The sequence below is a fragment of the Oncorhynchus mykiss genome, chromosome 24 (genome assembly GCF_013265735.2).
Source record: "Oncorhynchus mykiss isolate Arlee chromosome 24, USDA_OmykA_1.1, whole genome shotgun sequence".
In the NCBI taxonomy this organism is placed as follows: Eukaryota; Metazoa; Chordata; class Actinopteri; order Salmoniformes; family Salmonidae; genus Oncorhynchus; species Oncorhynchus mykiss.
Window position 1 is genome coordinate 4,653,719 of NC_048588.1, and position 65,929 is coordinate 4,719,647.

At 43.4% G+C, this 65,929-nt stretch overlaps 2 protein-coding genes across 5 annotated transcripts; both read right to left on the minus strand.

Annotated features, from left to right (window-relative positions):
* Positions 1-25,057: 25,057 nt before the first annotated feature.
* Positions 25,058-37,491, minus strand: LOC110503567 (FXYD domain-containing ion transport regulator 6). Of its 4 annotated transcripts, none has more exons than XM_036961833.1 (8): positions 36,987-37,491; positions 28,206-28,259; positions 26,450-26,473; positions 26,258-26,314; positions 26,065-26,139; positions 25,920-25,962; positions 25,766-25,815; positions 25,058-25,547 (listed from the first exon to the last, which is right to left on the minus strand). In XM_036961833.1, the coding sequence occupies exons 2-8, from the start codon at positions 28,252-28,254 to the stop codon at positions 25,498-25,500; spliced, it is 348 nt and encodes a 115-aa protein (XP_036817728.1). In that variant the 5' UTR covers positions 28,255-28,259; positions 36,987-37,491; the 3' UTR covers positions 25,058-25,497. The 4 variants fall into 4 exon arrangements, with proteins under 4 accessions (XP_036817728.1, XP_036817727.1, XP_021437637.1 ...); XM_036961832.1 differs by having other exon boundaries at positions 26,047-26,139; XM_021581962.2 differs by lacking the exon at positions 26,450-26,473.
* A 6,223-nt stretch (positions 37,492-43,714) lies between these two features.
* LOC110503569 (transmembrane protease serine 13) lies at positions 43,715-60,343 on the minus strand (the record flags this gene model as incomplete). The annotated part of the gene is made up of 14 exons (XM_036961065.1): positions 43,715-44,076; positions 44,204-44,359; positions 45,950-46,092; positions 46,567-46,665; positions 47,512-47,690; positions 48,413-48,575; positions 48,705-48,748; positions 49,020-49,115; positions 49,486-49,612; positions 49,788-49,964; positions 50,309-50,422; positions 52,390-52,564; positions 59,751-59,836; positions 60,247-60,343. Coding segments are annotated over 14 exons (1,671 nt in total), but the record flags the coding sequence as incomplete, so codon positions are not given.
* Positions 60,344-65,929: the final 5,586 nt, after the last annotated feature.

The following is a 65,929-nucleotide window of genomic DNA, read 5'->3' on the forward strand; positions in this document are numbered from 1 at the left end:
TACTCTCTGTTTATTATCTATTCATAGACACTTTACCTCTACCTACATGTACATATTACCTCAATTACCTCGACTGACCAGTGCCCCTGCGCATTGAATCTGTATACAGCCTTGCTACTGTTATTTTGTGGTTACTCCTTAATTATTTTTTATTTGATTTTTTAATATATTTTTTTGCTTCATTTTATTTTAGATACTTTCTTAACACTTTTTTCGTTCTTAAAACTGCATTGTTGGCTAAGGGCTTGTAACTAAGCATTTCAATGTAAGGTCTACACCTGTTCTATTCTCGGCGCATGTGACAAATACAGTTTGATTTGATTTTGATTCCATATTTTGCAGGTTTAGATGGTATGTACTGCCTGAAGGGGCAGCATAAATGGCACAAGCTGCTCATCAACAGTAACATTGGGCCCAGGGTTGTAAAACAGGGGAAGGCGGGTCACCCACTTGTCCTACACTGACCTGATTGCAGCTAGCTTGTCTCTCTGACGCCGAGCTGGTCTGGTGTCTCGGTTATCGAAGCGGATAATCCTGGAAATAATGTGATCATTGTCCAACGACATTGTTGCACGGAAAAGTTTCCTGACAGTTTTTCCTGCATCCCAGAGGGATTCTGTGAATTCCCCATTGGCTCTAAAAACATCAGCAAGAATAAGAACCCCAAAATATGCATGTAAATGATTTGGTCCATCTCCTTCCATCTCTCTCCAAAAACACACCTTCCCTCCAAATTACTGCAGTCCAGAATGATTTTCTGGATGGTGTCTGGGAAGAACAGTTCAAAAGACGACTTTATGTCCTGCACATGAGTCACCGCCATCCACGTCGGCCCTGGTTGCATCCTTATCACATTGGCAGCCATGAGGCGTGGCTCATTCCTTGGGCAAGAAGACCATTGACGGAGATCTTTGTGGGCTATACTCGGCCTTGTCTCAAGATGGTAAGTTGGTGGTTGAAGATATCCCTCTAGTGGTGTGAGGGCTGTGCTTTGGCAAAGTGGGTGGGGTTATATCCTTCCTGCTTGGCCCTGTCCGGGGGTATCATCGGATGGGGCCACAGTATCATCGGATGGGGCCACACCCCTCCTGTATCAGCCTCCAGTATTTATGCTGCAGTAGTTTATGTCGGGGGACTAGGGTCAGTTTGTTATATCTGGAGTACTTCTCCTGTCCTATCCGGTGTCCTGTGTGAATTTAAGTATGCTCTCTCTAATTCTCTCTTTCTTTCTCTCTCTCAGAGGACCTGAGCCCTAGGACCATGCCTCAGGACTACCTGGCATGATGACTCCTTGCTGTCCCCAGTCCACCTGGCTGTGCTGCTGCTCCAGTTTCAACTATTCTGCCTGTGATTATTATTATTTGACCATGCTGGTCATTTATGAACATTTGAACATCTGGGCCATGTTCTGTTATAATCTCCACCCGGCACAGCCAGAAGAGGACTGGCCACCCCACATAGCCTGGTTCCTCTCTAGGTTTCTTCCTAGGTTTTGGCCTTTCTAGGGAGTTTTTCCTAGGCATCGTGCTTCTACACCTGCATTGCTTGCTGTTTGGAGTTTTAGACTGGGTTTCTGTACAGCACTTTGAGATATCAGCTGATATATGTAGGGCTATATAAATAAATTTGATTTGATTCAATTTCACAATTTTTTGAAACCCTATTTCTCCTCCTTCAAGCTGCTAGCTGGTTGGTGACGGGCTGGTCCTGGGATTGGCTGCTGATGGGCTGGTCCTGGGGCTGGCTGAGGTTTATCTCATACTCTATTTCCAAGTCACTGTCAGACTACGAATTGACAGAGACATGATCCTCAAATTCGGAAAATTCTGTATCTTCCAAAGTCGAAGACACTTCTTCCATACTAGCTTCTCTCTCTGCAAAAAAATATTTCTAAGGCCCTCTGAGCAGAGATTATTTTTGCCATACTGATTGTCTGTGGTAAGGAGCCACACATGCCAAGCTATTTGTTTGTTGTGTCCCTCTCCCAATTTGCACCTGGCTGGGGTAGATTTATCAAAATAATGTATCGAAATAATGTATTGTAATAACATTGTGCAGGTTCCCACATTGTGCAGGTTTCACACACTACAAATGAAGTGAGATAAAGCAGATGCTAAACTACAGGACTGTTTTGGTATCACAGACTGGAACATGTTTCGAGATTCTTCCTATGGCATTGAGGAGTATTCCACATCAGTCACTGGCTTTATCATTACGTGCATCGAGGACATCGCCCTCACAGTGACTGTACTTAAATACCCCCAACCAGAAGCCATGGATTACAGGCAACATTCGCACTGAGCTAAAGGATAGAGCTGCCACTTTCAAGGTGCGGGACTCTAAACCGGAAGCTTACAAGAAATCCTCCTATGCCCTGCGACGAACCATCAAACAAGCAAAGCATCAATACAGGGCTAAGATTTAATCATACTACACCGGCTCCGACGCTCGTCTTATGTGGCAGGGCTTGCAAACTATTACAGACTACAAAGGGAAGCACAGCCGTGAGCTGCCCAGTGACACGAGCTTACCAGACGAGCTAAATCACTTCTATGCTCGCATCGAGGCAAGCAACACTGAGGCATGCATGAGAGCATCAGCTGTTCCGGACGACTGTGTGATCACGCTCTCCGTAGCCGATGTGAGTAAGACCTTTAAACAGGTCAACATACACAAGGCTGCGGGACCAGACGGATTACCAGGACGTGTGCATCTGCTGACCAACTGGCAGGTGTCTTCACTGACATTTTCAACATGTCCCTGATTGAGTCTGTAATACCAACATGTTTCAAGCAGACCACCATAGTCCCTGTATCCAAGAACACAAAGGCAACCTTCCTAAATGACTACAGACCCGTAGCACTCACGTATGTAGCCATGAAGTGCTTTGAAAGGTTGGTAATGGCTCACATCAACACCATTATCTCAGAAACCCTAGACCCACTCCAATTTGCATACATCCCAAACAGATCCACAGATGATACAATCTCTATTGCACTCCACACTGCCATTTCCCACCTGAACAAAAGGAACACTTACGTGAGAATGCTATTCATTGACTACAGCTCAGCGTTCAACACTATAGTACCCTCAAAGCTCATCACTAAGCTAAGGATCCTGGGACTAAACACCTCCCTCTGCAACTGGATCCTGGACTTCCTAACGGGCCGCCCCAGGTGGTGAGGGTAGGTAGCAACACATCTGTCACGCTGATCCTCAACACTGGAACTCCCCAGGGATGCGTGCTCAGTCCCCTCCTGTACTCCCTGTTCATGGCCAGGCACGACTCCAACACCTTCATTAAGTTTGCAGACGACACAACAGTGGTAGGCCTGATCACCGACAACGACGAGACAGCCTATAGGGAGGAAATCAGAGGCCTGGCCGAGTGGTGCTAGAAAAACAACCTATCCCTCAACGTAACCAAGACTAAGGAGATTATTGTGGACTACAGGAAAAGGAGGACTGAGCAGGCCCCCATTCTCATCGACGGGGCTGTAGTGGAGCAGGTTGAGAGCTTCAAATTCCTTGGTGTCCACATCAACAACAAACTAGAATTTAAAAATAGACAGTCATGAAGAGGGCACGACAAAGCCTATTCCCCTCAGGAAACTTAAAAGATTTGGCATGGGTCCTGAGATCCTCAAAAGATTCTACAGCTGCAACATCGAGAGCTGATTGCATCACTGCCTGGTACGCCAACTGTTCGGCCTCTGACAGCAAGGCACTACAGAGGGTAGTGCGTACGGCCCAGTACATCACTGGGGCTAAGCTGCCTGCCATCCAGGACTTCTACACCAGGTGGTGTCAGAGGAAGGCCCTAAAAACTGTCAAAGACCCCAGCCACCTCAGTCATAGACAGTTCTCTCTACTACCGCATGGCAAGCGGTACCGGAGTGCCAAGTCTAGGTCAAAAAGACTTCACAACAGTTTTTACCCCCAAGCCATAAAACTCCTAAATCTCCTAAAACCCCCCAACCGCTCTTTTTACGCTGCTGCTACTCTCTGTTTATCATATATGCATAGTCACTTTAAATATATATTCATGTACATACTACCTCAATTGGGTTGACCAACCAGTGCTCCCGCACAGTGGCTAACTGGGCTATCTGCATTGTGTCCCACCCACCACACGCCAACCCCTCTTTTACGCTTCTGCTACTCTCTGTTCATCATATATGCATAGTCACTTTAACCATATCTACATGTACATACTACCTCAATCAGCCTGACTAACTGGGGTCTGTATGTCGCCTCGCTACTGTATATAGCCTGTATTTTTACAGTTTTTTTTTCTTTACCTAACAATTGTTCAGTTAATACCTTTTTTGCACTATTGGTTAGAGCCTGTAAGTAAGCATTTCACTGTAAGGTCTACTACACCTGTTGTATTCAGCGCACAAATACACTTTGATTTGTTCAAGATTGATATATAGGTCCACATATAGACATCATAGCAGTATTAGCCTTATATTTAGCTAATTAATGGTGGGTTATGCATAATAAGAGAGAGAGATAGATGCATGTGCATTTTTCAACATGTTTTTTTAAACAAAATTATAGATATGGAGTTAGATAAACTTCAATTTTTCGGCAGGGACATATACAGGATTCTACCCTCCACAGCATAACTTTTACTCCAGATCAAAAATCCAAACCTACAACCTAACTTTGGACAAAATTACCTGGATGGATTGCGACTACCAAGGATTACTTTTCCAAGCTATACAGAGGGTGCTCTGTCAAACAAACAGCAGAGACCCGAGGACACCATTCAAACTGGATCTGAGACAGACCAGATACAACTACAACTAGCACTGAGGTGTGAACTGAGAGGTGTCAAAGCCTTTGAGCCCAACAAATGGCAGGAGTCTCTCACAGCCAACCCCACCAATATCCAGAGGCCTTTGAAGCCCCCTCCCCACTGTTCAGAGACCATTCACTGGCATTTTCTACAAGAAATCTGCCTCCAGAAATAATAGCTTCTCCCAAGTGGGTGTGACACCTACTCCCGTTGCCTGCTGCGCTGCTGCTTGGATTCCACCTGGCGTTCTGTTCACCGTCTGCCATGGCCTGTCTCCTCCTGCGCCACCCCCCCCCCCCCCCCTCCCGAGCTCTTGCTCGTCTGTAGCACACACTCACTGTTGGGGTGAGTGATTTTCAATGGCATTTCAGCTGTTTTGCTATTTGCCTCATGACTCCTGCATGCTTTGTTGACTATGAACTTTCTTGTTTACCCAACAGTGGGACAGACTATGTTTGTTCCCACACTCAACTCTGACTCTCTATTGGCTATATAGTCTTTTGGCCTCCCATCCTACTCTAACCACCTCTCGCCGGCTTTGTATTCATGTTACCTGATGAAATTGCTGTACAACATGATCTTGTTGCCATCTAATGCACATTCAAATGTCATAAATCAGCACTGCAGAGCTCTCGCTGTCATCTGCCGTGCCTTGATTGTATTACTGTTGATGATATCTGGAAATGTGCATGTACACCCTGCTCTCGTAAAAGCCTGGGTTTTCTGCACGTTAACACTAGACGCTTATTACCTAAATGGATAAATTGAAAGTGTGGGTTCACAGCTCCAATCCAGATGTGTTGGTCATTACTGAGACGTGGTTAAGGAAGAGTGTTTTTAATACTGATGTTAACCTTTCTGGTTATATTCTTTTTCGGCAAGACAGATCTTCCAAAGGTAGGGGAGTGGCAATCTTTACCAAGGATCACCTTCAGTGCTCGGTTGTCTCCATCAAGTCTGTGCCCAAACAATTTGAATGGCTGGTTCTAAGCATTAAACTTTCAAAAAGCTCTTAATTGACTGTTGCTGGGTGCTATCGTCCTCCATCAGCACCGGCCTGTACCCTACCTGCCCTAAGCTCTCTCCTGGCCCCTTACACTAAGTCTGAGTTTGTCCTGCTCGGTGACCTAAACTAGGACATGCAGAAACCACCTGACCAAGTCCTAAAGCAATGGGACTCCCTAAATCTTTATCAGATTATTACTAATCCCATAAAGTATGACTCCAAACACCCAGAAAAGGCTACTCTCCTTGATGTTATCCTCACAAATTAATCCTGATATAGGTATCAGTCTGGTGTTCTCTGTAATGTCCTTAGTGATCACAGTTATACAGCCTGTGTTCGTAATGGCTGCTCAGTGAAACGACCTGTCCTGATTTGTCATAGATGCTTGCTAAAAAACTTTACTGAGCAAGCCTTCCCTCATGAACTGGCCTCTGTGAAATGGTATAGAATCAGCTTGATCCCCTCTGTTGAAGACGCTTGGACCTTCTTTTTTAATATTTTCATTGGTATTGTTAACAAACACACCCCCATAAAGAAAATGAGAAATAAAAACAGGTTCAGCCCCTGGTTCGACCGTGATCTTACAGAGTTACTCCACCTCAAGAATTGCATATGGCGAAAGGCTCGGCACACGCATACTCAGGCTGGCTGGCTATCGTTCAGGCAAATGAGAAATAAGTGCACTCAGGCTATCCGGAAGGCCAAAGTTAGATACTTTAAGGAGCAGTTCTCTCTCTGTGGGTCTAACCCCAAGAAGTTCTGGAAAACGTTTAAAGATCTGGAGAATAAACCCTCCTCACAGCTGCCCATGTCCCTTAATGTTGATGATGTGGTTGTTACTGACAAGAAGCACATGGCTGAGCTCTTTAATCACCACTTCATTAAGTCAGGATTCCTATTTGACTCAGCCATGACTCCATGCACGTCCAACATTTTCCTCATCTCCCATCCCTTCTAATGTGACAATCCCGATGCTCCTCCCTCTTTTTCCCCTGCCCTGCTAAATCAAATCGTCAAATCAAATCAAATTTTATTTCTCACATACACATGGTTAGCAGATGTTAATGCGAGTGTAGCGAAATGCTTGTGCTTCTAGTTCCGACAATGCAGTAATAACCAACAAGTAATCTAGCTAACAATTCCAAAACTACTACCTTATAGACACAAGTGTAAGGGGATAAAGAATATGTACATAAAGATATATGAATGAGTGATGGTACAGAGCGGCATAGGCAAGATACAGTAGATGGTATTGAGTGCAGTATATACATATGAGATGAGTATGTAAACAAAGTGGCATAGTTAAAGTGGCTAGTGATACATGTATTACATAAAGATGCAGTAGATGATATAGAGTACAGTATATACATATACATATGAGATGAATAATGTAGGGTAAGTAACATTATATTAGGTAGCATTGTTTAAAGTGGCTAGTGATATATTTTACATCATTTCCCATCAATTCCCATTATTAAAGTGGCTGGAGTTGAGTCAGTGTGTTGGCAGCAGCCACTCAATGTTAGTGGTGGCTGTTTAACAGTCTGATGGCCTTGAGATAGAAGCTGTTTTTCAGTCTCTCGGTCCCAGCTTTGATGCACCTGTACTGACCTCGCCTTCTGGATGATAGCGGGGTGAACAGGCAGTGGCTCGGGTGGTTGTTGTCCTTGATGATCTTTATGGCCTTCCTGTGACATCGGGTGGTGTAGGTGTCCTGGAGGGCAGGTAGTTTGCCCCCGGTGATGTGTTGTCCAGACCTCACTATCATCTGGAGAGCCTTACGGTTGTGGGCGGAGCAGTTTCCCTTCCAGGCGGTGATACAGCCCGACAGGATGCTCTCGATTGTGCATCTGTAGAAATTTGTGAGTGCTTTTGGTGACAAGCCAAATTTCTTCAGCCTCCTGAGGTTGAAGAGGCGCTGCTGCACCTTCTTCATGATGCTGTCTGTGTGGGTGGACCAATTCAGTTTGTCTGTGATGTGTACGCCGAGGAACTTAAAACGTACTACCCTCTCCACTACTGTTCCATCGATGTGGATAGGGGGGTGTTCCCTCTGCTGTTTAATGAAGTCCACAATCATCTCCTTAGTTTTGTTGACGTTGAGTGTGAGGTTATTTTCCTGACACCACACTCCAAGGGCCCTCACCTCCTCCCTGTAGGCCGTCTCGTCGTTGTTGGTAATCAAGCCTACCACTGTTGTGTCGTCCGTAAACTTGATGATTAAGTTGGAGGCGTGCGTGGCCACGCAGTCGTGGGTGAACAGGGAGTACAGGAGAGGGCTCAGAACGCACCCTTGTGGGCCCCAGTGTTGAGGATCAGCGGGGTGGAGATGTTGTTGCCTACCCTCACCACCTGGGGCCGGCCCGTCATGAAGTCCAGTACCCAGTTGCACAGGGCGGGGTCGAGACCCAGGGTCTCGAGCTTGATGACGAGCTTGGAGGGCACTATGGTGTTAAATGCCGAGCTGTAGTCGATGAACAGCATTCTCACATAGGTATTCCTCTTGTCCAGATGGGTTAGGGCAGTGTGCAATGTGGTTGAGATTGCATCGTCTGTGGACCTATTTGGGCGGTAAGCAAATTGGAGTGGGTCTAGGGTGTCAGGTAGGGTGGAGGTGATATGGTCCTTGACTAGTCTCTCAAAGCACTTCATGATGACGGAAGTGAGTGCTACGGGGCGGTAGTCGTTTAGCTCAGTTACCTTAGCTTTCTTGGGAACAGGAACAATGGTGGCCCTCTTGAAGCATGTGGGAACAACAGACTGGGATAGGGATTGATTGAATTTGTCCGTAAACACACCAGCCAGCTGGTCTGCGCATGCTCTGAGGGCGCGGCTGGGGATGCCGTCTGGGCCTGCAGCCTTGCGAGGGTTGACACGTTTAAATGTTTTCCTCACGTCGGCTGCAGTGAAGGAGATTCCGCATGTTTTAGTTGCGGGCCGTGTCAGTGGCACTGTATTGTCCTCAAAGCGGGCAAAAAAAGTTATTTAGTCTGCCTGGGAGCAAGACATCCTGGTCCGTGACGGGGCTGGTTTCCTTTTTGTAATCCGTGATTGACTGTAGACCCTGCCACATACCTCTTGTGTCTGAGCCGTTGAATTGAGATTCTACTTTGTCTCTATACTGACGCTTAGCTTGTTTGATTGATTGCCTTGCGGAGGGAATAGTTACACTGTTTGTATTCGGTCATGTTTCCGGTCACCTTGCCCTGATTAAAAGCAGTGGTTCGCGCTTTCAGTTTCACGCGAATGCTGCCATCAATCCAAGGTTTCTGGTTTGGGAATGTTTTAATCGTTGCTATGGGAACGACATCTTCAACGCACGTTCTAATGAACTCGCTCACCGAATCAGCGTATTCGTCAATGTTGTTGTCTGACGCAATACAAAACATATCCCAGTCCACGTGATGGAAGCAGTCTTGGAGTGTGGAATCAGATTGGTCGGACCAGCGTTGAACAGACCTCAGCGCGGGAGCTTCTTGTTTTAGTTTCTGTCTGTAGGCAGGGATCAGCAAAATTGAGTCGTGGTCAGCTTTTCCGAAAGGAGAGCGGGGCCTTATATGCGTCGCGGAAGTTAGAATAGCAATGATCCAAGGTTCTTCCAGGCCTGGTTGCGCAATCGATATGCTGATACAATTTAGGGAGTCTTGTTTTCAGATTAGCCTTGTTAAAATCCCCAGCTACAATGAATGCAGCCTCTGGATATATGGATTCCAGTTTGCAAAGAGTCAAATAAAGTTCGTTCATCGATGTGTCTGCTTGGGCGGGAATATATACGGCTGTGATTATAATCGAAGAGAATTCCCTTGGTAGATAATGCGGTCGACATTTGATTGTGAGGAATTCTAAATCAGGTGAACAGAAGGATTTGAGTTCCTGTATGTTGTTGTGGCCACACCACGTCACGTTAACCATGAAGCATACGCCTCCGCCCCTCTTCTTACCAGAAAGATGTTTGTTTCTGTCGGCGCGATGCGTGGAGAAACCAGCTGGCTGCATAGAGTACAAAGTTGAGTCGAGGTGCTAAAGGAGCTCCTTAAACTTGACCCCTTAAAACCATCTGGTTCAGATGGTTTAAGCCCTTTCTTCTTTAAAGTGCTGCCCCTATCATCGCCAAGCCTATCTCTGACCTCTTTAACCTGTCTCTTCTCTCTGGGGAGGTTCCCATTGCTTGGAATGGAGCCACGGTTCATCCTTTATTTAATGAGGGAGATCAAGCTGATCCTAACTGTTTTAGACCTATTTCTATTTTGCCATGTTTATTAAAAGTGTTGGAAAACTTGTCAATAATCAACTGACTGGCTATCTTGATGTCTATATCATGCAATCTGATTTCCGCTCAGGTTATGGATATGTCACTGCAACCTCAAAGGTCCTCAATGATGTCAGCATTGTCCTTGATTCTAAGAAATTATGTGCTGCTATTTTGTTTTTGACTTGGCCAAAGCTTTTAATACAGTAGACCATTCCATTCTTGTGGGCTGGCTAAGGAGTATTGGTGTCTCTGAGTGGTCTTTGGCCTGGTTTGCTAACTGCCTCTCTCAAAGAGTGCAGTGTATAAAGTCAATACATCTGCTGTCTCAGTCACTGCCTGCCACTAAGGATGTACCCGAAGGCTTGATCCCAGGCCCCACGCTCTTCTCAATTTACATCAACAACATAGCTTAGGCAGTAGGAAGCTCTCTTATCCATTTATTTGCGGATGATACAGTCTTATACTCAGCTGCCCCCTCTGATTTTGTGTTAAATGCTCTACAACAAAGCTTTCTTAGTGTCCAACAAGCTTTCTCTGCCCTTCTGACCCACGGTGAACACCCCCAAAACAAAGGTCATGTGGTTTGGTAAGAAGACTGCCCCTCTCCCCACAGGTGTGATTTCTACCTCTGGAGATTTAGAGCTTGAGGTAGTCACTTCATACAAGTACTTGGGAGTATGGCTAGACAGTACACTGTCCTTCTCTCAGCACATATCAAAGCTGCAGGCTAAAGTTAAATCTAGACTTGGTTTCCTCTGTCATAATCGCTCCTCTTTCACCCCACCGCCAAATTCATTCAGATGACCATTCTACCCATGCTAGATTACGGAGAGAGGTGCTCTCGAGCGGCTACATGTTCTTTACCATTCGGCCATCATATTTGCCACCAATGCTCATTTTAGGACATATCACTGCACTCTATACTCCTCTATAAACTGGTCATCTCTGTATACCCGTCGCAAGACCTGCTGGTTGATGCTTATTTATAAAACCCACTTGGGCCTCACTCCCCTCTATCTGAGATATCTACTGCAGCCCTCATCCTCCACATACAACACACATTCTGCCAGTCACATTCTGTTAAAGGTCCCCAGAGCACGCACATCCCTGGGTCCCTCTTCTTTTCAGTTTGCTGCAGCTAGCGACTGGAACGAGTTGCAACAAACACTCAAACTGGACAGTTTTATCTCATCATTCAAAGACTCAATCACGGACACTCTTACTGGCAGTTGTGGCTTCTATGCGTGATGTATTGTTGTCTCTACCTTCTTGCCCTTTGCGCTGTTGTCTGTGCCCAAAAAGATTTGTACCATGTTTTGTGCTGCTGCCATGTTGTCTTGTGTTGTTGCTACCATGTTGTCATGTTGTGTTGCTACCATGCTGTGTTGTCATGTGTTGATGCCTTACTATGTTGTGGTCTTTATGTGGTGTTGTGTTGTCTCTCTTGTTGTGATGTGTGTTTTGTCATATACAAAGTTTAAGTCTGAAGTTCACATACACCTTAGATAAATACATTTAAACTCAGTTTTCACAATTGCTGACATTTAATCCTAGTAAAAATTCCCTGTCTTAGGTCAGTTAGGATCACCACTTTATTTTAAAAATGTGAAATGTCAGAATAATACTAGAGAGAATGATTTATTTCAGCTTTTATTTCTTTCATCACATTCCCAGTGGGTCAGAAGTTTACATATTCTCAATTAGTATTTGGTAGCATTGCCTTTAAATAGTTTAACTTAGGTCAAACATTTTGGGTAGCCTACCACAAGCTTCCCACAATAGGTTATGTGAATTTTGGCCCATTCCTCCTGACAGAGCTGGTGCAACTGAGTCAGGTTTGCTGGCACACACTTTTTCAGATCTGACCACAAAATTTCTACAGGATTGAGATCAGAGCTTTGTGATGGCCTCTCCAATACCTTGACTTTGTTGTCGTTAAGCCATTTTGCCACAACTTTGGAAGTATGCTTGTGGTCATTGTCCAATTGGAAGACCCATATGCGACCAAGCTTTAACTTCCTGACTGATGTCTTGAGATGCTGCTTATATATATTCACATAATTTTCCGACCTCATGATGCCATCTATTTTGTGAAGTGCACCAGTCCCTGCTGCAGCAAAGCACCCCCACATCATGGTGCTGCCACCCCCGTGCTTCACGGTTGGGAAGGTGTTCTTTGGCTTGCAAGCCTCCCCCTTTTTCCTCCAAACATAACAATGGTTATTATGGCCAAACATTTTTATTTTTATTTCATCAGACTAGAGGACATTTTTCCAAAAAGTATGATCTTTGTCCCCGTGTGTAGTTGCAAACCGTAGTCTGGCTTTTTTTTATGGCGGTTTTGGAGCAGTGGCTTCTTCCTTGCTGAGTGGCCTTTCAGGTTAAGTCGATATATTACTCATTTTACTGTGGATATAGATACTTTTGTATCTGTTTCCTCCATCATCTTCACAAGGTCCTTTGCTGTTGTTCTGGGATTGATTTGCACTTTTCACACCAAAGTACGTTCATCTCTAGGAGACAGAACGCGTCTCCTTACTTTTTTTGTCTTGGCTGATTTCTTTTGATTTCCCCATGATGTCAAGCAAAGAGGCACTGAGTTTGAAGGTAGGCCTTGAAATACATCCACAGGTACACCTCAAATTGACTCAAATTATGTAAATTAGCCTATCAGAAGCTTCTAAAGCCATGACATCATTTTCTGGAATTTTCCAAACTGTTTAAAGGCACAGTCAACTTAGTGTGTGTAAACCTCTGAGCCACTGGAATTGTGATACAATGAATTATAAGTGAAATAATCTGTCTGTAAACAATTGTTGGGAAAATTACTTGCGCCATGCACAAAGGAGATGTCCTAACCGACTTGCCAAAACTATAGCTTGTTAACAAGATATTTGTGAAGTGGTTGAAAAACGAGTTTTAATGACGCCAACCTAAATGTATGTAAATTTCTGACTTCAGCTGGATATGTGCAGTGGCATATACAGTGCATTCGGAAAGTATTCAGACCTCTTCAGTTTTTCCACATTTTGTTACATTACAGCCTTATTCTAAAGTTGATAAAATATTTTTTCCCTCATCAATCTACACACAATACCCCTTAATGACAAAGCAAAAACAGGTTTTTAGATGTTTTTTCAAATTTGTAAAAAAATTAAAAACAGATACCTTATTTACATAAAAATTAAGACCCTTCCCTATGATACTCGCATTGAAGGTCCCCGAGAACACAGTTGCCTACATCATTCTAAGGATCGGACCCTTTTTAAATGTTTGCCTAAAACGACATACACAAATCTAACGGCCTGTAGATCAGGCCCTAAAGCAAAGACAGGCATTTTCCTGGCACAGTTTTAAAGGAAACACTTCGAAGTTTGTATAAATGTGAAAGGAATGTAGGAGAATATAACACATTAGATCTGGTAAAAGATAATACAAATAAAAAAAATAATTTAAAAAATTGTACCATCCTCTTCAAATGCAAGAGAAAGGCCATAATGGATTATTCCAGCCCAGGTGCAATTTACGTATTGTCCACCAGATGGCAGCAGCGTATTGCAAAAATGTTGGTCTGATTCACTGAACCATTGCATTTCTGTTATTTTTTTTATCAAGACTGCCCAAATGTGCCTAATTTGTTTATTAATAACTTTTTATGATCAAAACTGTGCACTCTCCTCAAACAATAGCATGGTATTATTTTACTGTAATAGCTACTGTAAATTGGACAGTGCAGTTAGATGCACAAGAATTTAAGCTTTCTGCCAATATCAGATACAGTGCCTTGCGAAAGTATTCGGCCCCCTTGAACTTTGCGACCTTTTGCCACATTTCAGGCTTCAAACATAAAGATAGAAAACTGTATTTTTTTGTGAAGAATCAACAACAAGTGGGACACAATCATGAAGTGGAACGACATTTATTGGATATTTCAAACTTTTTTAACAAATCAAAAACTGAAAAATTGGGCGTGCAAAATTATTCAGCCCCCTTAAGTTAATACTTTGTAGCGCCACCTTTTGCTGCGATTACAGCTGTAAGTCGCTTGGGGTATGTCTCTATCAGTTTTGCACATCGAGAGACTGACATTTTTTCCCATTCCTCCTTGCAAAACAGCTCGAGCTCAGTGAGGTTGGATGGAGAGCATTTGTGAACAGCAGTTTTCAGTTCTTTCCACAGATTCTCGATTGGATTCATGTCTGGACTTTGACTTGGCCATTCTAACACCTGGATATGTTTATTTTTGAACCATTCCATTGTAGATTTTGCTTTATGTTTTGGATCATTGTCTTGTTGGAAGACAAATCTCCGTCCCAGTCTCAGGTCTTTTGCAGACTCCATCAGGTTTTCTTCCAGAATGGTCCTGTATTTGGCTCCATCCATCTTCCCATCAATTTTAACCATCTTCCCTGTCCCTGCTGAAGAAAAGCAGGCCCAAACCATGATGCTGCCACCACCATGTTTGACAGTGGGGATGGTGTGTTCAGCTGTGTTGCTTTTACGCCAAACATAACGTTTTGCATTGTTGCCAAAAAGTTCAATTTTGGTTTCGTCTGACCAGAGCACCTTCTTCCACATGTTTGGTGTGTCTCCCAGGTGTCTTGTGGCAAACTTTAAACGACACTTTTTATGGATATCTTTAAGAAATGGCTTTCTTCTTGCCACTCTTCCATAAAGGCCAGATTTGTGCAATTTACGACTGATTGTTGTCCTATGGACAGAGTCTCCCACCTCAGCTGTAGATCTCTGCAGTTCATCCAGAGTGATCATGGGCCTCTTGGCTGCATCTCTGATCAGTCTTCTCCTTGTATGAGCTGAAAGTTTAGAGGGACGGCCAGGTCTTGGTAGATTTGCAGTGGTCTGATACTCCTTTCATTTCAATATTATCGCTTGCACAGTGCTCCTTGGGATGTTTAAAGCTTGGGAAATCTTTTTGTATCCAAATCCGGCTTTAAACTTCTTCACAACAGTATCTCGGACCTGCCTGGTGTGTTCCTTGTTCTTCATGATGCTCTCTGCGCTTTTAACGGACCTCTGAGACTATCACAGTGCAGGTGCATTTATACGGAGACTTGATTACACATAGGTGGATTGTATTTATCATCATTAGTCATTTAGGTCAACATTGGATCATTAAGAGATCCTCACTGAACTTCTGGAGAGAGTTTGCTGCACTGAAAGTAAAGGGGCTGAACAATTTTGCACGCCCAATTTTTCAGTTTTTGATTTGTTAAAAAAGTTTGAAATATCCAATAAATGTCGTTCCACTTCATGATTGTGTCCCACTTGTTGTTGATTCTTCACAAAAAAATAAAGTTTTATATCTTTATGTTTGAAGCCTGAAATGTGGCAAAAGGTCGAAAAGTTCAAAGGGGCCGAATACTTTCGCAAGGCACTGTATGTCTATGTCCTGGGAAATGTTATTGTTACTTACAACCTCATGCTTATCACATTAGCCTACATCTGCTCAACCGTCCCGCAGGGGACCCACCAATCCTGAAGAAGTTTGAAATGGAAGAAGTTTGGAACCACCAAGACTTCCTAGAGCTGGCCGCCTGGCCAAACTGAGCAATTGGGGGAGGGAGGTGAACAAGAACCCGATGGTCACTCTGACAGAGCTCCAGAGCTCCAGAGACAACGCAGGAGTGGCTTCGGGACAAGTCTTTGAATGTACTTGAGAGGCTCAGCCAGAGCTTGGACTTGAACCCTCAAACATCCCTGGAGAGACCTGAAACTTGCTGTGCAGCAACTCTCCCCATCGAACCTGACAGAGCTTGAGAGCATCTGCAGAGAAAAATGGGAGAGAATCCCAAATACAGGTATTCCAAGCTTGTAGCGTCATACCCGAGACTCGAGGCTGTAATCGCTGCCAAAGGTGCTTCAACAAAGTACTGAGTAAATAGTTATGTAAATGTCATATTTCAGTTTTTTTATGGGGTATTGTGTGTAGATTGATGAAGGGAAAAAAACGATTTCATCAATTTTAGAAGAAGGCTGTAACCTAACAAAATATGGAAAAAGTCAAGGCGTCTGAATACCTTCCGAAGTCATTGGGTGCAACACATTTCACGTCGTCTAGGCCTCATCTTTAGCCTAGGTGTCACGCCCTGACCGTAGAGAGCTTTTTATGTCTCTATTTTGGTTTGGTCAGGGTGTGATTTGGGTGGGCATTCTATGTCCTTTTTCTATGTTTTGTATTTCTTTGTTTTGGCCGGGTATGGTTCTCAATCAGGGACAGCTGTCTATCGTTGTCTCTGATTGGGAACCATACTTAGGTAGCTTTTTCCCACATGGGTTTTGTAGGTAGTTATTTTCTGTTTAGTGTTTGCACCTTACAGGACTGTTTTGGTTTCATTTATTCTCTTGTTACTTTGTATTAGTGTTCAGTTCAATAAACAATCATGAACACTTACCACGCTGCGCTTTGGTCCGACTACTCTTCCTCATCCGAAGACAAAAATCGTTGCACTAGGCATGGTCTACGGTCAGTGACATTGGAAACTGTACAATAACATCCATTACTCTAACTTAGACTACATAGGCTAATAATGATGTGACTATAAAATAGGTCAAATAAAAAAATTGGTAGAGGTAGTCACTATCTAGGCTATTTTAGGCCTGCCTATGACATGGGAATTCATGGAAAGGATAGCACATAAAAGATGGGATGATTTGTAATAGCTGAGACTCTATGCCACAATTTTGGCTGTTTTGTAAAATGTCCATAAGATATTCATTCACCCATTTAGCCTACAGGGTAGGTGTGTGTGTTCCTGCCTGTGTGCATGCATGAGCGTGTGTGTGTGAGAGAGAGAGGGTGATCAAGAACACGTTGAAAGAGAGCGAAAGATTATGTTCACAATATAATGATGACAGCTAAATTAGTGGGTATGTGTATGTATGTGTGTGTTTGTACGCCCTAACACAGTGTGGCTGTTGTGGGGGTGGAGGATGGTGTTTACAGAAGGACACTGCTAAGCCTACTGGTCTATTAAAATGCGCAACAGAAACCGTTTACTCCAAACGCTCGCACAACGTTTCGTAAAAGCTGTTGGGTTCTTAAAAAAACGGAAATTGTAGTTCATTTTAATTTTATGGTTTCCGCTCATTGCCTTTCCAATCCGAATAGTGTACGAAGTGTTTGGCACAAGCTGCACACATCTGTAAATGAACAATTCTTCCACGCTCCAAAGCGGAAGTAAGTTCCATCCAACTTCTTCCACCCGCTTTTTTTGTGTGTTTTTTTTTATTTTTAATTAAGGACACGACTGAACTACACTTTCGGAACTCAACAGCTTTCGGATTAAACAGATGAAACGTTTTGCAATGGAATCTGGCTAACGGTAGTTTTTCAGGTGTGATAAATAGCGCAAGACAAGTCTATGGCCATGGCCAAATAATATGTTTTGCTGCCATCTTGTGGCCACATATGTTACATGTATGGATGGGACAGTCTCCAACTTCATTCATTACCGAAACAATTGAGAGGCGACAGCAGGGTTTGAACCATCACATTTTATGGTTACTGGGCACTTAACTTTCTGAGCCATTTAATATCGAGACCACTTGGCAGTGGCTCATTGTAGGCTTCTGCTAACACGGAGGCTATAGAACTAGTTGGCTAGTCAGTATATGCCTAACACCATAGAGTTACAATCCCAGTGACTACTTTGCATTTTAGCAGATGCTCTTATCCAGAGCGACTTACAGGAGCCATTCGGGTTAAGTGCCTTGCTCAATGGCGCGTGGACAGATTTTTCAAACGCTCTTCACGGATAGGCTACCTGGCCGTCCCGGTAGAACACCCTAACACATTCACACGGGTTGATTTTCAAACATACTTTGTAGTAAAACACAGGACAGCGACAGTGGGTCCACAGTTTATCAATACAAAAAGGAATGCAGCCTCACACATTACAGTCAACAACATACAAGCGCCCAGCCGTCCTACGCTAGGGGTTTCTCTTCGACCTTTCTTTCCTGGAACACACATAGCAGAGGGACAAGACGTTAACAACAGAGCTCACTGGATCTTCACTGGATATTCTCTTGTGGAAATAGTGACTGTTACAATGCCATTTATATTCCTCCCTTCAGGTGTAGTAGATCTAACATAGACAAGTATTTAACTTGTGGATTTTGGTACGACTGTAAATGAATGCCTGAATTACTGGTACTATTACATATAGTAGTAATATGTATAACTGATTCATTAGGAGTACGGTATTGTACAGTACATTGTGGACCATGATTCCTCATTCATGAATAATCTCGTATTCTTCCAGTACCCAAGAAACACTTGGAGGAGAGAAGTCAAGGCAGAAATGACTGAGAGCTGCCACAACTGGTGTGACCTGGAAAAATGTGTCCCAAACCGAGTGAGATGGAGGGCATTCATCAACGGCCTACGCTCCTTATAGGAGCCAAGCTCTTCAGCCAAGTTTGTCTTCAAGACCCCTTACTCTATGTCTCAAAATGACCAGCAGATGTCACTTAAATACTGCTTCACAAACTGCTTTCTCTGAGAGCAACTTGCTCAATGGATCCCTACGGTTTCTTCAACACCACATATTCATTGATTGACCGGTGGAGGAGGGATGTGGACTGCCTCTCATACTCAAGATGTAGCCTATATCTCCTCTTATTTGTATTCCATTGTCTGATATGAGGACACTCACCCCGGGCTTTCCACACCTGCGGATTTTGTTGCCTAGGGGATGAGAGAGAAAACCAATCAGTGAGTAATGATGATGCAGCCTATTACAGCACTCCCCATGCCCCCAGACAGCAAGGTAATAGAGAACACTATCGATAAATTGGTTTAAGGTGGGGTTGTTTAATCGCTTTAAATCAGTCAGGTTGGAGAGAGTGCACACACACACACACGCACACACACATACACACACACACACACACACACACACACACGCACACACACACACACACACACACACACACACACACACACACACACACACACACGCACACACACACGCACACACACACACACACACAGTCTGGCCTGGAGACTCACTGGCCAGCAGGAGAACCGACAGGATCATGATGACTGCAACGAAGGTCAGACCTCCAATACGAAGAGTCTGGTAGTCTACAACACAGAGGACACACTCATCATAAGCTCACCTATGGTAACATATCTCTCTCTGTCTGTCTGTCTCTCTGTCTCTCTGTCTCTCACTCATTCTCTCCGTGCCATTAGGCATTATGAAATTACCAAATGACTATCTTCATCAGAAAACCATTTTTGTGCAGTATCATTTTGTTGTCTCTTACCATACACAAATTCTGCATCAGGGTCGTACTCGGGAGCTGAGGAGAGAGCAGAGAACACAAGATAAGATCCAAGAGGATATCCACACTCTACAGGCCGGTACACTCAGAGGAGTGACAGAAATAGAATAGACAGAGAAACGTACTGTTGTCCCAGCCCTGTGGCTGTTTTTGCCATCTGGGGGGCCTAGGTTTGGGGGCTACCAAAAAACACCTGAGGTACCTTATTGCTATTATAAACAGGTTACCAACGTAATACGAACAGTAAACAAGTGGTTTTGCGTCATACCCGTGGTATATTGTCTCATTTTCAGTACCATGGTTTTCAGCCAATCAGCATCCAGGGTTCGCACGACCCGGTTTCTAACAATATAAGACCGACTCAAAAGTAAACCTGGCCCACAGAAAGTCAAGGTAAATCTCCCAGAGCAGATCACACCAATATGTTGTTTCTCACTCGGTCAACGGGAGGCAGTAGTGACAGAGTGGTTTGTTTGAGTTTGTGAAGGTGCTTTGGGATATGTACTGCAGTGCACTGCGGAGCTAGTAAATAGTAAATGAATGTTTACTATGTGGCTAGAACAATGAGCTAGCACATGATTCCCTGTGGCGTTCTGCCCGTTACCTGACTGGCTAATGATGTACATGAAACATGATCAGGCCACAGGTTGTGGCTATTGCCTGATAAACCCATGGTATAACAGAGACCTGAGACCGGAGGGGACACCTATGGGCATGATCTCCAGGTTGTAAATCTTTTTTTGTGTGTGTATATAGGACAAATGAAATGTATAATGGAAAATCATCATGAACTATAATATAACAAGGAGAGTCAAAACGTTAAACTTCTCGGGGGACAAAACGGGCTATTTGTGTCTAGTACCGGTAATTGAAATTCAGTGATGTAAAACGTACCTCCGGCGGCAGACATGATGGCTGGTCTGTGTGAGTGGCTGTTAGGATGAAGGAAATGAGCATGAGATATACAAAAGCTATATCCATGTCTACAATAACATTTGCTGGGTCCCTAGTCATTCATTGTAGTATGGTATGCTTAGAAAATCTGTTTTTGGTTTCACACCAGCATCGCTGACGGGGTAAAATGAGTCAATATGTAACATATTTTTGTTTGTCTAGTTAGCAAATAATTTATGTCAGTAGCATTACCAATGAAAACAGGAATTCTGTTAGTTCTGAAACCCACTGTCTCGTGGTTATGGATTCAGACAGATTACAATTCAATAATCTGTTTTTAATACATCTGGGGAATGTTTTTTTAAGGGTTTTATCCAGCTTATATGAAAGTCTGTTGACAGGTTTAGGAACTCTAGAAGTCCAAACAAATTGGTTTCGCTGGTTCTTCATATTTAGCCTTGATATCTGACTAATTGCTAGAGAGGGTAGTAAAGATATTGATTTACACACACACACACACACACACACAGTACACAGTACACTGTTCTGTTCTTTTGATCTAAATCTCTGTGCCTTTAATCATTAACTTACATGGATTGTAAGATCCAAATATCCCTGAGTCCATTTTGTTCGGACAGTCTCACGCGTGTGTAAGTACTAGTTGTGAAATATGTGACAGTGTATGTGCCTGTGTGTAAACGTACGTGTTCAAGTATTCTGTGTGTGTGGTTTTTCGATGCATGTGTGACATACTTTAGCAACTGCCTAAACGTCAACTCATTAACCTTGACACCCCCTACAATCACCCTCTGAAAGGCATTCATTCATGTGGGACAAGAATATTACTGCTTTACATGTCCTCAATATGGGATTGTTATTATTTTTTTACTCTGCGTCGTTGGGAAGGGCTCATGAAGCAAGCATTTTGCGCTAAAGTTTACCACCGTTGCGTTCGGCGCATGTGACAAATAACATTTGGTGTGATTTGTAGAGCACCCTGACAAAAGTCAACATCAATAAAAGCTTATCGCTTGTCCGATAATGTTATACAGTGTCATTTTAGACCAGTACAGTTTTCCCTTCCCACTGATCAATATAAATGTATAGAAGAGTAATACACCATGTTATTGATATGATAAAGTTTGGAATCAAAAGCAGATGATGCATGAAAAGCTGGCCCTTTCCCCAACTCCACAGTATTTCCAAACTAGCGAGCAGTGATTGCTTATGAGTTAAATAAACGATAATTCAACAAGTAGGTATACACTCATCCAACAAGTACTCCTCGGTATCACCGAGTATTATGTATTTGAAGCACCGACGGTCTATCAATCTCTAGCCATTACATTCGGGAGATCCAGGCTGGACTCACCTGTGGTGTTGGGAGGCTCCTCTGGGTATGTGAGATCCTCTCAGTTGTGCCTCCTTCTGCCTCTTGTAGCCAGCTGCAGTCCAGTCACCTCCTTCCTCGTCTACCCCCCCCCCCCCCCCCCATAATTCAGCCTGTCCGGCCTTACGGCCTTCCCTACCCCACCAGCCATCCATTTACATGTTTATAGGCCTATAAAGCGTGGCCTTCAGAGCCGATATATAGTGTGAGATGGTAACCTTTGGAATCATTTGAGGCGCAGTGTGTTCACATTACTGTGACTAACCTAGGAGGAAATGCACGCCACTTTGTACCCTACTTTTGAAGTAGCACTCCCGCAACCTTGATTGACTTTGAGTTAGAAATGGGCAGGTTTATTGCACTGTCATTGTGTTGTAGTTCTTGGTAGTGTGACTTTGTAGCTTACCACAATTATGAACAGAATCAGAATCAGTGGTTGGTGGCTATTTTTCTCCAAATAAGTCAACTACACATGTAAACCATAACATTACAACTAAAACTGTAGAAGTAAACAAATAGGGGAAGGTTATTGGCGATAGACTCTTTTATTTCGATGTCAAAAGCACAAAATACAGCTATACAGTACAACCTCGTGCACAGAGTGAACAGAGCTAGTTACTTATTGTCGTGACAGTGTGTTTTGTTGTTGTTGCTGTTGTTGGTTGTAACAATGACACTCTGCATAAGACTCCATGCATCTGACCGCGTGACCGTAAGCTTTTACCTGACGTCTGACACAGAGCAAATGATCTTTTCCTTTGATTTCCTTCACCTAATTCTGGCGGCTAAAACTATGACTCTGGCACACTTAGTATCTACACACACTCTCTCAGTCACACGTAAGACCCGCTCTCTCACTAACTAAACGCATGGTCGATCACACAACGCTCAACCGGCTACCGTAACCTCTCAACTAAACAATGAGAGGACACAGATTTGCCGCACTGGTGTGGGTGTGGGAACCGTCCAATCATAGCCTGCCTCTGAGGGCGGTAATCGCCCCGGCTCGGCCAATGACAGAGCAGGAGACTAGATTGGACGGTTGTCTAGGACAAGGCAGTGATACAGCTGATGTAGGAGCTCACTTCACTACAGTGACTACTGTTGGTGAGCTCCTAGTTAACTCTGATGCATTCTTGTGCTTGGTCAGCAAACTGTGGCAGTTGCATTCTCGTGTGCGTGAGGCACAACACAGCCAAATTACACACAACCTCTCAGACACACATACAAACCACCCAAACTCATGTACCCACACATGCACACATATATTGAAATATATATAGCTAGAACTGTATACTGTGTATAGGGTATTTATACTAGTATATATTACATGTACATTACAGTTCAAAAGTTTTGGGACAAATGTCCTTGTTTAAAAAAAAAAAAAAAAAAACATTTTTTTGTCCATTAAAATAACCTCAAATTGATCAGAAATACAGTGTCGACATTGTTAATGTTGTGAATGACTATTGTAGCTGGAAACGTCTGATTTTTAATGGATATCTACATAGGCATACAGAGGCCAATTATCAGCAACCATCACTCCTGTGTTCCAATGGCACATAGTGTTAGCTAATCCAAGTTTATCATTTTAAAAGGCTAATTGATCATTATAAAACCCTTTTGCAATTATGTGAGCACAGCTGAAAACTGCTAAAAGCTCAAACTGGTCTTCTTTAGACTAGTTGAGTTTCTGGAGAATCAGCATTTGTGGGTTCGATTACAGGCTCAAAATGGCCAGAAACAGTTTGTCTAGTTTGAGAAACAGATGCCTCACTGGCAGCTTTATTAAATAGTACTCACAAAACACCAGTCTCAACGTCAATGGTGAAGAGGCGACTCCAGGATGCTGGCCTTCTAGGCAGAGTTCTTCTGTCCAGTGTCTGTGTTCTTTTGCCAATCTTAATATTTCATTTTATTGACCAGTCTGAGATATGGCTTTTTCTTTGCAACTGTGCCTAGAAGACCAGCATCCTGGAGTTGCCTCTTCACTGTTGACGTTGAGACTGGTGTTTTGCGGGTACTATTTAATGAAGCTGCCAGTTGAGGACGTGTGAGGGGTCCATTTCTCAAACTAGTCACTCTAATGTACTTGTCCTCTTGCTCAGTTGTGCACCGGGGCCTCCCACTCCTGTTTCTATTCTGGTTAGCGCCAGTTTGTGCTGTTCTGTAACGGGAGTAGTACACAGCGTTGTATAAGATCTTCAGTTTCTTGGCAATTTCTCACATTGAATAGCCTTAATTTCTCAGAACAAGAATAGACTGACGAGTTTCAGAAGAAAGTAATTTTTTTCTGGCCATTTTGAGCCTGTAATCGAACCCACAAATGCTGATGCTCCATATACTCAACTAGGTTAAAGAAGGCCAGTTTTATTGCTTCTTTAATTAGGGTCAACAGTTTTCAGCTGTGCTAACATCATTGCAAAAGGGTTTTCTAATGATCAATTAGCCTTTTAAAATGCTTAACTTGGAATAGCTAACACAACGTGCCATTGGAACACAGGAGTGATGGTTGCTGATAATGGGCCTCTGCACTCCTATGTAGATATTCATTAAAATAATGTGCAGTTTCCAGCTACAATATTCATTCACAACATTAACAATGTCTACACTGCATTTCTGATCAATTTGATGTTATTTTAATGGACATAAAATGCACTTTTCTTTTAAAAAAAAAACAAGGACATTTCTAAGTGACCCCAAACTTTTGAAAGGTAGTGTATATATTGTATATAATCTACCACGTGATAAACGTCATTAAGGACAATTGTTACAAGAGTGAAAGTGATAATAACAACTCTGATAAAATATAGCAAACAGTAAACTCTAGAACCTAAAGACGATAGAAACACAGAATATAAGCTAAACACAAACACGAACAACATTTCTTGACACATCTCTAATTATTAAGAACTGTGGTAAAGGCGATCTGCAAAAAGGTGTCACTGGCTAAGACGACAAACTGGAGACCGACTGTCGCAGAAAGGCACAGGTACACACGAGATCACTGAGACACGTACACGGGCACAGAGCACGGAACAATAGGTTCAAGGTTGATTTACATCTGCATTATCCCCCCCCCCCCACCCACCTCTACACACTCCTATCCCTTGTCCTGTGGTCGCACAGTATTCCTGTTGCATCGTCTTCATTCTTCACAATTCTTCTGCATCATCTTTGTCAGCGTCATCATCTTTGTTGCCATCGTCATCATCATTATTGTGTTGGTCCTTAGGTAGTGGTTCACAGTGGTGTAAAGTACTTAAGTAAAAATACTCTAAAGTACCACTTAAGTACTTTACTATTTATATTTTTGACAACTTTGACTTTTACAGCTAAAGAAAACAATGTACTTTTTACTCCATACATTTTCCCTGACAACCAAAAGTACTCGTTACATTTTGAATGCTTAACAGAACAGTAAAATTGTCCAATTCACACATTTTAAGAGAACATCCCTGGTCATCCCTACTGCCTCTGATCTGGCGGTCTCACGAAACACAAATGCTTTGTTTGTAAATGATGTCTGAGTGTTGAACTGTGCCCATGACCATCCTGGTTTGCCTAATATAAGGAATTTGAAATGATTTATACTTTGATATATTTTTGAGATTACATTTACTTTTGATACTTAAGTATATTTAACATCAAATACTTTTGGACTTTTACTCAAGTAGTATTTTACTGGGCGACTTTCACTATTACTTGAGTCATTTTCTATTAAGGAGTCTTTACTTTTACTCAAATATGACAATTGGGTACTTTTTCCACCACTGGTTGTTCAGTGGCAGATATGGTTGATCGTCAGTCAGGTGGGGAGGCAGTCTGGTTGGGCTGACTCAGTTCTCAGCCTTTGCTTCAGGCTCGGGCTCTGGCTCCGGCTCCTTAGCTGTGTTCGGACAGAAGAGGGGGAATCAAGGAAACTCATATGACCTCATGAAAAGTCATCGAGGTTGGAGTAGTCATTTCAAAGTGGCCGAAACATAGGGGGAACCTAGGCATCGACTACGAAGAATCATTCCCAATGGTTGAACACATCTATGGATTGGTGTCAAGGTTGTTCCAGTGGGTGTGTGAGGGGTGAGTGGGTAGAGACAAATCTCTCACCTTTGGACACGATCAGGGTCTCTGCCGTAGCCTCTTCGTCTCCAGGGGCCCTGCGATAGACATTGGATGTCATGGTGACCAGAGATGGAGAACACAGCCCCATAACAACAGAGCAGAAATATAATCGACCAATCAGGCACAATTGCTGACTTACTTGAGCTTCTTCTCCTGATTGGGACAGCAGCGACATTTTCGGCCTAGAACGCACAACAAGTCATGATCATGATCTTAAAATCAACAATCAAAGAGCCAATAAGTATGTGTGGCGTAGTTAGACTTACTGAAGTATGAAGACTTACTGAGGATGAGGAGGATGCCCAGCGCGAAGAGTACCACACCAAAGACCAGTCCACAGATCCGCAGGCTATGATAGTCTACACAGACACACAGAGAGGAGGGACGGCTACTTATGAAAGTCTTCTTTCATGGCTATTGCAACATTGTCAGTTGATGGGGAAGAGCATCAAGACCCACTTACAGGGGTCTACTTACCATAGACAAATGGGTCCACCTCTTTCTTCTCCTTTTCACCATCTGAAAATACAGGCACTGAGAAAGGCAAGGAAATTAGATACAAGCCATATAGAACATCTAACGATCGTAGCAGTTTTCAATGCTGTACATACCTAGTAGTATAATGGGGCTAACATGGTTAAACACATTGATTACAGACAGGCTACTCACCCTCGGCACATGGGTCTGCGACTGCTGAGAGAGAGCGAGAGAGCGAGAGAAAGAGAGCAAGAGAGAAAGCTTGGATAGGGATCTTGACAGGTTACGGTATTCACATCCAGAGCTTGGATAGGGATCTTGACAGGTTACGGTATTCACATCCAGAGCTTGGATAGGGATCTTGACAGGTTACGGTATTCACATCCAGAGCTTGGATAGGGATCTTGACAGGTTACGGTATTCACATCCAGAGCTTGGATAGGGATCTTGACAGGTTACGGTATTCACATCCAGAGCTTGGATAGGGATCTTGACAGGTTACGGTATTCACATCCAGAGATTGGATAGGGATCTTGACAGGTTACGGTATTCACATCCAGAGATTGGATAGGGATCTTGACAGGTTACGGTATTCACATCCAGAGCTTGGAAAGGGATCTTGACAGGTTACGGTATTCACATCTAGAGATTGGATAAGGATCTTGACAGGTTACGGTATTCACATCCAGAGCTTGGATAGGGATCTTGACAGGTTACGGTATTCACATCCAGAGATTGGATAGGGATCTTGACAGGTTACGGTATTCACATCCAGAGCTTGGATAGGGATCTTGACAGGTTACGGTATTCACATCCGGTTGTGCAATGGCACTGGCCTTGTGGATGATTTGTTGTATGGACTACCTCAGTTACCTCCCCGTCCTCCTCCTCCTCCCCTACTCTATTCTTTCAACCCTCGCTCCCTGTGTCAATTCATTTCCTAAATTCCCCAGTACACAAACACTGTCTGGCCCAGTGCACAAACCCCAGACTTTATATCTGCTCCACAACCCCATTGTGTGTGTGTGTGTGTGTGTGTGTGCGCGCACTCTACTCAGCATGTATACTCATATCAACAGACAGAGAGTCACACTGAATGGGGAGTGAGTGCACGAAAAACAAGGAATTATAGTGGGAGGGAGATTAATGGAGGAAAATGTACATCTGGAGACGGAGAAAGGGAAGAGGATTAATGGAGGAAAATGTATAGTCTGGAGACGGAGACGAGAGACAAAAGAAGAAAGGAGGAAAGGAAGAGAAACCAGAACAGACGGTGTGAACAAAACACAGATGAAAGGATGGAGGGGATACGGGGAGAAGAAAGGAGGGCAGGAAAAGAGGGAGGTGGAAAAGAATGTGAACTGAAGACAGGTGGGAAAAAGCCAAAGCAATAGAATGTGGAAGGTTCGTCCGATTGGCAGACAAACAAAAGTCTGGATAACACCAGATGACATGGATGGCTCAGTTGCTCTCTCCAGTGATGTACTGAACCCATGACTTCAAACTTAGAATCTTAATGGCATAATAATGTGTGTGTGTGTGGCAGAGTTACAGTTAATGCATGTGTGTGTGTGTCATGGCCTAAATATACTTGTGATATGGAGTATATTACATAGTACTTGGAATTTACAGTATAGTACATTATACTTGGGATATACAGTATAGTACATTATACTTGGGATATACAGTATAGTACATTAAACTTGGGATATACAGTATATTACATTATACTTGGGATATACATATCAACACACAGACACACTGTACTACGCATGCAAATGAAGGAAGCCTCAGGCTCTAGAACAAGTCAGTCCATTAATGTTCAGTCAAAACCCCATGCCTGCCATGTCATGCCATGGCCCTCCCCCTGTGTCTCCTGCCTCTCTGTGGATAGAGCAGTAGTGGTGTTGGTGGTAGTGGTGTTAGTGGTGGTGGAGGGGGCACTTACCAGCCACATACACCAGGAGTGAAAAGAGGAAGAACAGAACAGTTTCCATGGTAACTGCAGAAAGAGAGAGAGAAAGAAATAGAGCGAGAGAGAACTGTGTTAGTTGGTTGCATGCCACGCACATACACACCAAGACACACATGCTCACACAGACACATATGCAAGGTTGGAAAACAGCCCCCACATCACCCGTCTATTGAACCAACCTGTTGTGTAACCCACTAAACTTTATTCTTATGACATAACATTAAATGAAACATACACTGGTAGATAGATAATGATACTAAATCAGGCAGCTGTGAGCCCCAATGCCTGCAGACAGATTGGTATTGGTCCATTCATTTTTTACCAATCAAGTGTCTATTTTTCAGAAACATTCTCAAACCAGTACTACACATACATCTTGGTGGGAATAGAAACTAGATGTAAAAGTTGCCAAGCTGCCAGAGTTATGAGAGTAATGGGTTGAAGATGGGCCCACTACAGACAAAAGACAAGATGGTTACAATACCACAGTAGATTCAGGCTTTTTATGGAAAGAAACTTGCCCTCCAGGCAAAGAGATGACACCAATCCCTCCATCGTTTTTCCTCTCCTCTCCTCTCTTTTCCCGTCTCTCTTTCCATCTCTGTTCTCCATGTTCTGTGCCCCACTTCCCATGGAGCGTATTCTTTATTGATACCACCATGAAGATTGCAAGGGGAGAGAACACATTCGTCTAAACAGGACCCAAGCCATTAGCATAGCATCACAGTCCAGATGCTGCTTGTCCACTGTTCACCTCCAAACTCCCTTAAAGACCTTGCCCTTGAAACAGCTTTAAGTGGCGAGCCCAGCCCCATGGTCACAGGGTTGACGTTTTTTCTGGGAGGAGTCATGTTCTGGATGCAGGTCATTTCCTTAATGATAGGGCACTTAGTAATTGGGTAACAAATGGCCTAATGAACTGGTGGAGAGTGGCTTCAGAGCACACATTATGTTGGTCATGTTGAATGCAGGCAATTATTCACTGATCTACACGTTTTGCATATTTGTCATTCATGGCATTAAGAGCAACGCATGCAAAAGCCAAACTGACTTCTCAGTCGAGTACAGTAAGTCTCTACACACAGTTACGTGGATTCATTTTAGTCCGTAAACTGGCTGCATGTTTTACCTGGTTGCATGTTATCACAATTCTACCCGGTAACAGTATGTGTGCTTAATATGCCTGCTGTTTTCTATATCCAGACAGGTTCTGGGTTATGACTGGGACCATAGCACTCAACCACCAGTCACCACAGAGCAAACATTAGTGGGTTGTTATGTCTGGCTCTGTGATGTTGCGTCTACTCCCACCACCCTCCATAGCTGCACTAAATAGGACAATGTTGCATTCATGATCCTCTCATTCAGTCAGTCACCACCCATCCCAGGCCCTATAACCCTGGGCTACTCATAAGCAGGGGATACACAGGCAGGGAGGAAGTCTACAGAGTGGATGAGGATGTGTGGTGAAGGGTAATAGACATCAACAGATGTGGCCGAGGTCTTCTCCGAGAGGGGGGCGGGTTCATCTGAGTGGTGATTGAGGCTTAACAGCTGCTACAACCTCAACACCGTCAAGCGCCGTTGTGACTTTTGACTTTACACCCTCTCGTTGTTCAACACAGCATTCCTATCCTCTTCCTTATTCAATCATCACATCCTGTCCTTTTTACCCATCTGATAGATATATAGATATAGATAAAATATATATATATATAAAAATATACAGTATGTTAATTTGAAGTCAGAAGTTTACATACACCTTAGCCAAATGCATTTAAACTCAGTTTTTCACAATTCCTGACATTTAATTAGAGTAAAAATTCCCTATCTGAAGGTCAGTTAGGATCACCAATTTCTTTAAAAAATGTGAAATGTCAGAATAATAGAGAGAGAATGATTTATTTCAGCTTTCATTTCTTTCATCACATTCCCAGTGGATCAGAAGTTTACATACACTCAATTAGTATTTGGTAGCATTGCCTTTCAATTGTTTAACTTGGGTCAAACGTTCCGGGTAGCCTTCCACAAGCTTCCCACAATAAGTTGGGTTAATTTTGGCCCATTCCTCCTGACAGAGCTGGTGTAACTGAGTCAGGTTTGTAGGCCTCCTTGCACGCACACTCTTTTTCAGTTCTGCCCACAAATTTTCTATAGGATTGAGGTCAGGGCTTTGTGATGGCCAGTCGAATACCTTGACATTGTTGTCCTTAAGACATTTTGCCACAACTTTGAAAGTATGCTTGGCGTCATTGTCCATTTGGAAGACCCATATGCGACCAAGCTTTAACTTCCTGACTGATGTCTTGAGATGTTGCTTCAAAATATCCACATAATTTTCTCTCCTCGTGATGCCATCTATTTTGTGATGTGCACCGGTCCCTCCTGCAGCAAAGCACCCCCACAACATGATGCTGCCACCCCCTTGGTTCATGGTTGGGATGGTGTTCTTTGGCTTTTTCCTCCAAACATAACGATGGTCATTATGGTCAAACAGTTTTATTTTTGTTTCATCAGACCAAAGGACATTTCTCAAAAAAGTACAATCTTTGTCCCCATGTGCAGTTGCAAACCGTAGTCTGTTTTTTTATGGTGGTTTTGGAGCAGGGGCTTCTTCCTTGCTGAGCGGCCTTTCAGGTTATGTCGATATCGGACTCGTTTTACTGTGGATATTGATACTTTTGTACCCGTTTCTTCCAGCATCTTCACAAGGTCCTTTGCTATTGTTCTGGGATTGATTTGCACTTTTCACACCAAAGTACGTTCATCTCTAGGAGATAGAATGCATCTCCATCCTGAGTGGTATGACGGCCGTGTGGTCCCATGGTGTTTATACTTGCGTACTATTGTTTGCACAGATGAATGTGGTACCTTCAGGCGTTTGGAAATTGCTCCCAAGGATGAACCAAATTTGTGGAGGTCTATAATTTTGTTTCTGAGGTCTTGGCTGATTTCTTTTGATTTTCCCATGATGTCAAGCAAAGAGGCACTGAGTTCGAAGGTAGGCCTTGAAATACATCCACAGATACACCTCAAATTGACTTAAATGATGTCAATTAGCCCATCAGAAGCTTCTAAAGCCATGACATAATTTTCTTAAATTTTCCAAGCTGTTTAAAGGCAGTCAACTTTGTGTGATACAGTGAATTATAAGTGAAATTATCTGTCTCTAAACAATTGCTGGAAAAATGACTTGTATCATGTACAAAGTAGATGTCCTAACCAACTTACCAAAACTATAGTTTCTTAACAAGAAATGTGTGGAGTGGTTGAAAACGAGTTTTAATAACTCCAACCTAAGTGTATGTAAACTTCCGACTTCAACTGTATGTATGTATGTATGTATGTATGTATGTATGTATGTATGTATGTATGTATGTATGTATGTATGTGTGTGTGTGTGTGTGTGTGTGTGTGTGTGTGTGTGTGTGTGTGTGTGTGTGTGTGTGTGTGTGTATGTATGTATGTATGTATGCATACATGTATGCATGTAGAGAGGGAGGCATAGAGGACCCCACTTAGAACTCTTACACATAAGCTACCTTGCTAATGGTACTGATAGCGCGTTAACATAGCAAAGGTAAAGGCGAAGTGACACCTTGGATGACATTTAGGGGGATTAGGCACCCTTATCAAAGCTCCAGACTTCTACTACTAGTCTACACTATGTTAGACACAATCAAAACACAGGACTGAGCAGCACAGTACAAGCTATTAGTCCAACCAGAACTAAGTATTTATATTCAAAACCCTTTTAACCTTTTCAACAAGCTGATAAGGAGGGATAGGAAAAGGCTGACAGCGAATGGGGCGAGGGAGGAGGCTGGGGCATGATAGCAAATACAAGCCACTGAGGTCAATTCAGTAGTGTTTACCTCAGAGTTGAATATTATGGCTCTGCAATATTGCCTAAAAATCATATTTCCAATTTTTTATAATGGCCGATTCACAATCTATACTGTACCTCTAAATAAACGTTGTTGCACAATTCAAGGTCAAATGCACCGTATTTCAAACAGTCAGCAATAATCTAATTGAATTAAGGGCTTTTGAAATTATACTTAGGCAACATTTTCCAGAATCAACCTTCATTGATACTCCTATTTAGTAGTGTCTGTTCTGCGCGCAATTTGAAGAGGTGGGACATAACAAACTTATGGTTAGAAAGGTTAACGTCTCCTCTATTACAGTAAAATAATGTCTCCATGTGTTGCGGTGTCCGTATGACCGATTCTGTTGGAACAAACCTCAAATGCAAATAGCGAGTGGAAACCGCTTGTCAGAGAGGAAGAAGTGATCCCTCATCTTTGTTTTTTGTGAGTGGCAAGGGGAGGGACTTGGTGTGTGGGTGTGGACATAGGAAGGTGCACACAGCACAGAAGGAGCGAAGGAGACGAGACCAAAAAAGACAACGTAAGAACAAGCGGACATAAACGCTCATGAAAACAAAACAAATGTAAAAATGTGAATCTTGCCATACAGGCATTTGGAATCGCACTAAAACATGCATTCTAAATAATTGAGTTAATTCTATACGTCGCCTAGCCCTAACTGACAGTGAGGAATGACCTGCTGTCCACTGTCTAACGATCAGGACCAGAGGGCAAGAAAAACATAATGTCAATAGTCTGAAATTCCACCCAGTGGGAAAGTGCAATTCAACCAGTTCTACCTCTCAGATCAGAGGTTGACAATTTGGCCATATCTCTAAGAATCCCGTGGGAAAGCTGCTGTTGGGGTGTGGCACCGCCAGCCAGGCCAGCGCTAGTGACACAGACACTCGAGTTCACCTCCCTCGCTAGAAATGAGAAGTGCCACCCGATTCACTGGCCTCTATGCCTCTCCTTAACCCACTTTTGTCACGCCATTGTTTGTATGTGTCACGTTTCAGTCCCATGGTGCTGCCAGCACCTCGCTTTGTCTGAGCTAGGAGGGGGATGGGTAGAGCAGAGGGGGGAAGGGCAGGCAGAAACGGAGGCAGAAGCAGCGGCATCCTGGGGTGACGTCGGTGTGGACATCTACAGAAGCAACAATCCCCAGGGAGGGAGCTATGACTCGAGCCCAAGACCATGAATGATGAATTATGCATGTGGAAGAAGACATCGGAATGAACGTCATAGTGGAAATGATGTCGTGTGTTGTGACCCGTTGTTTATCTTCCTTCTCTGTGTGAGTGTGAATCTTTTCACACCTCAACGCTCGCGCCTTTGTTTGCGAGTGTCTAGGCCATGATCTTAGAAAGAAAATGGTTCCAAAAGGGTTCCATGTAGATCACTTTTTGGTTCCGTGGTTCTACGTGGAGCTCAAACTGTTAAGGGTTGTACATGGGACTCGAAAGGGTTCTACTTGTTACCAAAAAGGTTTCTTCAACGGGTACTCCTATGAGGACAGCTAAAGAACCCGTTTAAATCCTAGATGGCACTTTTTTTTCTAAGAGTTTAGAGTGTATGGTTGTGTGAAATGAAAGTTGGGAGCATTGTGATCGAACTGCTGGAGCATGATTCCTCTATGGATCTTACCCATTATTGTTATTTCTATGTCAATTTGGTACTGATCGCTATTTCTCTGGGACACCCAGACTCATGTAAAAGTTCCCATATCTACAGTGGCAAAATGTGAAACATTTGGAAATACCTGGATTTCTGCCTAAATTGGTCATCAAATTTCATCTGATCTCCATCTAAGTCACAACAGTAGACAAAACACAGTGCGCTTAAACTAATAACACACAAATGATTGAATCTTTCTTGTCTATATTGAATACATCAGTTAAACACTCACAGTGTAGGTTGGGAAAAAGTATGTGAAGCCCTAGGCTAATGACTTCTCCAAAAGCTAATTGGAGCCAGGAGTTAGCTAACCTGGAGTCCCAATCAATGAGACGAGATTGGAGATGTTGGTTAGAGCTGCCTTGCCCTATAAAAAACACTCACAAAATGTGAGTTTGCTATTCATAAGAAGCATTGCCTGATTTGAACCATGCCTCGAACAAAAGAGATCGCAGAAGACCTCAGATTAAGAATTGTTGAATTGCATTAAGCTGGAAAGGGTTACAAAAGTATCTCTAAAATCCTTGATGTTCATCAGTCCACAGTAAGACAAATTGTCTATAAATGGAGAAAGTTCAGCACTGTTGCTACTCTCCCTAGGAGTGGCCGTCCTGCAAAGATTGCTGCAAGAGCACAGCACAGAATGAGGTTAAGAAGAAGCCTAGTGTCAGCTAAAGACTTACAGAAATCTCTGGAACAATGCACCTTGGTATACAATGCATCTCTGGAACAATACACCTTGGTATAGATTCTACAAGTGTCTGGGCATTGTCATCCTATGGAGGCATAGCCATAATCATCCTGGAAGAGATGAATAGAAATGGTTCACCAGAATGGCTATGATTTTATTGCCGTTTACCATGCCAGGAAAAAGCAACCCACACCAGAGCTTCCAGAACTCTCATTTACTCAAGTGTTTCCTTTATTTTGGCAGTTACCTATAGCTCTCCACAATGTCGCTGCCTCTGATTAGCTCTCAGGCGTGTGTGTGCGTGCCACATCTGTCGCTTTACTACAACTTTCTCATTCTCATTATGTGTTCCAGACGTATTATAATACAACCCAAATTGAACAAGCAAATGATGAATTAGCACAAAATACAGGGCATCAAGATCCTTTCCGGAGCAAGACCCATGCCTTATGGCTTAGCATCTTTGCCATCACCGTGATTGTAAATCTCCATGACAACAAGACATTGGACGTGCCTACTGCCATGGTATTGCTATGGCAACTGTTTCCATCAGCTGACTACTATTCGAAGTACCAAATACTGTCGGTGAGGGATGTGTGCCGAGTTGGAGGGAGGTGGGCTCGAGATGGTATTGTCATGAAAAACTTCAGTACGTGAGAAGAGAAGAAAGGGGTGGGACACAGTGATGAGATTCAATCGTTAATTAATCCTTGTTCACGCTCAACATAAGCCTTTATACAATGGGGTCGTTCCACTAGAAGAGTGCCTTTTCATATTTTAAGTAGAAATTGTGCAGTAATATTTAATTTAAATCTATTATATTAAGCTCCCTTTAATTAATACAGACCACATGTCAAATTCCATAAATCAGATTTTTATCATGAAAAAAAAGATTTGCTAAAGTAACAAAATTCTGCCTTTTGACATGCCCCTCAGCGCACCCTCTGACTTCTAGGAAGATTTTAACCCACGTAACTCCCAACATTTCTCCAGGTTTTCCCCCATCATTGTAAAGCCCTAGTTATTTTGTTGCTTTGAGATCAACCCTGCTCCGTGAACTGAACTCTCGTTTTAATATGGTGAAACCATTTATTTTTTAAATATATTTTTTCAAAAGAAACATTGCACATCTAACAATCAAATCATAGTGTTAAGGCAGGTGAGCTGGTTCTACTCCTTTTGGACATGTTCGGGTATTTTGTGGTGGAAAACTGAGCGGGTCGACCATAATACATTACCCACAAAGACCGGCTACAAATGAACATATTTTTATGAAGCTTGCATTCAACTGCCGCTCCCTGTTGCACACAGCAAGCTTCGATTCCCCCTGTCACAGGGGCATATATGGCTTATTTAAGATTAAATCATCAAACCTGTTACTTTATTTGGCACTTAATAAGCGCTTAATATTCATTTTTCAATTTAACTTCTTGAAATGCTAAAACGTATTTTACATTACGTTTACATTATGTCGACCGTGTTGTTTCTGAAATAATGTTAAAATAAGGTGAAATAAAAACATTTTGGGACTTAATTACACTACCCAAAAGGTAATCATTTGGTGGAACGCCCCTACCGCTCATGACAACCAGATGAACGAACACAAGTGCCTCAGTTTAATTATTGTAGGCTACCTACCACATATCCATCATCCACAGATAAGCTTTTTTCGCGCACCCGACCACTGCCCAAAATGGAGACTGGGAGGGACACTAACTCACGAATAATTGTATCAGTTGGTATATTATAGCATTGCTTATAGTGTGTCTCTGGTGTTACCTACATTACGACATAGCCGTAGTTTGCGTAACTGTGCATGAGTGTGTTTTAGAATTTGCAAAGGCGAGATAGTGTAGCTAGCTGATCATGGACACCGTGCCTGGCGCGAGCTCCGCGAGTCTGCCACTTTCACCGATCCTAACCTGTGGCTTTACCACTAGACTTGCCAGTATTGTGGACAGGGGAGTATTCAGGCGCTTCAAATAATTCGTTCTACATACCATTTAGACCTATTTGGCCTAGGACTAATTATACAAACGGTTGAATATTGTGTGCCTGCCCTGCACGAGACGACTTGGCTGAACTAACATCATACTGTGAAAAGGACACACCCTCACGGCACTAGAATCTATTGCATACAAAAACAAGTCGAGACCTTCATAGTTTAGGCCTATTTGAAAAAAGAATAATGCTCTTACAGACGTTATTTTTGTAAAATAAAATGCAATGTGTGAATATATATATATTTTATATCCATCATGCAACTTATATTATGCATGCATAGGCCTATACAAATTGAGACAAGTTCTCAATACATTATTCACATCAATATTTCAGGAAATTAAATGTTGCCTATATTATTTATTAGCCAATACATCCCACTCATTTGACCAGATACCAGATTCCAAATATTTAGCTCCAACTAGGCAGACAATAACACACTGTAGACATGAGAACGCACGCGCCCCTTTTGAATTATGTCGAAAAACAAACATGCCCAATTAATCTTCTTACCTCTTTCTATTTTCTTGACGTTGGGTTACAAATTGATTGACCCCAATCCAATCCACGACAATGATCAGCTTCTTCTCGCAAAGCGTAATTATTGTTTCAATTTTTATAATCTGTGCCTTCTCACTGTTCAATTGCAGTCCCACGAAGGTTTCTTGATCGTCTCTCGCACTTAGAATGCAAAACGTAAAAATAGTTTGCCAATATCTTTGTTGGAGAATCTCAATGTTTCTTCTGTTTGTATTGATTACAAAAGGTCTCTTGATGTCTATCACGTTCTTTCTGTCTGTCTGTCTCCCACTCTCTCTACCTCACACACACGACCCACTGTTGATGTTCGTGAGCATCTAGCCATCTACCCGTAGCTTTCGGCGCGCCAACCGGTTACAAATATACACTGATTGTGTTTTTGATGTAAGCTACAGTGTAGCCTGGGTTGAAACCATCAGTATTGGGAGACTGGAGAGAGAGAGAGATTGACATTAGGGAGCAGTAGAAATGTACACAATTGTTACCTGGAGGAAGAATGGGGGGGGGGGGTCATGATTTTTCAATTTCAGTCAGGGGGAGGGTTTAGTCTTTTTTTTAAATTTAGTCCAGGGGAGGGTTATGTGATTTGAAATCAATGAAATGTCATATTGCTCATGTTTGAGAAGAAAGAAAGAAAGAAAGAAAGAAAGAGAAATTTACATTAGGGAGCAGTCACAATGTCTGGGGGAGGGTTTAGTCTTTTTTTAAATTTAGTCCAGGGGAGGGTCATGTAATTTGTAATTGATCAAATTGATCAAATGTTGTATTGCTCAGGATTTGAGAATTAGTTGCTTATTATAGTATCTCGATGAGTTCCTGATGATGACCCTCGTCCCTGTTTCTCTGCTGGGCGTGGAATATCAAGTGCGCCTAGTGTGGTCTCAATGAAATGATCCATAGCCTATACTATGGGCTATACGAAGAGCATGCTCGGAGAAGCACAGGGCCAAGTTATATTTCTAAGAAAATGTACTTCCTGAGTTTTTGCGCTCTTGGAATAGTGTATATAAACACTAGGATACACTGCATTACACACTGTATTGAATTGGCCTTCCCAAATCAAATTTGATTTGTCACATACACATGGTTAGCCGATGTTAATGCGAGTGTAGCAAAATGCTTGTACTTCTAGTTCTGACCATGCAGTAATATCTAACAAGTAATCTATCAATTTCACAACAACTACCTTATACACACAGGTGTAAAGGAATTAATCAGAATATGCACATAAAGATTAATGAATGAGCGATGGCCGAACGGCATAGGCAAGATGCAGTAGATGGTACATGGTACAGTATATACATATGAGATGAGTAATGTAGGGTATGTAAACATTATATAAAGTGGCATTGTTTAAAGTGACTAGTGATACATTTATTACATCACTTGTTCATTATTAAAGTGGCTAGAGATGAGTCAGTATGTTGGCAGCAGCCACTCAATGTTAGTGGTGGCTGTTTAACAGTCTGATGGCCTTGAGATAGGAGCTGTTTTTCAGTCTCTCGGTCCCCACTTTGATGTACCTGTACTGACCTCACCTTCTGGATAATAGCAGGGTGAACAGGCAGTGGCTCGGGTGGTTGTTGTCCTTGATGATATTTTTGGCCTTCCTGTGACATTGGATGGTGTAGGTGTCCTGGAGGGCAGGTAGTTTGCCCCCGGTGATGTGTTGTCCAGACCTCACTATCCTCTGGAGAGCCTTACGGTTGTGGGCGGAGTAGTTTCCCTACCAGGCGGTGATACAGCCCGACAGGATGCTCTCGATTGTGCATCTGTAAAAGTTTGTGAGTGTTTTTGGTGACAAGACAAATTTCTTCAGCCTCTTGAGGTTGAAGAGGCGCTGCTGCGCCTTCTTCACCACGCAGTCTGTGTGGGTGGACCATTTCAGTTTGTCCGTGATGTGTACGCCAAGGAACTTAAAACTGTCCACCTTCTCCACTACTGTCCCGTCGATGTGGATAGGGGGCTGCACCCTCTGCTGTTTCCTGAAGTCCACGATCATCTCCTTTGTTTTGTTGACATTGAGTGTGAGGTTATTTTCCTGACACCACACTCCGAGGGCCCTCACCACCTCCCTGTAGGCCGTCTCGTCGTTGTTGGTAATCAAACCTACCACTGTAGTGTCGTCTGCAAACTTGATGATTGAGTTGGAGGTGTGCATGGCCACGCAGTCATGGGTGAACAGGGAGTACAGGAGAGGGCTGAGAATGCACCCTTGTGGGGCCCCACTGTTGAGGATCAGCGGGGTGGAGATGTTGTTTCCTGCTCTCACCATCTGGGGGCGGCCCGTCAGGAAGTTCAGGACCCAGTTGCACAGGGCGGGGTCGAGACCCAGGGTCTCAAACTTAATGACGAGTTTGGAGGGTACTATGGTGTTAAATGCTGAGCTGTAGTCGATGAACAGCATTCTTACATAGGTATTCCTCTTGTCCAGATAGGTTAGGGCAGTGTGCAGTGTGATTGCGATTGCGTCGTCTGTGGACCTATTGGAACAGTAAGCAAATTGGAGTGGGTCTAGGGTGTCAGGTAGGGTGGAGGTGATATGGTCCTTGACTAGTCTCTTAAAGCATTTCATGATGACGGAAGTGAGTGCTGCAGGGCGATAGTCATTTAGCTAAGTTACCTTAGCTTTCTTGGGAACAGGAACAATGATGGCCCTCTTGAAGCATGTGGGAACAGCAGACTGAGATAAGGATTGATTGAATATGTCCGTAAACACACCAGCCAGCTGGTCTGCGCATGCTCTGAGGACGCGGCTGGGGATGCCGTCTGGGCCGGCAGCCTTGCGAGGGTTAACACTTTTAAATGTTTTACTCACATTAGCTGCGGTGAAGGAGAGCCCGCACGTTTTGGTATCGGGCCATGTCAGTGGCACTGTATTGTCCTCAAAGCGAGCAAAGAAGTTGTTTAGTTTGTCTGGGAGCAGTCCGTGATTGACTGTAGACCCTGCCACATACCTCTTGTGTCTGAGCCGTTGAATTGCGACTCTACTTTGTCTCTATACTGATGCTTAGCTTATTTGATTACCTTGCGTAGGGAATAGCTACACTGTTTGTATTCGGTCATGTTCCGGTCACCTTGCCCTGATTAAAAGCAGTGGTTCGCACTTTCAGTTTTGCGCGAATGCTGCTGTCAATCCACGGTTTCTGGTTGGGGAAGGTTTTAATAGACGCTGTGGGTACAACATCACCGATGCACTTGCTAATAAACTTGCTCACCAAATCAGCGTTATTCATTAATGTTATTGTCCGACGCTATGCGGAACATATCCCAGTCCACGTGATCGAAGCAATCTTGAAGCGTGGAATCTGATTGGTCGGACCAGCGTTGAACAGATATGAGCACGGGCACTTCCTGTTTTAGTTTCTGTCTATAAACTGGGAGCAAGAAAATGGAGTCGTGGTCAGATTTTCCAAATGGAGGGCGGGGAAGGGCTTTGTTAGAATAACAATGATCCAGGGTTTTGCCAGCCTGGGTCGCACATTCGATATGCTGATAAAATTTAGGGAGCCTTGTTTTCAGATTAGCCTTGTTAAAATCCCCAGCTACAATAAATACAGCCTCAGGATATGTGGTTTCCAGTTTACATAGAGTCAAATTAAGTTATTTCATGGCCATCGATGTGTCTGCTTGGGGGGGATATACACGACTGTGATTATGATCGAAGAGAATTCTCTTGGTAGATAATGCGGTTGGCATTTGATTGTAGGGAATTCATGGTCAGGTGAACAAAAGGACTTGAGTTCCTGTTTGTTGTTATGATCACACCACGTCTCGTTAATCATAAGACATACACCCCTGCCCTTCTTACCAGAGAGATGTTTGTTTCTGTTGGCGCGATGCGTGAAGAAACCAGGTGGCTGTACCGACTCTGATGACGTATCCCAAGTTAGCCATGTTTCCGTGAAACAAAGAACATTACAATCTCTGATGTCTCTCTGGAAGGCAACCCTTGCTCGGATTTTGTCTACCTTGTTGTCAAGAGACTGGACATTGGCGAGTAGTATTCTCGGGAGCGATGCGCGATGCGCGATGTGCCCGTTTACGGAGCCTGACCAGAAGACCACTCCGTCTTCCCCTTCTGCGGCGCCATTGTTTTGGGTCGCTGGCTGGGATCCGATCCATTGTCCTGGGTGGTGGACCAAACAGAGGATCCGCTTCCGGAAAGTTGTATTCCTGGTTGTAATGTTGGGGAGTTGATGTTGCTCTTATATCTAATAGTTCCTCCCGACTGTATGTAATAAAACCTAAGATTTCCTGGGGTAACAATGTAAGAAATAACACATAAAAAAAACTAAATACTGCATAGTTTCTTAGGAACGCGATGTGAGGCGCCAGGCTGCCCTGATTTTGCTGATGTAACAACTAGCTCTCACAGTTTCACATCAGAATTAATGTTCATCCATGTTTCTCAAACTTCAAATTTTTAAGTTGTTTAAAACTTGAAATTTGAAAGTGATTGAGGTTAAATTTAGGCATTAACTCACCATTTTAATGTTAGTGTTAAGCTTCGGCATCAAATCCCGAATCTTAAGGTTAGGCATTAACTAGGAATGGTTACGGTCTCAAAAACTACTTTCTATCGCTGGATTTTAACATGCAACAGTTGGCACCAGAGCCAGATGCTTACATACTTGAAGGTAACAGCACTCACTGTTGCCTCTAATGTCCGGTTTCCATGTCATCTCCCGACATCTTCAGACATGGATGGATGTCGAATACTGACTTGTATCATGGGTGACTTGGCTGGATGTAAACCCTTTTGTGTTGCCTAACCAATGATTGTGCTGTGTATGGTGGCACTTCAGAAGGTGAGTCAAAGGCTTCTTTCCAGACAAACGTTTTGATTTGTAAAAAAAAAAAAAAAAAAGAAGCTATATCTGTCCACGCAGACTAGGCCTACTGATGTCCTGTTCAGTTTGAGACCGGTGGTAAGTTTCCTGCTATAATTGATTATAGTAAAAACAATATGTTCCGTTGCCAATAATGAAGCCATTTATCAGAGTTATTGACCTCACAATAAGCCATATTTAAGCAATTTACATAACTTACATTACTATGAAGCGGCAAATAGACAGCGCATGGTTGCTGAAAGTAGGCTAATTCGAGAAGGCCTAATTCATTCAAAAAGTCTTCATTTTAATTTTGACTTTAGGCTAATAACAAGAGGGCTTTGTGTTGGAGCCTATTTCTTCCTATTCAAGACAGACAAAATTATAGTCTACTATCCAAAGATGTAGATTTTTGTCGGCCAACTCCTTCAGTCACCACGCACTCCTTAAATATCTCAGTGTCAGTGAAGAGATGGTGTGTTGAGTTTTAACCTGGGCTCGAATTGAGGGGGTATGTGAGGTATTATGGCTTTTGTTAAAGAATATGGCTAAAACATAGGCTTACCCCTTGTTAGCTTAAGATCAAAAAAAAAAAAAAAAACATACTTAGAATTAAATAATAATAATGAAACGAAAAATGCGTTATTAGGCTTTACACTCATTCTAAAGCACCTTTGAATTCACTTTTAGAAACACAAGTTTAGCTCGTCTTTGGTTTGAGGATCATGCCGTGAGCTATGCGTGTCTAGTTCATTCATTTAGCCTAGCAGATGCTCATATATTTCCATGCCACAGTCAACACGAATCTATTTTGTGACAACAATATCATGGAATAAAATAGAATACGTTTGAAAATGATAGTTTCCCACATGAAAAACAGTTCGAAGTGCTTGTAGACCATACCTGATGATATGCGGCTGCTGTGTTAAACAACAAGTGTTTTTTTTTCTTGAATTCATTGATGATCAGATACGTCAGTTGTAACTGGTTCTGTTGCGCTACATTTTTTTTTTTTTTTTACAATTGATTGACAACTTCAGCACTGTTCTAAACTTAGACTATCCTCTTTTTTTTAAAAACAATATCCTGTATAGAAATCAAAACGTCTCCTGTGCTGCAGCATGTACTCAGTCGTTGTCATGCTCTGCTGTGGTATTAAAAAAGTATCTGCTTGTCTCCAGTCATGTAAAATGAATTGCACGTAATGCGTTTATTATAATGGATACCCTTATCCGGGGTGGTCTGCGAATCCACTAAGAACAATTGATAAAACCGCATATCTAAGGCTCTGCGCTGTCCTATTAGTGAGGATATGTGGTAGGCATGTTCTCTGCTATCCACTTTACGCTTTCATAATTATTTTGTTTATAGGGGAGGGTCACTTGTTTTCTTTTTCATTGCGTTCAGGGACGGTAGGGTAAAACTATATTTGACTATGGCACTAAGAGGTGATATCCACATTAGTCAACAATAAGAAAGAGACTTGAAAGGACTCCTGCGCAGTTGTGAGTAGGGACAGATTATTACATTAGTTCAACTCCTTTCTTTCCCATGAGTTTCGCGTAATTCACACAAAACAATTTCTGGAGATGAATCACAAATCACATTGCACCGCTAAATTCCGTATAGATGCAACAGAAATAAGCATGCAGTCTCCCCCCCCAAAAAATATTTGTAAATGTTTTTTTTTTTTTTAAACATTGGAGATATGGGAGGCGTTAGTGGATATGAGGGTTGCATAGACTTAGAAAAGAGAGGCCAGCCATCGTAGAACCGCCTTTCTCAGGTAAATATCATAAACATACTTACTGTAAGGTAGTAAAAAAAAAATGTCGTGGGAATTAAAATCATTCAAACACAAAACTGGAATCAGGGAACATAATGTATTGGTGTAGATTTACATATTATACACAGTGTAGCAGCCGTCAGGCATAAATACAGTAATGCATTTTGTGATTTTAGAAGGTACGGTAAAGGAACAAGAAGAACACAAGAACGAATGGTGTTGTGTTAATGTGCAATAGGCCTTTCCTGGTACTCCCCTAGCTATTGGCCACCTTTTCGTCCGCCCGTCTGTCCGTCTGTCTGTCTGCCTGTCTGTCTGTCTGTCTGCCTGGTATAGGACTTCATGGTGTGATGTTCCGAGAGGAACGAGAAAGCAGGCTGCGAGCGGTCTTTAGAGAGCATGTGGGGAGGTCAATGGAAATGAAGTGACATCACGGATTCTCCAGCTGCAGAGGGAACAATGAGAATTCACATACATGTAAGTCAAGGGAGGGTGAGCTGGGTATTAGGTGTGTATTGCATGCTGTGGTTTGATAGAACACAGGCAATCGAGGTAGTTTCTCTTCATCTCACCTGCATCTTGCTGTAGATCCAGGGTAGTAGGCTGGACACCTTGGTGTAGACTCCCGGCCTGTTACTCTGCCCACAGCCACTGCCCCAGCTGGTCACGCCCACCAGCTGCCAAAGGTTGTCACTGGTCTGGCACACCAGAGGACCACCACTGTCTCCCTTTGAGAGGAATGGAGAGGAGGGATGAGTGAACAGGGGCCGAGGTGTGGAAAGCACCTGATACAATATCACTGTATGTTTTAAAGTGGTGGATAGCAGATGAGGTAGAAGGGAATTTGAGTCGGTGGGAGAGGCTATTTTCATCAGCCCCAAGGCAGCTAAGATGACGACAAGCGTTTGTGCAGGAGAGGACAGCTCTGGACTATTGAAGTTCAGAAATATCATGAATAATGTTGGCACTAAATGTTCTAAGACAGTGAGTTAGTTAGACTCTGGGAAGAATACAGAATGTTGCTGTCGTAGAACATCTGGTGTCCATAGGGAGGACAGTTTGCCAAACTCTGCATCTATGGCTGTAAAAAAAAAGGACAGTATATATATATATATTTTCAAAGTATTTTGTATGTTAATTGTATAGAGAGAGATATATATTGTTTTAATTTAATAGCGGTGAAAGGTAGGAGAAAGAGCGTTGAACGAGTAGTGGGCCAAAATTGAACCCATGCTGCCAGCGGTACATTGTACCACCACGGGTGTCACATCTTCTTAAACCGTTGCGTAAATAACCATTACGTGAATTGAGATTTATAAACTTGGTGCGCGCCGTACGTACATACACTTGTTTTCCGTTATAAATCCGACCTGTCGTAAAACTGCGTGTGAACGAAAACCCTCCGTTCCCCCTTTAAGGTGACAATAACGCCTTTCATTTGCTGTATACTCTGGAAAGAAAGAGCAATTGCAGATTTGATCAAATGTTTTTGGAGGTGTTGACAGAATATGAAAATATTTTGCAATAACCTATGCTGTATTTGCCAAAGGACTGTGACAGTTTCTGAAGAAGAAACAAACAATGGCTAATTGTTGAGGACCTGTCAGCAGAACGTTTTAAAGTCAACAGTTTTGCTTTGACATTTCCCACCAACCTAAATATGCTGGACTGCTTCCAAATTCTAAAACATTGTCTAGGCTACTCAACAACAACAAAAAATAGAAATTACAGTAGGTTACTTACAGTAGTTCCATTCATAATTCAATGTAGAATATCAACTGTCTGTTCGCCTGTTAAATTCAACTGTTACGTTATAAACCGCGCCGTCAATGCGATCGTATAGACAGACTACAGCAAAACTTGAAGTACATAGCCTGTCTATTTACTAGGCCCAATTAAATGAGAGAGGCGCGTGGTATTTTTTTTATTACTTCGGGAATGCACCACAGCCAGAGAAGGTGAGGATTTTTTTTCTGCAATGGTTATTAAAAATAAAATAAATAGGAAATAGATTTGTGTCTAATTATTTTAGATTCCAAAAACTAAACACTTTCGCTCTTCTCACTAACTGCATCTTACAATGATGTTTTTTGTTGTTGTTGCCTGTCATCATATCCCACGTTTGTACAAAATACTGTACATGCTTGCAATACAATACTTCAGCCACTATAAAATGTGTGTAAGCATGGTCTGAAATTTACATGGAGGTAAGCATGTTCTCATGTTCTTCTTTTTTATAATAAATGAGTGAGGTTAACAAATGAGTCCTAAGGCCTGTAAATAGAGGGTGAACTGAACTACAGCAGCTGGACATGTACCTGACAGGAGTCCCTGACCCCATTGAGATCACCGGCACACAGCATGTTGTTGGATACACTGCCAGAGTATACCTTGGAGCTGTTACACACACGCACTTCGATGATGTCAACGGTCACCTGCATCAGGGCTTTGGAGAGTTTCGCTGTGAAGGGACACATACAGTACACAGTCATTCTCCAAACACACACACACTTCAGCTAGGGACACAATAGCTAGTTGCTCTAGGCAAACCGTTGCTCTACTGGATATATCATAGATTCCTGCAATGAGAAGACATTGAGATAGGATGAATGATGTGTAGCCTCCTTTCTCCACGTCGGACAGGCCATAGAGCAATTCTGCAAAATACCAGACGGACTGGTTCATTTTATAGCCTAGTGGGCCTGTCTAAGTTGTTGTTGTTTCTTGTGCAAAATGGTCATTATTTGGCTGATAATAATTTTTAAAAGGGCTGGTGTGGGGGCCTCGAGGATAGAAGTGTGTTAGAAATGTCCGGGGTCGAATTCTGTTCCCAGTCCATCCCTGTTGTCTCCCTCTAGATAAGCATTCTGTATGCACTTTCCTTGAGTGTAGTCCATCTCTCCCTCTCTCCACTCCCTTGTCTCTCTCTTCCTACCTGATCCCGCATCTATTGTTCCGAAGCCCGAGATCCAGCATTTGGTTCCACGGGGGAATGTCTGGTCAAAGGCTGGCAAACAGGCAGGCTGAACTGCATCTGAAAAACAAACATACACGCAGGAAGTTAGACAAACAGAGCAGCATACAGGCTTCAGACACGAGAACACACAGTGACAAAAATGACACACGTGTGCACACACACACACACACACACATGAGCGGTGGTGGGGAAAAAGTACTCAATTGTCATACTTGAGTAAAAGTAAAGATACCTTAATAGAAAATGACTCGAGTAAAACTGAAAGTCACCCAGTAAAATACTACTTGAGTAAAAGTCTAAAAGTATTTGGTTTTTAAATATACTTAAGTATCAAAAGTAAATGGAATTGCTAAAATGTACTTAATTGTCAAAAGTAAAAGTATAAAGCATTTCAAATTCCTTATATTAAGCAAACCAGATGGCACCATTTATTTATTTTTATGGTTAGTCAGGGGCACACTCCCAACACTCAGACATAATTTACAAACAAAGTATTTGTGTTTAGTGAGTCCATCAAGACCAGAGGCAGTAGGGATGACCAGGGATGTTCTCTTGATAAGTGTGTGAATTGGACCATTCTCCTGTCAAAATGTAGGAGTACTTTTGGGTGTCAGGGAAAATGTACATTATTTTCTTTAGGAATGTAGTAAAAGTAAAAGTTGGCAAAAATATACATATTAAAGTACAGATACCTCAAAAAATGTCTTAATGTCTTAAGTAGTACTTTAAAGTATTTGTACTTAAAGTACTTTACACCACTGCAAATGAGATTACCATTCTGACAGTGGATTCATCGCAGACATTTAGAGGCAAAGGGCAAATGTTTTTACAGTGCTGTCCCAACATTGATGCTAGTGTTTCCCTAGCGTTTCTCTGATATACAAGGAATAGACCTGGACTCACTAGTGAAGACCACTGGGGAGGCCAGCTTCAGAATGGTGATGTCCTGGTCGTTGGTTACGTTGTTGTAGTTCTCATTCACGATGATCTTCTCCACGAGGTAGGGAGAAGGAAGCTGGTCTTGAGACACCACTCCTCCGTACACAAGCCACTTACTGGCGTCAAGAAACTGGGGGAACAACCTTCAATTGGTGAGGGAAAAAAATAAAATAGATGTTAATTCACGTCATTATTATTATCATTATTATGGTAATACAGTGTTTAATTGAGTTATGGAGATTTGGTTGTCAAGGTGAGGGTTGTTGAGGTGATGAGTCACACTGAGCAAGTTGCTGCACAGATCCACTACTAGTCTGTGTTTTACATGTGAATGTGTAAGTTAAAGGACTGACGTTATACTTATGGCTAATGACGCGTCAACCACATGTCGCAAACTCTGAAATACAAGCTTGAAATCTATTTGATCGGCCCTCTGACTAGTAATTCAAAGTTAAGGACCCTCGCATCATCTGAGTGTCACACCCTGACCTCTTTCACCTGTCCTTGTGCTTGTCCCGACATGCTGAACTCTGACTAAGGAAATGACTTTGACAACAACATTTTGGGCAGTTAAATGCAACAACGAAAAGTAATTTCATCAAAAAACAATCTATATGTTGTTGTTTTTTTACACTGTTTACGAGCATTATAGTTGTACTTTCTGTTCAGGGTTAGAGTAGCTAGCTTGCCGTTAGTCAATTGGCATTCTCAATGAGTTCAAAACGAGTCGGATGTCACTCCGACTTGTCATGAACGCAGCAGAGAGGGTAAGGTGGAGCTATTACCAAGGAACTACATAGCGTGTCTAGAATTAGAGCCAAGGGATCCGTTTGGAACTGAGCATTGTTGTCCTCTAGTCACTGACCTGGGGAAGCAGTGGGCAGCTGTCACCACAAAGTCAGGGGACACCAGGACCCCTCCACAGATATGTGATCTACCAAAGTGTAGAGACAGTTGCCAGGGCCATTGGCCCAGCTTGGCAACAGTGCCCCCTATGATCCGGGAGGTCAACTGCTGACGTCCACAATCTGGGAAAAGGGGAGAAGTGGTCAAAAAGTTTGTATCTAATTGAACTAGAAGTCATATTTCAAACAGAAGGTTGATATAGGCCTGCCTGAGTGCAATATGTGAAATATGAACCGATGAGCGCTCCTTACCAATACACTTCAGAGAGACCGTATTCTGGTCAGGGCAGGAAGAGCTACACAGCAACACAAGATGAATCATGTCAGCAACTCAGGATCTAACATTAAACCACGTTGGAAAACAGGCAGCATGGTTACAGTTGATTTGAAACCTCTTTCGCGAGGCTTATAATGCGGTGTATGATGATGACATAGCATTACGTCCCAAACAGTCATGACAGGTAATGACAGGGAATGACTTAACACCACCATTCCCTCAACATTACTGGGACTCAAATGAGCAAATACAAAAGTGCTAAGATTTGTAGAGGAGTTGAGCTCTCTTACCCGACGCTGACCTGGCCCTGGATGGGTAAAGACGATCTGTTGTTCAGGGTTAGACCAATGGACTGCTGGGATTTCACGGCCTTGGTTGCGAAGGACCTGCATGGTCGCCACACGCACAAACACATTTAGAATCTGTCTGCCAAAGCGATACTAGAATCAATTCCCCTCCCATGAAGGATTCCCAGAAACCCAATTTGCCACAGGCACACCAACCCCGGAGAGAGAGAGGAGCGCAGAGATTCAATCTGAGAGTAAATACTGAAAATGGCAGCAGCGAAATGAGACGCCACTGAGCAAATGTCGGTGCGAGAAAGTAGTCCACGTGAGAGGTGGCGTACACAAATGGCTGTCGTGAGTGAAAGTGGTTACTCTCTAAATGCCAAGTATAGCATGGCTGCTGTGAGAGAAAGTAGTTACTTTGTGAGGAAGCTCAGAAGACGTCTGCTGTGAAACAAGGTGATCTTACTTTCTGAAGCCCAGTTGGGCACAGGTTCGGTTGGCGTAGCTCTGGTCCCATCCCTGGTAACACACTGGGAGGAAACGGTCGTCCTGAGACGTTCTAACCTGTAGAGCACCGTCCGCCCCAAACCTCACTGGAGAGAGAAGGAGAGGAGGGATGGAATACTAAGATACAAGAAAGGGTTATGTTTGTCCTCTCGGCAGACGTCGAGTGTACGTCCACCTGCCCGCCTGGCTTTCTTTTCTGCGCATCTACCTGCACGCATGTTTGTCTTTATGTCTGTCTGTTATGTGCGTGTGTGTGCTTACCACAGTTAGACTCGTCGGTGCCCAGTCGGCAGTCTCGCAGACCGTCACATTGGACTGTGGAGTTGGAGCAGGTGTCATGAACGGGCACGCTCAACTGCTTCTCATAATGCCCCTCATCCTCACTGTCATGGTGGTTAAGGGTGACAGCCGCAGTTGCCAACCTGGTACCGTAACGCACTACCCAGAGAGAGAGAAAGAGAAAGACATGAAATGAAATAGACCAAGAGCAGGGAGACGATGGAAAGGTTGGATGGGCTAGGTTGGGGGGCACAGAGAACAGGTAAGGGTGGGGGGAAGAGGAGAGATGGAGGAAGAGATAGAAGAGGAAGACTGTCAATGCCTGTACAAATACAGTAGGGAAAGGGGAAACCTAGTCTGTCGCACAACTGAATTCATTCAACCAAAATGTGTCATTTAACCCCTGCCGAATCAGAGAGTAGCTTATGAATAAATGAATAAACAGGCATACATGTACATGAGTAACAACATATGAATAAATATAAAGACAACCCTGGCCTTACCTCCGAGCCAGATGGCAAGGCCCAGGAGGAGCAGCAGAACGATGCCTCCTGACCCACCAAAGCACTTGGCACTATGGTGGCAGCATTTACCTTTCTTCTTCTTGTTAGAAAGAGCTGGAACAACAATCACAGCATACACATCAAATAGATATATCTTACTCAGGAGACCATATAGAGAGCATACACTGAGTGTACAAAACATTAGGAACACCTTCCTAATATTGAGTTGCAGCCCCTTTTGCCTTCAGAACAGCCTCAATGCGTTGGGTCATGACCTCTACAAGGTGTCGAAAGACTTCCACAGGGATGCTGGCCCATTTTGACACAACTACAGGAAGCATTGGAGTCAAGTTGGCTGGATGTCCTTTGGGTGGTGGACCATTCTTGAAACACACGGGGAAACTGTAGAGCGTGAAATCCCTAGCAGCATTGCAGTTCTTTACACCCTTAAACCAGACCCCGTTAAAGGGCACTTCAATCATTTGTCTTGCCAATTCACCCTCCGAATGGAACACACACACAATCCATGTCTCAGTTGTCTTAAGGCTTAAAAATTCTTCTTTAACCTGTTTCCCCACCTTCATCTACACTGACTGAAGTGGATTTAAGAAATGACATCAATAAGGGATCATAGCTTTCACCTGGTCAATCTATGTCATGGAAAGAGCATGTGTTCATAATGTCTTGTACACTCAGTGTACCACACGCAACCGCTTAAAACCTCTACGGGATCGGTGTCCCCCCCGCTGAGCTAACGTAGGCTAATGTGATTAGCATGAGATTGTAAGTAACAAAAAAAATATCCCAGGACATAGACATAGCTGATATGGGCAGAAAGCTTGCCATGCTAATTGTTTGAGGAGAGTGCACAATTATGAACTTGAAAATGTATTAATAAACCTATTAGGCATATTTGGGCCTTCTTGGTACAATATTTTGAACAGACATGCGTTCATTGGAACTAAACTTTGCACATATACATCTAAAACGTTGCACATATACTGTTGCCATCGTGCTTCTACACCTGAATTACTTGCTGTTTGGGGTTTTAGGCTGGGTTTCTGTGCAGCACTTTGAGATATCAGCTGATGTACGAAGGGCTATATAAATACATTTGATTTGATTTAGTGGCCAAAATCTAAATTGCACCTGGGCTGGAATAATACATTATGGTCATTCTCTTGCATTTCAAAGATGACGGTATCATCTTTTACCAGATATATTTTACAAGATCTAATGTGAAATATTCTCCTACATTAATTTCTAATTTCCACAAAGCTCAAAGTGTTTCCTTTCAATTGGTATCAAGCAAATGTATATCCTTGCTTCAGGTCCTGAGCTACAGGCAGTTTGATCTTGGTATGTCATCTCAGGCAACAACAAAAAAAGAAAAAAGGTGTTGGATCCGTAATGATAAAATCCGTCTCCTATTTTACATGTCAACTATCATCTACATCTGTCCTAGGTCTGATGAACAGATCTCAGGTGGAGGGGGGAATAGGAAAGTGAAGAGGAAAACAGAATGTGAAGAGGTGGAACGTATTCCAGCAGAACTCCCACCTGATGTTTGAGGTCAATAAGGGATCAAAGCTTTCACCTGGATTCGCCTGGTCAATCTGTGTCACGGAAAGAGCAGGTGTTCCTAATGTTACTACCCTGGGGCGGCAGGGTAGCCAAGTGGTTAGAGGGTTGGGTTGGACCAGTAACCGTAAAGGTTGCGAGATTGAATCCCCGATCTGTCAAGGTAAAAATCTGTTGTTCTGCCCCTGAAACGTGGCAGTTAGCCCACTGTTCCTAGGCCATCACTGAAAATAAAAAGTTGTTCGTAACTTGCCTAGTTAAATAAAGGTAAAATAAATAAAACATGTTCTGTACACTCAGTGTATAGCCACCATATAATGCTGAGAGACATGAGGGAGTTAAAATCACACTTCACAAGGATGTTTTTATAAAACACTTCTGTTTCAACTTGTGTTATTTTACACGACTTTCACTGATGGTTTGTAGTCCCCTGAAAGCAAACAAGGAGTGGAGAAAACTGGACTGGGACAGAACTGCAGAATATAGAGAGTGCTACTCACATATACTGGGCTGGCAGACATGCTGCGCAGCCACTGGTGGGGGATGCTGGGGGATGTAGTATAGCTGGTTGGGAGGAGTGTGTCTTGGACCCGCTCCATAGACTAGCTCTTCATAGGACTGGAGGGGCGGGAGGGTGTGCACCTCAACAGAGTAGTATGGAGGAGGGAGCTCGTTCTGGAGGGGAGAACACAGAGAAAAACAAAACGAATATTCGGATCAAACACCCAACACCCAACGTAAAGGCCCGGTGTTTTGTATCATATTGTACAAAAAAAGGATGATATGAACACTATAAATGTGTGAAAAAAAGGGATGTTTTATTTCCTGATGGTTGCTGGTTGATATTACAATCTACACAGCACCTTCAAAGTGACATCACCAGACGCTATTGGTTTTAAAGTCCCAGTGCAGTCAAAAACGTGATTTCCCTGTGTTTTTTAAAAGAATACATTGTGAAAAAGATGATAATGCCCTTTTAATGTAAGAGCTGTTGGAAATGACCGTCTGAAATGTCATTGTTTTTGGTGGGATGGAGTTTTGGCCTGCCTGGTGACATCACCATGTGGTAAATTCGTTAATAGACCAACAAGAAATAGTTTTCCAAACCTTTCTGGCAATAACAGCTTTCCCCCTCCCCAATCAGACCACTCCCAGAGAGTCCTAGCAAAAATATTTTGGGATAAATCTTTTTTCGCTCATTTCTCGACAATTTTAAGGAAAAACGATTACATTCAGACACTAAAATGTTCCCCAGAAATGATTTGATATTGAGATGAAAATCCCCTGTAAAAACTACCATGCAGGAACCTCCTGATTCTTCCATAAACAATAGTGTATGGGGTGCTACCTAGAGCATACACGTTGATTGCGAAAAGGGCTTACAGATGGTTGATAATTGGTGAAAAGGGCATTCTAGTATCTTCAGGCTAGATGTAACTCATTGTCGGCCATAATAATATCGTCCTTATCGAGCAAGTGTGAGATCCCAAGACTTGAATAACCAACTCAAGCACAATAGAAGTGCCCATGTCTCTGGGCAACAATGTGCTAAGATTCCCAAAGGGCCCCTTATTCATTTCCTCCTCTCTTTAACATGCTCTCATTTCTGCTTTATATTCATCTGCTCCCCATAGCGCTTTCAAGCATCTCAGACAATAGAGCTAATCATCGTCGCCAGGGCCGCAGCCGAGCTCACATTGCCCCCCCCCCGGGAGTCTCTATTGTTGCCACGGAGAAGAAGGGTGGCTCCCATGGAGACAACGGAACAGCAAACTCCAAAAGGAAGTTGTGATTGTCCCCTGTCCCTGTTTGTATCACATACACATGTGATTTGTAACCCACGTCCACACAGGTGATTTGTAGCCCACGTCCACACAGGTGATTTGTAACCCACTTCCACACAGGTGATTTGTAACCCACGTCCACACAGGTGATTTGTAACCCACATCCACACAAGTGATTTGTAACCCACATCCACACAGGTGATTTGTAACCCACGTCCACACAGGTAGTTTGTAACCCACATCCACACAGGTGATTTGTAATCCACATCCACACAGGTGATTTGTAACCCACGTCCACACAGGTGATTTGTAACCCACATCCACACAAGTGATTTGTAACCCACATCCACACAGGTGATTTGTAACCCACGTCCACACAGGTAGTTTGTAACCCACATCCACACAGGTGATTTGTAATCCACATCCACACAGGTGATTTGTAACCCACGTCCACACAGGTAGTTTGTAACCCACATCCACACAGGTGATTTATAACCCACATCCACACAGGTGATTTGTAACCCACATCCACACAGGTGTTCTGTAACCCACATCCACACAGGTGATTTGTAACTCACATCCACACAGGTGATTTGTAACCCACATCCACACAGGTGTTCCGTAACCCACATCCACACAGGTGTTCTGTAACCCACATCCACACAGGTGATTTGTAACTCACGTCCACACAGGTGATTTGTAACCCACATCCACACAGGTGATTTGTAACCCACGTCCACACAGGTAGTTTGTAACCCACATCCACACAGGTGATTTGTAATCCACATCCACACAGGTGATTTGTAACCCACGTCCACACAGGTAGTTTGTAACCCACATCCACACAGGTGATTTATAACCCACATCCACACAGGTGATTTGTAACCCACATCCACACAGGTGTTCTGTAACCCACATCCACACAGGTGATTTGTAACTCACATCCACACAGGTGATTTGTAACCCACATCCACACAGGTGTTCCGTAACCCACATCCACACAGGTGTTCTGTAACCCACATCCACACAGGTGATTTGTAACTCACGTCCACACAGGTGATTTGTAACCCACATCCACACAGGTGATTTGTAACCCACATCCACACAGGTGATTTGTAACCCACATCCACACAGGTGATTTGTAACTCACATCCACACAGGCGATTTGTAACCCACATCCACACAGGTGATTTGTAACCCACGTCCACACAGGTGATTTGTAACCCATGTCCACACAGGTGATTTGTAACCCACGTCCACACAGGTGATTTGTAACCCACGTCCACACAGGTGATTTGTAACTCATATCCACGCAGGTGATTTGTAACCCACATCCACACAGGTGATTTGTAACCCACATCCACACAAGTGATTTGTAACCCACATCCACACAGGTGATTTGTAACCCACGTCCACACAGGTAGTTTGTAACCCACATCCACACAGGTGATTTGTAATCCACATCCACACAGGTGATTTGTAACCCACGTCCACACAGGTGATTTGTAACCCACATCCACACAAGTGATTTGTAACCCACATCCACACAGGTGATTTGTAACCCACATCCACACAGGTGTTCCGTAACCCACATCCACACAGGTGTTCTGTAACCCACATCCACACAGGTGATTTGTAACTCACGTCCACACAGGTGATTTGTAACCCACATCCACACAGGTGATTTGTAACCCACATCCACACAGGTGATTTGTAACCCACATCCACACAGGTGATTTGTAACTCACATCCACACAGGCGATTTGTAACCCACATCCACACAGGTGATTTGTAACCCACGTCCACACAGGTGATTTGTAACCCATGTCCACACAGGTGATTTGTAACCCACGTCCACACAGGTGATTTGTAACCCACGTCCACACAGGTGATTTGTAACTCATATCCACGCAGGTGATTTGTAACCCACATCCACACAGGTGATTTGTAACCCACATCCACACAGGTGATTTGTAACTCACATCCACACAGGTGATTTGTAACCCACATCCACACAGGTGATTTGTAACCCACATCCACAGAGGTGATTTGTAACCCACATCCACACAGGTGATTTGTAACTCACATCCACACAGGTGATTTGTAACCCACGTCCACACAGGTGATTTGTAACCCACATCCACACAGGTGCAGGTCAGTCAGTCTGATAGTGTGCTTTCTCTCCCTGAGGCTGGATGACAGACAGCCAGGGTGTCAATATTGGTTTTGAGTTCTGTCTCTCTTTTCATTGATGGCTTCTCACTTTACATTGTGTGTTTATTTGGGGGGGGGGAATTATTACTTACAATGACAGCCTACACAGGCCAAACCCTGATGACGCTGGGCCAATTGTGCGCCGCTCTGTTGGACTCCCAATCACGGCCGGTTGTGATATAGCCTGGATTCGAACCAGGGTGTCTGTAGTGACGTCTCAAGCACTGAGATGCAGTGCCTCAGACCGCTGTGCCACTTGGGAGGGATGACATTGCGTTTAACTTCCCTAACTAGTTCGATGTTGGGACTTTGGCTGATCTGCCATTGGCTATGTTTATGATTGCGATGACCGACATGGAAAGAATCTGCTTCCTGATGGTACAACATGCATGACCTCCACACTGATTCCCACAACAGATTAGTAGTGTGCTCTGCTCTGCATCTAGACGTGCTGAGGATTGGTGGGGACACAACATTTACACAACATTACAAGATTTTCAGTCAGAGTTTTGATTTCGTAGGGGCTAGGCTGTCGTGATGATCCCAAGGGTCACAAAGTTCATTACATCCTATAGGTCTGGATCATACTGAAGTGTTCGTCTGGTTGAGGATAAAGAGTGCTAACCAAAAATGACTTGTGTCTACATTGGGGTTTCCATGGTAACTTGTCAACCCTAATATTTTTTTTTTTTCCCGAAGAACTCAGTCAGTTACAGGGCATCTCGGTCAAGCCCACTAACTCTCTCACCCTAGAGAATGGACCAGAAGCACTATAAATACATTTAAAAAACACCCTCCCGAATCAAAAGAACCGTCACACAGACCCACCACGCTCCATAGGAAGCCAAGAGGCAGGCATGTACCGTATTGTGTCTTCTCTATCTGAAAATCCCCAAAACACCCACTGTCTGGTTTATAAGCTGCTATATCTCCATTTTCAAACACCTGCTGTATTTGATCAGGAAGTCCATGGAAGGTGCCATTTGACCTGAATCCATAGTATGCACAGAAAGGGTTCATCTCATGGACCTCTATCCTTAGTTCCCCCAAACTATGTGACTGTTTAACACACATCTGTGTGCTGTCATGGTCATTCCTCCTATATTACCATGAATGTATACAATATACCTGATACCTCCCCAAGCACAACAATAAACAAAGATGGAATTTACTGTTATCTGTCTCGGTGACATAGAGTAGACTCCTTGGCTCAGTCAGTAATAATACCGGTTTATAACCTAAACCTTTTCTCTGGTAAACGGCTCCAGTTTCATGACCATAGGCACAAAACGCCAATGCAAATGAACCAGAGTACTTGTACGTGGATGTTCAGTTAGTGTAAGAGCCGGGTTAGCCTGAATTCCCAACGGAATCGACAGAGGTCAATAGACACTGGTTCCCCCCTTGGCATTTTCCAGTAATTACTGTAAAATGATGAGGTTTTAGGCTCCAGTTACATTTCAAATGGCAGACTGTACTTATAAACAATAACGTTGTTAAATACGGTAACTTTGAACGTCAATACCAAAGAGTCCCTTAGAGCTTAAAATAGTAGACAAATAGGTAAAACGGAACCAGCCCACATTGATTGTTGATCCACTAATCGAGACAGATAAATCCTCTGTTGCAGATGGAACTCAACAGTAGCAGGGCGGAGTGGGCCTAAGTCTTATTTTGCTCTCTGCCCCCGTATTCTGGTTCCACAAACCGGGCGAATAGACTCGTTTGAGACATAAATCCACACACCATTTAGATGAAGGACCCCGACGTTCAACACAATATTTTCCACATGGGGGATTCGGCATACGTTCAACACACCATGCGAAGCAACACAGTAGAGATCGGAGACAGGAGGCCACCGCAATGAGGTCATATGGGGCTCCAGCTACACACCAGCTTGACCCTGTGCCTCTAGCTTAGCTCCTAGTAGCATACCAACGCATTTGTTCACATGTCCTGCAATCTGTCCATGATGTGGCAAAAAGCACAACCTTTGAGAACACCAGCCATACACGAGGGAAACTTTTACTTAAAAAAAAAAAAACCCAGCCTGACAGTGAGAGTACGAGTACAGTATGTTCAGTGTGTTCGAGAAAGAAAATAGTGTTGTTTTGGAGGCAGGTGATAGAAGTCAGCCCAGGAGAAACAGACAAAGAACCAGACAAGCAGAGAACAAGGAGGAGAGGATAAAGGAGGAACTTACAGGGTCATGCTTTGCCATCGGACGCTGGGGGAGCAGTGAGGAGAGTGGAGGTGAGACCTGGTAGGAGAGGCTTTTCACAGGGCCACTCAAACAGTCACAGAACAGTGATCAGCGCACGCTGACGCCACATTTGACACTCCCCTCCTCCTTTCTTCTCACTGTCTGTCCCTGAACCCCCTCCACTTAGCCCGCACAGGTGGGACTGCCCCCCCTCCATCCAACCCCTCCCTCTCTCATCTCCTCTTCACAGAAATGGGTGTGTCCCAGTGCGCTACTTTCCCACCTACCAGACCGGTTTCACTGTAGCCAGGGAGAGACAAGGATTGATTCACACAGTGTGGTCTGCTCCATTCCGGCTCAGGTGACACCAGCTGGGCAATCAGAGCCAGGGACCAAAAACGGCGCCCTCTCAGACAGCCACATTACATTGATGTGGCTGATATGTTTCTTATGTCTTCAGTTTCAAAAATTCTGTCAGTCAGAAAAGTCGCAACTTGTGCGATGCAGAGTTTGTTCCAAGTACATAGCAGTGGATCCAATCAAGTATGTCGACATTATATTGAAATATTGAGTTGAAACATCTATGAAACTCAAAGAAATGTACAGAGCAAAATCTTGCTGCCCATTCACAAACTTCATCTTCACAGTCACGTACAGTAACACAGGGATGTCGACGAAATTAACCGTGCTCAGGAAAACAAATAGAATGGCGCCCGTGTCAACGCAGTTCATGAACCTCCGATATCTTACTCATTATTGCATCAAACAGTTGATTAGTGAGGTCAAGGTGTACCGAATGAGCTCAGACTGCATTCCTTCTCCTAGAGAAAGCACAGGCATGCAGACGCCCACCCATACATGCGCGCCCACACACAACTTGTCAAGTAAAATGATCTTAGGGTCAACTTTGAAATCCTCTGACGAGAATGTTGCTGATTTTCATTGGATCAAACTTCTACACCTTTCCAAACAGAAACAAACAGAAAAGGACGGACGGCGGTAAGTAAACAAACGATTCTGAATGTCTCCACTAAGGGAAGAGCTTCCAACCGTCGTCTATGGTCCAGTTTACCATAACAAATGATGACGCCTTTCAGCAGAATATGAAGCAGACTTCAAATCAGCATTTACAGAGGGTGATACCCTGGTTCCTTTCTAGGTTTCTTCCTAGTTTTTGGCCTTTCTAGGGAGTTTTTCCTAGCCACCGTGCTTTTACACCTGCATTGCTTGCTGTTTAGGGTTTTAGGCTGGGGTTTCTGTACAGCACTTTGAGACATCAGCTGATGTAAGAAGGGCTATATAAATACATTTTGATTTGATTTGTGATCTAATAGTACAGTATGTTAATACAAGGCAATGAACACAGACCTTGAGGATGAGTAACGGTTGGCTAATGTAATAGCCATCAAAAGTGAACATGTGTTCATTTATGCTGTCTGTTCACAAGACATAGACATATAGACATTCCAGGAGAGTGCATCTTAAAAAGCGTATCAAAAGATTGCGAACGTGACCCTCAGCTTGACAATTAACTTACATTCCGACTTATCGCCACTAGAGGGTGATAGTGCATGGTACCTCCATTCTGCTATCTCTCAGTCTGCTGCTCTCCGCTGGAGAGCTCATTGTTACGGGTGAGACCACTGTTGTCTCAACTCACCTGAGCTGCATTTGTGTAGTGGTGTCCATTCTCAGAAGAGAAACCAATTGAGAGACCGTTCGAGAAAAAGTACCGATGTTGAATTACTAGAAAAAGGAAATGGAGAGTTGACAGAGCGTGAGAGACAGTAGAGGTTAGAATCATCAAATGAAATGAAATTGTATTTGTCACATGATTTGTGGAATGCTTCCTTAACTCTGCAGAGTTAAAGATAAAGATACAAAATTAAAATAAAAAAAATAGGAATAAATACACATTGAATACCTCAAAACAATAAAGGGTAAAAATAACATGTTATATACAGGGAATACCAGGACTGAGTCGATGTGCAGGGGGGGGGGGGGGGGGGGGATAATAGGAAGTTGAGGTAGCTACTGTATGTACATCAGTGGAGGTTGGTGACTTGAAAAATTGAGGAGGATGGGAGACCCACGGTATTTAATAAAGAGATTTGTAGTACAAAATGATGGGGAGTGGGAATGAGAGGGCTACTCACACCGTGTTGGGAAGGGTTCACAGCAGCGGTTGATTGAGGGTGTGAGGCATGAGGTGTTCAGAGGCTTGCTGTCAGTGCAAGACAGGGGTTGAGGTGTTCAGAGGCTTGCCGTCAGTGCAAGACAGGGGTTGAGGTTCTCATACTGTAGGCTTCAGTGCAGGACAGGGGTTGAGGTGCTCATACTGTAGGCTTCAGTGCAGGAGAGGGGTTGAGGTGCTCATACTGTAGGCTTCAGTGCAGGACAGGGGTTGAGGTGCTCATACTGTAGGCTTCAGTGCAGGACAGGGGTTGAGGTGCTCATACTGTAGGCTTCAGTGCAGGACAGGGGTTGAGGTGCTCATACTGTAGGCTTCAGTGCAGGACAGGCTCATCGTGGACGGATGGTGTTAGAGAAGAGCTCAGCTCTTCCACCGAGGGCAGGACAGGATTTGACTGGGAATACTAAAAACAATCACACAACACACTACACAGTTAGACAAAAGATCTAAGAATGAGTTAGTCCAAGCATGGAGTAAAATCTCTGATGTGTAATAATGTGATTGTGTATGTGATTGACTCTACATACAGTAATGAGAGAACATTGATAGGGGTACTCATAGTGCTTGGAGAGGAAACGTTCAATGTAACAGTGGATGAGCGGGCACATGAGACATGGCTTCAGTTCATGTCAGGAGAAAGTTGTCAGTGGTAGTGGAGTGGTCATCACCTCTTACTCAGGGAACAAGAGGGGACTTCGCTGTAAATACAAATAGCAGATACATTCCATTACAGCTGCGCCGTCGTCGGTTTGGGCAACGGGTTTATCCAGGAAGTTAACCTCACCTTTGACCTCTCGCCCACTTGACAGATCAAAGTATCCCAGGAAACATTCCTGAATAAATCCCTGATCATTCACATATCTGACAACTGCAAGCAGACCGGTGGCAACGTAGGTCCCAGAGTGGTGGGGCAATTGTTACGCCCTGGGGCCCAGAGTTTTTCCTTATCTGTTAACCTAACCAGGAAAACTCTGGACCCTATAAAGGTATGACATTGATTAATCAATTGCAAAATGGCTTTCTTATGGGCTATGATGGGAGCAGTTTTTTCCTAATCAGGTCACACGGTTTTAAAAAACTCTTGGCCCTGGGGGGGATGAAACCCATGTCAAACTGCAGCTACCTTATATTTGTTCATATTCATTATAATTAGACTATATTAAGAGGGGGATTTCCTCTACCCAGACACAGAGATAACAACTGATAGACAATATAACTCACATGGCTGAGCTTGCTTTATGCTTGTTTGCATCAAGCAGGCCTATGCAAATGTAGGCCTAATAAAAATCTGTCATCACTATTATGTTGATTGATTAATTCCAGTTAATCATTTTGGATTGAAAACGGATAGTTTGAATATAAGCCAAATTTGATCACATTCACATTTTCTCCTGACACACAAATGGACTATAAATACACAACGTTACCAAATAGTTTACCCTGACCAGATGTACTGGGCGCGTAGGCTGTATGCAGCTGCTCTTATTAGTAGACTACAGTTGATCAGACTGAAAAATACTCTGATTTTCATCCCATACAGCATGTCAGATCTGTAATGTTTCGGTGTAGCCTAGGCTGCTGCAACATTTACGTCATTCGTTTTTTTCTTGTGTCTGTCCGGAGTGATTACGTGTTATCATCTTTGCTAAATAAATACAGAAGGGAAGTGGAAAGCCTGCTTGAGCACGAAAAAATGCCTCTGCGCCAACCTCTGTCTTTAATGTCACCTTTTAATGCATGATGCGATGGAAGCTATCAAATCGTTCTGAATTGATTTCGGCATCCCCATAAATCCCAGTCCAAAGTTCCATATGTTCAGCAAGTAAAGCATCTTAACGTCTTTCCCTCTCGTCATGTCCTTCGAAAGCCAGTTCTTGCACGTCCCAAAACGCAGCGGTGTTGATAAACCGCTTGAGAACATCCCTTTTTCTTCGTACTTTCTCCTTGTGTTGCGCATTTTGAATGAGCAGACCTTCATCCATTATACACTCAGCAAAAAAAGAAACATCCTCTCACTCTCAACTGGGTTTAATTTCAGCATACTTAACATGTGTAAATATTTGTATGAACATAACAAGATTCAACAGCTGAGACATAAACTGACCAAGTTCCACAGACATGTGACAAACAGAAATTTAATAATGCGTCCCTGAACGGGGGTCAAAATCAAAAATAACAGTCAGTATCTGGTGTGGCCACCAGCTGAATTATGTACTGCAGTGCATATCCTCCTCATGGACTGCACCAGATTTGCCAGTTCTTGTTGTGAGATGTTACCCCACTTCCAACAAGGCACCTGCAAGTTCCCAGACATTTCTGGGGGGAACAGCCCTCAACCTCCGATCAAACAAGTCCCAGACGTGCTCAATGGGATTGAGATCCAGGCTCTTCGCTGGCCATGGCAGAACACTGACATTCCTATCTTGCAGGAAATCACGCACAGAACGAGCAGTATGGCTGGTGGCATTGTCATGTTGGAGGGTCAGAGTACAGGCCTCGGTGTAACGCTCATTCCTTCGATGGTAAACGCAAATCCGACCATCACCCCTGGTGAGACGAAACCGCGACTCGTCAGTGAAGAGCACTTTTTGCCAGTCCTGTCTGGTCCAGCGACGGTGGGTTTGTGCCCATGGGCGATAATGTTGCCGGTGATGTCTGGTGAGGACAGACCTTACAACTGGCCTATAAGCCCTTGGTCCAGCCTCTCTCAGCCTATTGCGGACAGTCTGAGCACTGCTGGAGGAATTCTGCGTTCCTGGTGTAACTTGGGCAGTTGTTGTTGCCATCCTGTACCTGTCCCTTCAGGTGTGATGTTCGGATGTACCGATCCTGTGCAGGTGCTGTTACACGTGGTCTACCACTGCGAGGACGATCAGCTGTCCATCCTGTCTCCCTGTAGCGTCTCACAAGTAACGCTCTCACAGTACGGACATTGCAATTTATTGCCCTGGCCACATCTGCAGTCCTCATGCCTCCTTGCAGCATGCCTAAGGCACGTTCACGCAGATGAGCAGGGACCCTGGGCATCTTTCTTTTGGTGTTATTTAGAGTCAGTAGAAAGGCCTCTTTAGTGTCCTAAGTTTTCATAACTGTGACCTTAATTGCCTACCGTCTGTAAGCTGTTAGTGTCTTAACGACCGTTCCACAGGTGCATGTTCATTAATTGTTTATGGTTCATTGAACAAGCATGAGAAACAGTGTTTAAAGACTTAACAATGAAGATCTGTGAAGTTCTTTGGATTTTTACGAATTATCTTTGAAAGAAAGGGTCCTGCAAAAGGGACGTATCTTTTTTGCTGAGTTTATGATCAATGCGGCTTTTTCCCAGAAACTTGATTCTGATGTGGGCATTTATATGCTTCCTGCTTTTTTATGCATTTTAGCTGAATGATCGATGTTCTTCAGGTTACAGTACACCCCTTTCACCCAAAGCTCAAGACTTTCCAAAAAGCAGGAGAGGCCAGCAATACAGGCGGCTTGATGAAAGGTTCCCTGTTAACCACCTATACTTTTGATACCAGTTGGTCTTGAACCGCTCTCACCTTCTCACCCTTATTCATGAAACTGATCTCAGGCAGAGGTCCACCCTCGCTTTTAATTCACACTTTGTCCTGTGTACCCCAGAGAATGAAAGTGGTTCTTCAGCAAAAAGTCGACAACATTTTCGGTAGGGTTGGCCATTCTGCCATTCAGGCAGTGAAAACTGCACGCTCGCCGCTTGCGCTGGTATCTAGTGCTACTGCTACTTGCTACTGGAGATAATATGCAGTTGCAGCAGCATATATGGTGACTGTGAAAGTGTGTGTTTGTGTGTGTGTGTGTGTGGCATCAGTATGCATGTGTGCTTTATGTGTATTTGGCCGTATGTAGTGTGTGTGTGTGTGTTGGGGTGTCAGTGGAATTATGTGTGTGTGTGTGTGTGTGGGTAGGGTCCAGTTTGTGTGCATAGAGTCAGTGCAAGAGAGTTAGTGCAAAAAATGGTCAATGCTGGTAGTCCGGGTAGCCATGAAGGAATCTTGTTTAGTAGTCTTATGGCTTGGGGATAGAAGCTGTTCAGGGTCCTGTTGGTTTCACACTTGGTGCACTGGTACCGCTTGCCATGTGGTACCAGAGAGAATCGTCAATGGATTTTGTGGCTGGATTCTTTGACAATTTTTGGGTCCTTCCTCTTACACCGCCTGGTAAAGAGGTCCTGGATGGTAGGGAACTCAACCCCAATGATGAACTGCGCCATACATACGGGCCTCTATAGCGCCTTGCGGTTAGATGCCGAGCAGTCTTAGATCCATTCTTTTAGATTGGTTGTGAATTGTTAGTTCCTACTGCACTGTTTTTTTCTCTTTACCTTTATTTAACGATGCAAGTCAATTAAGAACAAATGTGTATGTACAACGACAGCCTAGCCCCGCCAAACCCTAACCTGGACGACGCTGGGCCAATTGTGCAGCGCCCCATGGGACCCCCAATCACAGCCGGTTGTGATACAGCCTGGAATCGAACCAGGCTCTGTAGTGACACCTCCAGCACTGAGATGCAGTGCCTTAGACCACTGCGTCACTCGGGAGCTAGGAGCACAAGCATTTCACTACACCTGCTACAACATCTGCTAAATATGTGTATGTGACCAATACATTGATTTTGATTTTATGCAGCCAGTCAAGATGCTCTCAATGGTGCAGCTGTTGGTAGAGAGTGCGAGAAAAGTGAGAGACAGGCAGACAGGCAGGGAGACAGACAGGTTCTTGGTGCTATGTTGAAACAGCAGGCCCAGGGAGGAGGAAGACAGAGTGAAGGCACACAGCAAATATTTTTGCAAAATGTTGAATTGTTTTCACATACACTCTTTTCCACACTTTTGTTACCAGTGGACCCGAAAATGCACATATGTAATATAAATGTGTAGGGGGTGCACAGTGTGCACTCAACGAAATGGTGATCTTTTACATGTTCATCACAGAACATTAGGCAAGGCCAATGAGTTTCAGGTTGAATTAATCGTTAGTTGTATCCTTTTTTATTGTTGAAAAACATTGAAAATGGGTCCCACAGACATGTTTCTTTATTTACAACATGAGTCTCAACAAGCCTGTTTGGGCAGTCGTGCCCTCTCCGGCCCTTTATCTGAGGACCAAGAACACGACCACAGTTCTGTGCATTTCCATTGAAAGCGATTTGAGAGTTGCTACTTGGGTTGATTACGCACTCTCTCAGGGGGTGTAGTATTCCTTAAGCCCACATGGTGGGGCCCTTATGCAATACAACTGTACCTGATGCATTTGAACATGTTAAAATCAGTGTGGGTTTTTTTGACAATTTGTCCGCTCTTGGAGCTGTGTCCCCTCAAGGGGCCCAAACTGTCCCTAGACCTGTCCACTCATCACCCCAACAACACGGCTGCATGCAGAGTCATGCACCAAAATGCTCACAATGTTTAGTTTCACACCATTATGGTTTTACTTCTTCAAACAAGGAAATTCTTTGGGCCCGTCAGGGGATTTCAGTTTCCACATGCTCACCCTTATTACTTCTGTTTTCTAGTCATGCTTTTGATTCTGAGAAAGCAGTTTCTCTCTTCTGTACATTGTCAGAAAACTCAAACCTCGCATCCTCTCTCTGACGATAGAATGTGTGATCTCGCTCTCCGT

What these genes read in the sequence shown, in the direction of transcription:
- LOC110503567 (XM_036961832.1), bottom strand. Translation starts at nt 28,254, where the DNA reads ATGGAAACTGTTCTGTTCTTCCTCTTTTCACTCCTGGTGTATGTGGCT. An exon ending in ACTCCTGGTGTATGTGGCTG is followed by an intron (nt 26,474 to 28,205) that starts GTAAGTGCCCCC and finishes GCTCTCTCTCAG; the next exon opens with CAGTCGCAGACCCATGTGCC. An exon ending in GGTGGACCCATTTGTCTATG is followed by an intron (nt 26,140 to 26,257) that starts GTAAGTAGACCC and finishes GTGTCTGTGTAG; the next exon opens with ACTATCATAGCCTGCGGATC.